At 36.8% G+C, this 51,613-nt stretch overlaps 5 protein-coding genes across 6 annotated transcripts in view; 3 read left to right on the forward strand and 2 right to left on the reverse strand.

The window, feature by feature from the left end:
- Positions 1–4,587, reverse strand: part of LOC109823981 (subtilisin-like protease SBT5.6) — a 20,713-nt gene extending 16,126 nt beyond the window's left edge. Inside the window, exons 1-4 of one of the 2 annotated variants that reach the window (XM_020390464.1) lie at positions 3,977–4,587; positions 3,765–3,859; positions 3,595–3,692; positions 3,335–3,505 (exon numbers count right to left, since the gene is read on the reverse strand). In XM_020390464.1, coding sequence (XP_020246053.1) covers positions 3,335–3,505; positions 3,595–3,692; positions 3,765–3,859; positions 3,977–4,036 — 424 coding nt within the window. In that variant the 5' untranslated portion in view covers positions 4,037–4,587. Of the gene's footprint in view, positions 1–3,334; positions 3,506–3,574; positions 3,693–3,764; positions 3,860–3,976 lie in introns of those variants that run through there. The other variant, XM_020390465.1, reaches the window with a different exon arrangement.
- LOC109823578 (DNA repair RAD52-like protein 2, chloroplastic) lies at positions 9,934–32,040 on the forward strand. Its single transcript, XM_020389857.1, has 5 exons — positions 9,934–9,991; positions 23,035–23,161; positions 29,268–29,305; positions 30,413–30,504; positions 31,552–32,040. The coding sequence occupies exons 1-5, from the start codon at positions 9,934–9,936 to the stop codon at positions 31,687–31,689; spliced, it is 453 nt and encodes a 150-aa protein (XP_020245446.1). The 3' UTR covers positions 31,690–32,040.
- LOC109823851 (protein RMD5 homolog A-like) lies at positions 33,227–38,276 on the forward strand. Its single transcript, XM_020390265.1, has 2 exons — positions 33,227–33,444; positions 36,849–38,276. The coding sequence occupies exon 2, from the start codon at positions 36,891–36,893 to the stop codon at positions 38,073–38,075; it is 1,185 nt and encodes a 394-aa protein (XP_020245854.1). The 5' UTR covers positions 33,227–33,444; positions 36,849–36,890; the 3' UTR covers positions 38,076–38,276.
- On the reverse strand, positions 42,507–46,303 carry LOC109824499 (40S ribosomal protein S5-like). The gene is made up of 4 exons (XM_020391108.1): positions 46,145–46,303; positions 45,154–45,425; positions 42,946–43,149; positions 42,507–42,788 (listed from the first exon to the last, which is right to left on the reverse strand). Exons 1-4 carry the CDS (start codon positions 46,214–46,216, stop codon positions 42,734–42,736), a joined length of 603 nt encoding a protein of 200 aa, XP_020246697.1. The 5' UTR covers positions 46,217–46,303; the 3' UTR covers positions 42,507–42,733.
- LOC109823579 lies at positions 48,655–49,755 on the forward strand. Its single transcript, XM_020389858.1, has one exon. The coding sequence runs from the start codon at positions 48,655–48,657 to the stop codon at positions 49,753–49,755; it is 1,101 nt and encodes a 366-aa protein (XP_020245447.1).

A 51,613-nucleotide genomic window follows, 5' to 3' on the forward strand; every position in this document is an offset into this window, starting at 1 on the left:
GTGTGTGTGATCTTAAGCTAATCATTTGACTTAACTGACTAGATCTTTATAGATCTGGAGCTAATCATTTAGCTTTATCTTAATGATTAGTTGTTAAAAATCTCTTTGAGATAAACGGTAAGTCGTTTTTTCTCGAAGAAACCGACTTTGCAAGATGGTGTGTGTGATCTTAAGCTAATCATTTGACTTAACTGACTAGATCTTTATAGATCTGGAGCTAATCATTTAGCTTTATCTTAATGATTAGTTGTTAAAAATCTCTTTGAGATAAACGGTAAGTCGTTTTTTCTCGAAGAAACCGACTTTGCAAGATGGTTGTACTTGGTGGACTGATTGCTTGTTGTGAGGGTGCTTACTTATTGATGATTTGATTATTAGAGATTGATTTATTGTTGGGTGAGGTTGATAGTTAGTTGCCGAAAGATTAATAGTTGAAGGATCTTATTTGCTATGTTGATGGCGTCTTTAGGTGATTCTGCTATTTCGGTGGACGAGAGAGTTGAGATGAAGACCTACATGGAAGTACTCTCTAACAAGACCACTGACCAAAAATTAAATGGGTCAAATTATCCACTTTTGGAGCAACTTGTTCAAGTTTATGTTTCACGTCAAGGAAAGGATTATCATCTTACAGATGACTCCCCTACCAGTTACTGCCTCTTAGAAACAAAATGACACTAGTATACTTCATCAAATTTGGAACAACATAGATTTATAGGTCCTTCAGCTAGAAATTCACTGTAATACAGGGAAACATGTATGAAATTTTTGGAGCAATTGCACTCAAGCCGTGGTCACGCCAGTCGATTGTATGATGTTATGTAGTAGTTATTTCAAAGCAAGATGGACAAGCAGAGACAGACTTTTGAGGAGCACTATGGCAACTTTAATCACCTTGCAGAGGAGCTAAGACAGATTTTCCTCGTAGTGGGATCAATTGATGATATTCACCTTTCTTGGTTCTCTTCTATAGTCTCATCATTGAGCATGACCATAGGTTATTGGAAGCTCTGTTATATGCTCATTAGAAGAGACATTACTTCTTGAGGTCAGTAGTGTAGTAGCACCAGTAAGTACTATAGCAGAGTTTGCCAACTAGTATGTCTCGCCACAAAGAGTAGATAGTCGACCAGTTGAGGAGTGGTCGTGGTTGAGGCCGCCTTAGTGGACGTGGAGGACGCTTTTGGGCACGTGGGGACGAGGTGATAGTTCACAAATTGTTAGGGAGGGTTCATCTAGTTCCTCTATCCATTGTCAATGAGCCGGATCATATGAAATTTGATTGTTCTCAAGTACAAAGAAAACAATCTCAGAGCGCACATGTGGTAGCATAGGAGAGTCTTATAGGTGATGACACCCGCCGCCAGCTTGAGCAATTTTAGCTCCAGTTATTTTAGCAATTTAAGAAGACACAATCCTCTCTTGCTACAGCTAAACTTGCTCAGTCAGGTAAAACCACTATTTGCTTTACAACATCATTGTCTTGAACTTTGGTTATACATTTAGAGACAACTAATCATATGACTGAGAACCGAGGTATATTATCCTCCTACACAATTACCACCTCTTTTTTTTAGTAGTATTGGCTGATGGATCCACTACACTTGTAAAAAGTGTTAGATCTACCAATATTAGTATTATTCCACTTTCCTTTGTGCTATATCTTCCTCGCTTTCTATTTAATCTCTTATATGTTAGTAGAATTACTAGAGCATTAAACCGCACGAAAATATTTTTTCCTACACACTATATTTTTAGGCACTTAGGATGAGTAAGACGATTGACACTGAACGTGAGCGGAACGACTTGTGTGAGCTGGATTTTTCTCAGCCCAGTAGCCTATATCAGCTCCACATCAGCTTTTGGTGCATATTTTCGGTTTCGTCATCCCCCTCTTTTGATTCTTAAAACTTTGATTTCAGATTTGAATCATGTCGAGTCCTTAGAGTGTGAGTCATGTTAATTCGGAGAACACTAATGGGTGTCTTACCACTAAGTTTTGTTAAAAGGACACTGACTCATTTATAGATAACAAGGTCAAACTGCTACTAGCTCAGGGCGAGTTAGGGGAGGATACTGAAGAATACATATGACTTGTAAGAAAACTAAACTACCTAACAATTACGAGACCAGACATTGTGTTTCTGTTAGTTTAGTTAGTCAGTTTCTCTCGGCACCTAGAAAATCTTACATGAAAGCTGTGAAGAGGATTCTTAGATATTTTAAGAAAACTTCAAGAAATAGAGTGCTCTATTCAGATAGCGGTCACATAAGAGTTGCAGGATTCTCAGATGAAGATTGGGCAGGATCCTCTGAGGATAGACGTCAGACGTCAGACGGTCAACTACTGGGTATTGTATTTCTTGGAGGAAATCTAATATCATGGAAGGGTAAGAAACAGTGTAATCTCTCGATCTACAGTTGAGTCTGAGTATCAAGTCATAGCGAATTTGACTTGCGAGCTGATCTGAGTTAGAGATATACTAACAGAGATTGATTATCCTCCGGAGTGTCTCATGAGCTTGTATGGAGATAACAAGTCCGCAATTCATATAGCTGAGAACCTGGTGTTTCATAAAGGGACAAAACACATAGAGATTGATTGCCACTTAATTTGTGAGAAGATGAAGAAGGGAATAATTAGAGCCAAGTACAAACCATCAGAGCATCAACTTGAAGACATTCTCACAAAACCTCTTGGGAGAACACAAGTGAATTTCATTTGTGACAAGCTGGGCATACACGATATGTATGCTCAGCTTGAGGGGTAGTGTTGAGAGAGTTGTTTATTCCTTGTTGTCTAGACCCGCATTGGTTAGGGACAAACATCGTTGTTTCCCTAAACACTATTAATAACATCCAAGAGAGAGCTAATAATCTCTCGAGGTTTTCACATTAACAGTTTCATACTCACGACTCTATAGCAAGGTTTTGGTTATCGGATATCAAGGAAAATAGTAGTAACTGAGTATGGAGACTACCAACACGTGCAGACATTAATTGTATCAAGTTTTGTATTGAAAGAGCTTGGTATTGACTACATGTTCTTCGTGACATACACACACACACATCAGGTGTAAGCTATCAGCCCACCAACAGCAAGTGGTTTAGAAGACAAACTAAGGGCGGCTTAGACATGATTATACCTAACAAATTGTAAAACTAAGATCAAACTAAATCTAGTAACAATTGAATAGCCTCACTTAGCTTCTATAGAGCCAGCACCAAATAATCACACCAATAACTGAACACCAATTTGCAGCAAATGGAGAAAAGCATCCGAGGCAATTAACCAAAAAAAAAAAAGCATATCCTGTACTCTAAAACATCTTACCAGAATCCAACACTCCAACTATCACATCTTCCCCATATTTTGCTTGAGACGGCATCCGATCCCTTTCCTGACCCACCAACCCCTCTTCAATCCCAATAAATTCCCAAGTCCTTGTTGTCTGCAAAGAATGCCTCCTTTGGCTTGGGAAAGCATAAAACATTCCTTCCATCCCTGCAAACAAGTGATCAAAACCCGCAACTTGAAGCAAAACAAAGAATCAGGAAAAACAACAGAGAGCACATGTTGGATTTCATCTCCACCCGATAACAGCGCAGCCTCGTCTTCCGACAGGATTGCGGCGAAACCATTAATGCTGTTCTTGTAGCTGTACAGCAGAGACTTTCTTGCCTCCTCCTCGCTGAACAATCGCAACGAATAAAAATTACTCCAACAATACACAAAATTAAACCCGGCTAGGATCGATTTTAACCTGCTCTTAACAGAGAGAAGATAGGAAAGGTGATGATCATGGATTTCTTGCTTTGTCTTTAACCCCCTGTGATCTCTCAAACACACTATATAAACCTGCGCACATCAAACAATCAAAAAAAAAATAAAAATCCCATGAAACCCACATGAGTATGTCTGCTAAAATTTAACGAGAGAGAGCCAGAGAGCGAGAGAGAGGAGGAGTAAACTGACCTGTGGTTGACCGAGACATGAAGCGATGAAGAGAAGGAAGAAGAGAGGTGCCTTCAACATCGTGCTCTGCTGCGTCTCGCTTTTTGGTCATCAGTTATGTTAATAAAATTGACTAATCTTGCTTTGTTTATGTACAAAGAGGCAGCCCATTTGTCGAAGGAAAGAATCTTTTGCGTATTTTATTCTCTGAGGGACATTTCGTCGAACACCTTGCCGTCATCGCTGAACCCCGATTATCAAAAGGTGAACTCAGGACAAAAAAGATTCGATCATTCGCTGCTAAACATCGAGGAGCTTGGGGGGGAGAACACGAGGAGACCAGCTCCCCGCTACCTTTTTTTGCGTATTTTTTTATATCTTTGGCTTTCAAATCTCTTGACCGTACACAACGAGCTAAGGTTGAGCTAAGGTTGGCCATGGGCGACCTCAGCCCGCGGGATGACTCCGCCCGGCATGTCATGGGCCACATCCTGGTCCGGGATGTAATTGGGACGTCGGCCGGGCTGGGTCTAGCCCCAGACTCGGGAGTAGAGAAACATGTCCAGCTCACCATTGACTTGGCTCGATGCAAAAAAAAGATCACAAAAACAGCAAACAAAGTCTTGCTTGAAGAATTTGTCGAATATAACTTAGCGGAGCTCCTTGAACATTAATGGTTAACATACTTTTTCTTTTTTGCTCTTGTATTTGTAATTCAAATTCAAACTAAAGAAAAGTTATTAATTTTTCATGGACGTAGATTTTTCTTCAAAGTCCAAACCACGTATATTTTTGTTTTTGTGATGTTTTTCTGTGTGATGTTTATCTTTGTGTGTGTATACATATCACTCGTGGGCCGTTGGTCGGGCACGACCCCGCCCGCCCTTAAACGGGTAGTGGGCTGGGTCGGGCCCAATTTTAAACATGGGATCGGAGAAGTAGGCCCGGTCCACTTTGACCCGGGCGGTCCCGAGTTAGACCCGGTTCGGCCTTAAACCCGACGGGTCAGGTCATGGGCCTAAACCTCTCTGGCCCATGCCTACCCCTACAACGAGCTCTCATTCACTTTCCTAATTCGATACACAACTACCTCCAAATTCACTTTTTTAACGCTTCAAATCTCTCGGAAGACATAATGGCAATACAAGTCCATCCGACAAAGTTGATTCTTATGAAAAGGCTCTCGATTGTTGATCATCCTCAGCATAACATCCCTCACACTGTCAAACACCTTGTGCGTAAGAAACTAATATATATTATTAAGACTAGTCTATGAAACCATATTTTCATTATACATTTAATTAAACACCATCTGCGCTAAAATAAAATCATGACCCCTCTCCAAATACTCTCCCGCACATGACCTATCTCTATACCTACGGACATTCCATTAGCATTGCTAGATGTTGACCCAAACACACAACAATTGTGGAAGGGGGTTTTGCAGAGCCCGGCTACGATCAACAAAATTAAGTGGCTTTGGTCATTATCGAGGAAATCATCAACAATTAATTATAAAGGAAGAAGAAGAGAGCATTTTGAGTATTTTAAACTGTTGACGTGTACATATGTTGTAGATAATTAGGTTCACAAATAATAGAATTTAGCGTTTTCAGTTGAAGAGGTTTACAAATAATAGAATTTAGTGTTTTCAGTTGAAGGGTGTTTCTGAAAGTTGGTGGACTTAAAAATAAGTTGGGGGTAAAACTTTAGGTTAATAGGGTTTAATTGGATTAAATAATTGTTCCAAGATTTTAAAGACTCATTTCAAAAAAGAAAAAAAAGGGAAAATGTGTCAAGACCCCAAAAAAAATAAAGTGGATGTGACAAGGTCCCCGTATTATTTTTTGTGTGTCAAAGCCTCCAATACATAAAATAGTTGTGTTTCAGCCCCTAATTACCTTTCCAAGACAGCACAGGGAGAAACTTTTTTGATAAAATCCTAAAATGCCCTTAACTGTTCCCCACAAAACTTGTTTGCCCCCCCTCTCTCTCTCTTCTCTCTTATCTTTTCTCTCTCTCTCTTCTCTCTCTCTCTCTCTCTCTCTCTCTCTCTCTCTCTCTCTTCTCTCTTCTCTCTTCTCATGCTGGAAACTCCTCAAATGTTCGTCATCTCGAGAACCCAATTTTGAAACCCTAGTTTACACTCAAGGGTCCAGTAAATCTATTAAAAATGACTAAAAATTTCAAGGAAAATGACCGAGTACCCTAATGTGGAGAAGGGTGAAGGAGACAACACCCAAATTGAAGGGGTTCATCACCAGTGCCGCTCGGCGCGACTGGTGAAGGAGGATCTGCCAAAAATATCCTCCTCCGCCTCTATTTCTGCCCACATATCTTCCGCCGACGGTTCTCCTCTGACATCCTCTGAGGATAAGGAGAGTAACGAGGCAACGGTGATCCTATTGAGCATGAAAAGGGGACCGCAAGTTCGAGACCGCAAGAGGAGATGCTCGCCGGAGGATGTGCCCATCTCTAAGAAGAAGTAAGTTCCTAATCAATTGAGTGTTTTTGAATTTAATTAATTTTCGTTATAAGTAATTTGTAAAATTATGGTGTTGGATGTTAGGTGAAAATATGAGCGGGAAAAAAGGGAAGAAAGTTAACAGTTTATTTTTTTGAAATGTGATTGAGGTTTATGGGTTCTAATTATGAAAAAATGGTAGTGAGAAACTGGTTATTGTAGTATAGAACTAGTTTCTTAATTTGGGAGTATGATATGAATAATATCGAGTATAATCGTTTTGAAGAAATGCATGTTAATAATTCTCATTTGTTGTTAGCTATTAGCAATGCATGTCAATAATTCTCATTTGTTGTTAACGTTTAGCCTTAAGTATCAATTACTAGCTATTCATGTTAATAAATCTTGACTTTTACTAAGTTAATGCATTTACTGTTAACTGTTACCTATTTTGAAATCATGTTAATAGTAATCATTTGTTGCTAGGCTAAGGTCATAACTATTGTCGTTTGATATTCAATCTATTGATATTAAAAGTGGATAAAATGGCGACCTTATTTGTAGAATTATTTTATTAATCTAAGTGAAACTATTATGTATGAAGTGTAGACCTATTGTATGACATATAAGCTCATTGTGTGGAATTTAGCTTATTGTGTTATATTATCATGTAATATATACTGAGAAGTATAATCATAGCATATGAATTATAATATACAATCACATCCATCAATTATGAAAAGTATGCAAATATTTACAATTGGATTTTGTCATATATTATATATTGAGAAGTATAGCTTGTACATCAATTTTAAAATTTAAAGTGATAGCATTACATGGAAAAAGTAAGTAACTGATGTTTACTGTTATACATACATATTTCATCATTAGATATTAAATTTCATAAACGAATGTTAACTTGTAGGAACAGATGTTAAGTGAAAGTTGAGTGTTGTTAATGTTCAACCGTAAGTATTAACTGTCATAAAAGGTTGATAAGTTTTAACCCTTAATGATAATGTTTGCCGCTGATGTTAATAAGTATAAAGGATAGTAAGAATTTGAACCATTTGTTAAGAGTAAATATTTGTTTATGTAGGAAAATTGATGTTGTAGGTGATATAAGGCCTACTACATGTTTTGGATCGTACTATACTTTCATGAAGAAACTTAAATCAAGAATAAAGAAGTGGCATTGGGATGCTTATAAGGGCAGTAACTTCGAGCACTACGTATTGTTCGGATCTCCAGCACGTGATTGATGAGCACTAGAGCATGTGCTATGTCATTATGTTCGCAAAAATGATGAATTCTCCTTTCCCGATTCCAAAAGCGGGTCGTTATTTTCAGTCAAATTTGATGAAGAGTGGGTGCAGACTCACACGGGCTTCCCTTGATGGGGAGTTGATCTATGAGAATAGAGACCCTCACAACCGGCTTTGGAGGGAGTACTTTGAAGAGAAGAAAGAAATGCAAAAGGCCAAGGCAAAGGAAAAGGCAAAGGTCAAAGATAAAGAAGAAGCTGGTAGCATGAGGAGATATGTTGAAGAGTTACTGGAGACACTAGTTGAGTTAACCTCAAAGAAGGATGTTGAGGATTTTGTTTTGATTCAGATTTTGTACCAGTGTGTAATGATTTGGTGCCTTAACAGCTCACAAGATATCCCAAGACAGTTGTTTCAATATGTGGATAGTATTAAGAGAGTGGAAGATATTGTGTGGGGTAAATTTATTTTTGATGAGACGAAGAGAGGCATTCAGATTGTCGTGGAAGGAATGAGGAAGCCAGGGGTTACATACGTACCTAGATGTTCGCCACTCATCCCTGTAAGTTGCATGTTCATATGGTTTGCTTTTTATTTTAGTTATTAGCAGATTAGGTAATATGCATCAGAAAACATGTACGATATTGAATCTTAACAAGATATGGTAAAAATTAACATGTTAACATGAAACTTAACATATGAAAATGAAAGGTAACATTAAGATTTGACAGTTAACATGTACCCATGAATGTTAACATGTAATAGTGAAAGTTAACCTTTAAGTGTGAAAGTTAGCTATTTAGACTGAAGTTGAACAAAGAGTTTTGAAAGTTAGAAAGAAAAATTATGACAAATATTTGTTGCTCCTCCTTCTTCTTTTTCATGTTATCCGTAGTTTTACTAGTTTATAAAAGCTTAAAATTTTATTCATTCTATTTTGATAGCTATGGTACTATGAGATTACCGACATTAAAAAACCAACCCTTAACTTGAGATGGAAGTCTCTGTTGACCAATTGGATAAGGGTTGGAGGGACAACTGAATCTTTGAGGAAAGAGACAATTGTTTTCAAGGCAAGTAAATCGAGCATTAAAATCTTAGAGAAGGTAGTTTCTCCCAGCAGCCCATTGGGTGAGAAATACCCTCAAAGGGAGCCCCGGTGGGAAGGAGAATGATATCTCTCGTCGTGGAAAGAAAAGAATCTCCCTGTCTCCGAGGAAGAAGGAGAAGAAAAGTAAATCTATGGAGCAATCACTGCAGAGGAAGAAGGAGAAGAGAAAAGGTTAAGGATGATGAGCCAGAGAAGATGAAGGATAGACCTAAGAGCTCATCCATAGGCTACGTAAGCACCAATTATTCTTTACATATTTTTGCACATTTATATTGAAAATCTTTGTAACTTTATCATTATTACATTTAATTTTGCATTGTTTCATATTAACTTTCTTTGGGCATGTTAGTGTACATTGTTTCATATTGAGTTAGTGTTAAATGTTAATGTTCAGCAGAACATGTGAATTCTTAGTGTAACATGATAACTTTTATCGTTAATTGTTATCTTTCATGCTTACATGTTATATGTTATTCTTACATGTTAACTTTAGTTATGTACATGTTAATTTTTAGATTGACATGTTAACTTTCATCCTTACATGTTAACATTTCAAAATTTATGGATTTTTATAACTATTATTCTTAATTTATTCATTGCTTATATAACTATAATGACTATATGGTTATTTTTTTAGATTTTCTCCCAACATATCAGTGATGCTCTTGAAAGAGAATATGAGATAGAGAAGTTATCAAGTGATGAGCAAATTCATTTTTGGAGGAATACAGTCAAACTAAATTAAAATTACTCCATGCTATCAAGCGTAGTAAGCACATTCAATGGGATGCTTGTTCCAAGGAGATACAACGGCTTAACAAGAAATTAGAGATCTATGAAGGATCCGCTGATTTGATTGATCCCGAAGACCTGAAAAAGAATGTGAAGGCTATTATGGCCCAGAATGATATGCATACAAAGGTTGCACATAAGAAGAGGAAAAATAGTTTGGATACTATTGATAGAGGTTGATGATATTGGTTGCTTCGATTATGACGATGTAACCAATATTGGAAAGGCAGCTACTCATAGTGTGGAGGAGGTTGTGCAAATGGAGAATGAAATAGATGACATAGAAGAGAAAAAACAAGAAGCTGCGCAAGAAGAAAAGGAGGCAGAGAAGGGAGACTGACAAGAAATGGAAGTTGAGAATGTGAAGAAAGTTGAAGAGAAGAAAGAAGGTGAAGAAGAGGATGGTGAGAATGTGGAAAAAAAGAAGAGAAGAGAGAGGAAGATAAAGAGGAGGAGAAAAAAGAAGAAGAGAAAGAGGAGAAGAAAAAAGAGGCAGAGAAAGCGGAAGAGAAGAAAGATGAAGGTAAATAGGTGGAGAAAAAGGAGAATGTTGAAGAGTCATCCTTTGAGAAACCCATTGCCGAACTGGAGGCACAAGTTTATCAGAAGAGATCGAAGGATGAAGAAATTAGCTTCAAAGAGGACAAGGGGACCAAGTACCAGGGTTCGGACGCGATCACAGCTAGTCCGAACGCCATTCATTGAAGAAAAGAAGAAGAAAATTCGTCCAGAAATAATTACAATATCACACCACAAGGATGATGAGAGGAAAAAAATTAGGTACTACTGTAAGCCTGATGAATGCAGCTGGGATTTTCCGAATAACAAGAAAATCAAGAAGAAGGAGGAGGCTCTTCTGAAGTTGCTAAATGAGGGTATTCATAATGTTGATGATTTTAGCATGCGCTTGGTTGATAGTGAAGGAACCTTCGTTCATAACTTTAGAATATCCTATCATGTAGCGGCAAAGCTCACACCAGATGAGAACATATGAGTCTCAAATTTTTACAATCAGAAATCCCATCAGTAAGTTTAGTAATTTTCATTAATATTTGACTGCATATTACCTGTGATCTTTTATACATTCATGTTAATGTTTGTGTATAACAGGTTAATATTCCCCGATATATGTTAACTTATGTCCATTTATGTTAACGTTTGCTCGAACATGTTAGCTTTCACTGTTACATGTGCACGTTTATCAGCAACTGTTAACATTTTACCTTACTGTTATATTTTAGGTTGTGTATTATTGTTAATACGCTAAACAATAGTATTGATTCTTTGGAGCTTCTTAATCTACTATGTGGAGGCCGTATCGATGACCATGCAAGTTTAATATGTTAAATATATACATTTCTAGATTTTTGTGTTGTGATGTTATGCAATTTAATTTTCATCTCTTGCATGGTAAATTTATAGGTCATGGAAGATTTGATAGATAGAATAAGCACATGGCTAGAAAGACTGAAAATTACCTCCCTGAACAAGAATTATGGGGTCATATCAACTTACTTTTGCGTAAGCACTAGTTTCAAACCCAAAACCATCTTTACATCTTGTTTATAATTGGCATAACATTATCTTCTTAGCAATACAACATAGTCTTTATGCAAAGACTCTTGATTTTCCGCATTTGGACACTTCATTTATACAAAACATGTTGCTGCAAGTAAGAGTATGCTCCTTATCCCCCTTGTGCGTCAGGACCACTAGCATGTTGCTGAAGTCAGGTTGGATGAGGACGTTGTTAAGCATTATAGCTCGGCTGGTCACAGTGCGTATAGTGAACCAGTGAATAAAGTAATTAGTTTTATGGATTATATGAAGTCTGGTTTTGATCCCCAGAATGTTTGGAGAAAGTTCAGATATGAAGCCGTCCCTTGCGAGCAACAGACTAGAATGTTAGTATTTCACAAATGTAATATTTTTCATTTTATCCAGCATCAGTTATCTAACTAGCTTTGGACTTTATGTCATGTATTTTTGATCGTGGGCTTTTCGTTCCCTTATATATGAATGTTATAATCCGTGGGGTTGATACAATTCAAGTAACTACTTCCGATGATGGGTATGACGTCATCTGTGCCCGGCTTGCAGCTAAACTTCTTCTAGAAGGATGAGAACAGAAGAATCAAGCAGAGAAATTAGATAAAGATGGGAGAAACTTATTCTAAAAATTGATTGATTGAACAAATAAGGATGAGAACAAAACTTGTGTGCATGTTTATATTATGTATATTAATTTAGTTGTATAAACAGTTGGTGTGGATGACAAACTATGTATCAAGCTTAAACTTTCCTTTTGTTATTGTATTTCTGGTATTTTTGCCACAATATATCTACGTTTTGTTTTGATACAACATATATTTAACAGGTTCAAATGAAAAAAAACTACATGTTCATCTGAATATCAACAGGAAAAGCCAATACTTAACATGTACGTCAGTCAAGTTAACATTTTCTGCTAAAGGTTAACATGTTATGAAGAACGATGACATGTACCTATGAAAGATAACATATTCCACTGAAAGTTAATCATTTTCAGTAAACGTTAGCGTAAAGAGCTAAAGCCTAACATGTTCAAGTGAACACTAACTTATTCAGGTGAAAGTTAACATGTTCATTTTCAATTAGAACATATATTGAGGAGAAAGTTAGAAGTATAATATAATATCAACTTTGTAGCAGCATATAATCATTTCGTTTTCAATAAGAACATATATTTCTTCAATTCATTTTTAATATACAAATCACAATGTTTAGTAAAATTAGAACCATACAAAAACAACATAGAAAGAATGAACAAAATTTCCATTTTACGACTTCATAGTTCGATTGCTTCAATGCTTTCCTTAGTTATTTTGTTTTGGCTGCTATCTCCTCTTCAACAGGCAATTCTTAGTAAACTAGAATGTTCTTCTTCATTGCATTAGCATCGTGAACCCACGCAAAAAACTTACATTGCTTATTTGGGAACTTTGCACATCCTCAGAAGTATCTACCTTTATTCCTCCTATTTTTGCACAGCTTGAGGGGTGTTGGAATTTTACAGAAACAACATACCTCTTCCAGTGCTTGAGACCCCTCCGATGTATTCATCTCACAATCTCAAAATGGGAATCAATGGATACTATAATTGCTGGTGAGGTTGTAGCATTACTTTATTCATACTATATATAACATTGGGAACAATCAGCTAGCCATTGGAATATGACTGTTGGAACAGTCAGTCAGCTAGCCGTTGGAATAGTCAGCTAGCTGTTAGAACAATCAAAATTTTAAAGTAAATATTTTTGGCTGAAAGTTAATCTTTTTAGCTGAAAGTTTTTTAGCTAAAAGTTATTATAGTACCAAGATAATTAACATGAAACCCAAACAGAATCCCTCAGCTAAACACGTACATTACACGAAACATCTTACATTCTTACAGTAGATATTACTTCAATAAATAATATGATTATTCTTATAACTTCACAGATTACAAAAGTCTTCCACAATATACTGCAAAATTCTGGACAACCTATATTTCTCTAACAAAAGTATTGTTGTAAGAAGCAGTCCACACTAATCACCGATTGACTCGTTATAAGTTGCTCGATTGTGACCATCAGCTTTGCATCGGGAATATTTCACTGGATGTTTGTAAATGGTTCGGTTGTTTATGCATCTGGTCCTTTTTTTCTTCCTCTTAGTGGTAATTGGTAGCAAAATCTGGGTTTCATCTCTTGCCACACTCCTCTTCTCATAATCTGGTATATGATAAATGATTTCTTCGTAGCTCTTCGTAAACGCTTCTATGGACATAAACCAATCACAATATTGATATGCATCTCTTTTCATATAAATAATGACTGCACAAGCATACACACAAGGAATACGTGTTACATCCCAAGCTCGGCAAGTGCATGTCCTCTTCTCTAAATCAACGTGAGTAGTTCTATGTGATTGTACTTCGAATATATCATCTCTAGATTGCTTAATCTCTAAAGTATATCCTTTTCCCATATTTTCTCTAATAATCTGCTCAGCTTTAGGACAAAGATAGCATGTCCACTTATCATCCATTATGCATATGTTGTTCATGCGAATCATAATTTATTTTCGGATATGCTCCACCATTTACAGTACTTGTAACAATCGAGCTTCACGTATCCATGTGTTAAAGGATTCTGCGACATTAGAGGTCACATGACCATATCTTCAAACATTAAAAAATAAAATAACAAGTATGATGCATCCAATATATAATAATATTAACACGTAACTACAAAACTTAATCATTAAGAGTTATAATTAACATAACAACACAAAACTTAACATACAATGGTGAAAGTTAGCATCTACCAACCATAGTTAACCTATAGAAAGGAAACTTAACATATATGCGAGAGAGTTAACATCAACTGCAAAACATCATAATGACTGAATGCAGTACCTAATGCCAGGGAATAATGCATTTGCCCAATGCTCTGACGAGTAATTAATTGCAATCTCATATGCAGCTGGAGACATCTCCTAAATTTCCTTTATGTAGTCATTCCATTCCGCTATAGTGTATTATAGAAAGCAGTTTGGAGCAAATTTCCCTTTAGCTTTGATCTAAAATTTTCAACCAGGTCCAGAATACATCTTGAGTGAGTTGCTTCAGAAAAATATTCTCTCACGACTTCTCGAATCCCCTTGTCGGCATCAGAAATAATTATCAATTGATGGGGAGGATTGTATGGGGTTGACCTTTCATACAATATGTACCACAAGTCTTGAAGGAATCATCTCAAATTATCTATATTTTCCTGATCGCATATGCAATACGCAAGTGAAAATATCTCTTTGTCTCCATCGTATGCTATGACGTTGAGGAGCATGCCTTTGTATCTGTCTTTCAAAAAGGTCCCATCTAAAAATAATAGGGGTCTACATCCATTTAAGAAACCAACGATGCAAGCAACATAACATATGAATAGTCTTCTAAACCTTTCTTCATTCTGGTCAATGCAAATATAGCTTCCTGGATTTGTTTGCTTCACCATTTGCTCATACATTTACATCAGTGTGACCATATTTTATGTAAATATAATACATTAGCGCAAATAAATATTAATTTTTTAAAGTTACCGTCTAACAGTGAAAGTTAACATCTAGCTGTTAAATGCATTATCTAACTAAGATAATATCTTAACATGAAAGCTAACAGTTATTCATGCAATATAACATCACATGGTGACAGCTAAAATATATCAATAAAACTTAACATGAAACGATTAAGGGTAATATATTACACGATAAATTAACAACTAACATTGTAATATAAGCGACTACTAATAAAATTTGTATATTTAATACAATAACTATAAAATTTACCATCTTAATTGATTATAAGACTCATAACTATCACTGTACATATCCTCTTGTGCTATTTCTTTGCCCCATTATATCTTACTATATTCAAGTCTCAATCCATATCGAGTAAGAAACTCCTTTTGTACATCAATTGGGCGGATTTCGGGCCGAACCTTTAATACAGGTCACAATTGGACTGTTATGAATTTGCGAGATGCATGTGATTGCCCTGACAAGTTAGTATGCTATCTGCAACTGTGTTCATTTACAAATCTTTTGATTTTATTTTTTTTTATTTTTAACAGGAGATGTAAACAACATCCAAGGGCATCTATATGTCTCCTTATATCAACAATAAACTCGGATACATTTGAGTTTATTCTTTACAAATTCATAGCCAAACTTTTTCGCTATAGAATAGTATTACAATGCTAGTCTTAATTCATTTACAATTTTAAATTGTTGCCCCTTTTTCAGTTAATGTTGTGTGCCACCATTGAAGAATGATAGAAGTGTTGTTGATAATATCATTAGCTCTTATTACATTCTCACCAGACGAGCAATCATTTTGAATTCTCTCTGAATTGAAAGTATTTCTTGGAGGAGGATGACTATATTCTGCATTCAAAGGGCCTCACTGCTGCACAAATTAATGAACCAGTGAGATATCATATTCAATTGTAGTATAATATTATCTTCTGATATTTTAAATTAATAGCTTCTTATGTAAACTAACAGGTAATTGTGAGCGTTAACTGACTAGGAGTATAATTAATATGTTTTAGTAAAACTTAACATAGAGCAGTGGAATTTAACAGACTATACGCATAGTTAACACGTTACGAAGAAAGTTAAAAACTTCATGAAAAAATTAACATGTTCATATGAAAGTTAACATGTTCATGTAAAAGTTAACATATATCGTTGAAACTTAACATTTTACAGGAATGATTAACATCTAACCATTAGAGATGACAACTATGTTTTTCGACTGTGCATTGAGACCTAAAATCACAATGTTTACATCACACAGAGCCTAGTTTTAAAAAGAGTTCATTGATTACTTACATTTTAGTAATAACTTTCTGATTTTTTAGAAGTAGAATACTCTATATTAACAACAGCTTGCATATGAATCTTCGTACAACCAGTATTTCGATTGTGCTCCAACAAGCACTTCAAATCATCTTCATTATCAACTAAAAAACTCAGGTTTGGGTGCCTCTTAGATTTATACATCAATGATAAAGCATCTTGAGATACTTTCAGTCTTTCAGACACATCAAATTTCAATTTAAAAAAGCTTGTTGCAGAACTTAGCATCAAGAATATAACATTCTCACCTAACGACACCATGCAAATCAAGTCTTTGGTGGCCATTGGGGTTTGTTGAAGGCTACGAGGACAATTATGAGGAGTAATTGAGGGAATTTTTAGCGCATAAGTGGTTCTTGAATGTTGAAGAATAAAAAAACTAAACATTTTATAGCAATGGTTAACATCTAACCATTAGAGATGACAACTATATTTTTCGACTGTGCATTGAGACCTGAAATCGCAACGTTTACATCACACAAAGCCTATTTTTAAAAAGAGTTCACTGATTACTTACATTTTAGTAATAACTTTCTGATTTTTTTAGAAGTAGAATACTCTATATTAACAACAGCTTGCATGTGAATCTCCGTACAACCAGTATTTCGATTGTGCTCCAACATGCACTTCAAATCATCTTCATTATCAACTGAAAAACTCAAGTTCGGGTGCCTCTCAGATTTGTACATCAATGATAAAACATCTTGATGTACTTTCAGTCTTTCAGACACATCAAATTTCAGTTCAAAAAAGCTTGTTGTAGAACTTAGCATCAAGAATATAGCATTCTCGCCTAACGACACCATGCAAATCAAGTCTTTGGTGGCCATTGGGGGTTGTTGAAAGTTATGAGGAGCAATTGAGAGGATTTTTAGCGCATAAGTGGTTGTTGAAAGTTATGAGAACAGTTATGAGGAGTAATTGAGGGGATTTTTAGCGCATAAGAGGTTGTTAAAAGTTGAAGAATAAAAACCCTAATTTCATAAATGAGAGATGAGAGATAAAACTGTACAATATATAACTTATGATGAAGCCAACCTGTAATGGAGGGAACCAGCGTTTTTCCCCCTGCTTTTCGCCGTCGATTCGCATTAACTGCGATGGGAGAGTCACCGGATTGAGGGGTCAACGAGACGGTTTTCTGGGTGAGAGAAGAATGTATTTTTGGTAGGGATGTGAAAATACACATAGTATATGTATAAAAGTGGGATTTTGGGACTGAGCCACACTTTTTACTCTCTTTTAGGGCTAAAGAGTAAGGGAAATAGTTGCTGGGGCTGGGCCACATCCACTTTATTTTTTTGGAGCCTTGACATATTTTTCCCAAAAAAAAAAAAATTTAAAGACTGCAATTTTGACTCTTTGCTGTTTGATAGGCGGGAAATTGTAGCCGTTGCTTTGTTAGGTCTTTTTCGTATCAGTCCCTTTGTGTTTGCTAACTTGAAATTATTCTCTCAATTCATCAAAGTTGTTGTTAGGTCCCTCAATTCTTTAAGTTATTATCAAATTATTCCCTCAAATCATTGAAATTTCAATCAGATACCTCAATTTCCAGTTATTTGAGACACAAACTTCAAACATGAAATAGTCAAGAGATTAGCATCGACAAAGAACCTTATAATTTATTGTATATTTGTATGCTTGTTACTTTAGAAATACTTCATTCGCCATGCAAATGCACACAATTAAGAGATACTTTGGTAATGATACTGATATTAGGATAATAGCATAAAATATGAATATTATTTTTAAAAGAATAAAGTCTAAACAACTCCCACACTTATTGCACCCCTGCAACTAGTGACGCATATTTTATTATTTACTTAACATGATGATAGCTACACTTGAAAGATAAATAGTTTGTAGTAAAAATAATTAAAAACCAAAATTGATTATAACTTATTACGTAAAAAAGTTTTACTTTTACTGCCATTTTTTATGGCACTTTTACTGCCATTTTCAGTGCATCCATAATCATATATTTTACATATTACTAATGCAAGTAACATAAGATAAGACTTTGAATTTTTGTCTTTTCCTTTTCAATACCAGTAGTATTGCAATTCACTAATTAAAAAGCCTATATTATGTTTTATTGATAATATGTTAAGATAGTATGTATGTGTAGAGGCCCACTATTGAACCGCACCTGCTTAAGCCTATGTATAGTCTATATGTTGTATTGTATTATAAGTTTATAACATCAATATATGAAACTTTTACTCTCCTAGTTAATTAATATGGTATAAGAGACATGTTCTCAAATCAATCCTAACCATCCTACTGATCTAGGGCTGTCCATTTTACCCGCTGGCCCGGGCCCGGCCCGGCCTCGGCCCGGAAAACCGGGCCAGACCGGGTTCCGGGCCCGGGTAGTTAATTAATATGGTATAAGAGACATGTTCTCAAATCAATCCTAACCATCCTACTGATCTAGGGCTGTCCATTTTACCCGCTGGCCCGGGCCCGGCCCGGCCTCGGCCCGGAAAACCGGGCCAGACCGGGTTCCGGGCCCGGGTCCGGGTGGCCTCAGCGGCGCCCGGCCCGGCCCGGTACAGTGCGCCGCCGGGTCAACGCCCGGGCCGGGCAGCCCGGGACCGGAGCCCGGCCCGGGTGGCAACGGTCACCAGTGGTGACCGTTGCCGGAATTAGGCCGGGCCGGCCGGCCGGGCCGGCCGGCGTGGCACAGCACATTGGGTGACCGTTGTGGTGAAAACGACCGGCCGGGCCGGGCTGCCGCGGCCCGGCCGGCCACAAGCGGTCACCACAAGGCTGACCGTTGTTGGCCAAAACGACCGGGCCGGCCCGGTAACAACGGTCAGATTGGCCCTTTGACCGTTTTGCCCTCAAAAACGGTCAAAAAACGGCTATTTTGTGAGGTTATTTTGGTCATTTACCTAGGGGGCTGGTTCTATAAATAGAGGGGGGTTTTCATTTGTTTTCTTCACACCAAAAACTCATCTCTTCTCTCTTATACTCTTATACTCTCTCTTATACTCTTATACTCTCTTATTTATACTTTCTAATCCAATCCCCAAATGGCTTCCGGATCTGATTATGAAGAGCAAAACATATCTCCCGATCCTGAATTGAGTCCTCCTACTATGAGTCCTCCTACTATCAGTCCTCCTACCGAAGTTAATCCCGAATCCGGTGGCGACGAATCTGCACCAAGAGCTCCTAAACGGCCAAGATCCGATGTGTGGAATTTTTACGAGAAGATCGACGTCACCAAGGATGAACACGGTAGGATCCTCACCCAGAAGGCTAAGTGTGCTTTGTGCGGCAAGATTTTTCAAGCTCATCATAAGAGCGGCACCAACCACCTCAAACGCCATTTAGATAAACACAACAAAGGCCAGCCTCCTCAAGGTGATATCCGACAATCCATGATTTCTCAATCCTCCTCTTCTGGTAGTCTCGGTAGTTGGAACTATGACGCTGCCAGAGCCAGGAAATGCGTAATCAGGTTTATCATTCTTAAAAACCTTCCTTTTAAATTAGTAGAAGATGATGAATTTGAAGATATGTTTAGAGATGGTTTTTATCCTGCATTTAAAAAATTTTCTCGTCAAACCTGTCAACGTGATATTTTAAAATATTATCAGCAAGAACAAGAAAAAATAATTTCTTATTTTAAAAATTTAAACTGTAAATTTTCTTTAACTTCTGATATTTGGACATCTAGAGCACAAACTGGATATTTATGTATCACAGCACACTGGATTGATGAAAATTGGCAAATGTTTAAAAGAGTTGTTTCTTTTATTGCAATAGAAGAGTCACATACTGGTGCTAATGTTGCAAATTTAATAATTGAAGAACTTATGAAATTAGAAATTTCACAAAGAATATTTTCTCTTTCACTAGATAATGCAAGTAATAACAATGTAGCTGTTGATTTTATCAGATCATCTTTATCATTGCCATGTCATGGTGATCTTTTTCATATTAGGTGCATCTGTCATATTTTAAATTTAATTGTTCAAAGTGCATTTACTGAAATTAAACCCATGATAGAAAAGGTTAGAACAGTTGCTTACATGCATAGTGCTTCTGAACAAAGACTTAAAAGATGGAAACAATTTTGTAAAAGAAAAAATGTAAAGCCTAGACTAATTCCAAAAGATGTTGACCATAGGTGGAATTCCACATATGCAATGTTAAGTGTAGCAATAGAATATAAAGACATTATAACTGATTTTATAAACTATTATGCTTCTAGTTCTAGTTCTGGTAGCACTTATGGAATAACTGAAGATGAATGGACAGTTATATGTAATTTAAATGAAATGTTACAAGTTTTTTATGATGCTACCATGTTATTATCTGGCTGTTATTATCCAACCATTACTTTAGCTGCTTTACAAATTTTAAATATTCAAAATTTTTTTGATAAATATCGTTTGGATGCTACTTTTGGACCTATGGTTTTTGAAATGGAGAGCAAATTTAATAAGTATTTTAGGCCTATTCCTCATATTTTTGGTTTGGGGGTTCTTATTGATCCATGCTTGAAGGATATTGGCCTTCGAAGTTTGTTACAGTCATTGTATGGTGGACAGGTTATAGACTTAGATGATGGAACCACCCTGAATGCTACTACTCATCATTTACTTATTAGAAATTATTTTCAAACTTTATATGATGAGTATGCAGCTAGACATGGTGTAGCTGCACAACAGTCTGCAGCTTCGGTTTCTTCGAGCTCATCCCGAGCCCGAGGTAAAAGTGTAAGTTTTGATAGGTATGCAATGGTAGCCGAGCTAACTGGTGGATCTGGACTTGGATCGTCATCATCGGAGGTTTCTGAAATAGATGAATATTTTTCTGCTTCTTTAGTTAGATGTCAAGGAAATGCTTTAGATATTTTGCAATGGTGGAAAGTATATGGATCAGTTTCATATCCTATACTTTCCACCATGGTTCGTGATTTACTAACAGTGCAGGTTTCGACGGTAGCTTCGGAATCCGCCTTCAGCACAGCAGGTCGTTTGATCGACGATCACAGGACATGCTTGGATCCATATACTGTACAAGCGGTGATGTGCCTACAAGATTGGTGGAGGTACGAGAAGCGAACGCAAGGCATCGATCGGATGGCTGGAATTGAAGATAAATTTGAAGAATTGGGACTAGCAGATAGATATAAAGAATAGATTGTAGTTTTTATATCTTAGCTTACAATTTGTAAAGAATTATTTTGGAAATAATTACAAATGATAGTGATATAGGTGAGTAGGTGCCAACCTAGTTGGGATTTACTTATCTATTGTGATGCGATTAATTCCAAAATAAATTTGTACTTGTAATTTGTAACTGATTTATCAATTATTAATAAAGAATATGTTTTTATCATTTCTTATTTGTAATTTATGTCATTTTAAGTAATTAATAAAATTATTGTTTTTGTTATTTTTCTTGTCTTTTTTTTATAATTTATAAGTTAAATAACATTAAAAAATTTTGGAAAAAAATAAAAAAAATAAAAAAAAAGGAAAATCACCCGGGCCAGCCCGGACCCGGCCCGGTCGGGCCCGGGCCCGGGTCCGGGTCCCGGTTTTGCCCGGCCCGGGCCCGGATTTCCGGGCCGGGCCGGGCCGGACCGGCCCGGATGGACAGGCCTATACTGATCAAATCAATCAAACCCTATTCTCAAAACCCTAATTTCAGCAGCCACCAAGTCCGGTCTGGTCGGAAAGCTGCTCGGTGTTCTCTCCGGGTCGTCATCATCGTCCTCATGACATCGGTATGGATCCAGTCCTATGACGATGATTGTGACGTTGGCGATCTTTGCAGCCTTAACAGCTTCAGGTATGTTATGCATCGATTTGCATGGGAAGTCATGATTGCATCCCAATCTTGTGATCGCAACGACATGTTTGGAGATTCGAGACGATGTGATTTGGTACGGAGGACCTACATAGGCATTAATATTAGAATTTCTCACCAACTTAGATTATTCTGGAACAACTTTCTAGAACTTCTTTCTAGTAACATTCTACAAAATATCTACCATGAAGTTTCTAGGAAGATACAAGTGTATGACTAGTATTTATTCTTCTAGAAACTTCTTAGTAATGTATGGCTAGGATTAACTATTCTACACACTTCCTAGCCCTCTTAAACAATTATAAGAGCATCTCCAACAGCTTCCCCATCTTCTTGGTATTCTAAAATTTGGAGAATTTTGAGCTTTTTTTGGTCCAACAGATTCCCCATCTCATTCCCCAAAATGGGGATAGGAGAGAAAAAATAGAGAGCCTTCCCCAAATCTGCAGCATTCTGCAAATATTTGGGGAAGCACTTTTTCACGTTCTTCTAGACTCAACCCACAAAAAACAACTCCATCTCCTCATTATAAAAATAAATAATTTGGTCAAAATGGGGATTCTTCAAAATAATAAATAATTTATTATTTATTAGTCAAAGATGTAGAATATTTTTATTATTGTAATAAATGCATGATTCTTCAAAATGGGGAAGCTGTTGGAGTTGGAGCAAAAATAAGTTGGAGAATATGACATTTGATTCCCCATTTTGAAGAAATTTTTGGGGAAGCTGTTGGAGATGCTCTAAATATGGGTCTTGTGCTCTCATTTGGGGAAGCAAGCAAGCAAGCAAGAAGTGAGCTTGGGAGCTTGAGTGTGTAGTGTAGCCTTGTGTGAGTGTCCACCAAAATAAAGGAGTTGTGTGAAAGTGAGGTGTTCTTGTAAGAAAGTATTATACTGTCTGGTGTTCTATCAATAAATAAAATAATCAGTAAATACCAGGACCGTTTCTCTCTCTCTCTCTCTACCCCAAACGACTTCCTAATTTATTTTCCCCCCCAAGCGCTGATGGCGATCGGGACCTCGGCCCTCGCGAACTCCGCCCTCTTGATCGCCACCGCGTCGTCGTCCCAGTCCCGCCGGAACCGGCGATCGTCGGCGTAGGCGGCGGCGGAGGATCGGGTCGCGTGGCGCCGCGTCGGCGACCGAGAAGAGCGGCGGCCAGCGCGGATCTTGAGCCACCACGAATTACGTGGTTGCCCCCTTCGACAAGGCGCCCACGCTGACTCGGCCTCTTGAGGAGATCTTGAGGGATCTTAACAAGAGAGTCCCCGACAGCCTCATCAAGAACAATTCCATCTCGTGGTATTTTGATCTCCCTCTCTCTTCCGTTGAGCGCGAGTTTTTTTTTTTGTGTGTGTGTGTGTGTATTGATTTGATTGCTTATGTGCGAAATTTATGCGTGCTTGGTAAACTGCTAGTGTGGCTATCTTGTAGAAGTCTGTTTTGGTTGTGTAGCGCTTGATTTTTTTTTGGGGAGGATTGGCTGCATATTTGTTGCATGCCAATTGTGCGTGCTTGGTGCTTGTGAAAATGCCCGGTCTTTTCTTTGTCCATCCAAAGGGGTATTGGGTGGAGGTGATCTCAGAGGTGAGGAGTTAATGGGAGCTTTTCGTTTGATTTTATTTTACGTCTTGCGAATTGCTTTCGCGGCTACTTGTAGCCTGCTCTTCACGTTCCTACTCTTGTGCGTGTGTACGTAAGAACTTATGTTTCCGTAGAACTCGGTGCTAATTCTTTGGCAATCAGTTCTGTTTAAATTATTTTTGAAACCTGGTGTTGTGTACATACATAATAAACTTGCGGTTCGCTTTAGAGTTTCAGAACAACTAGGAAGAGTGGATTTCACAAAGCCGGTTTTAGAGACGTGTTTTAAGATGTGCGAGTCCGAAACGGTTGAAACAGGAAACACCTACAAAAATTTGGAGTTTCGTTACTGTTTAGCCTACTTGAAAGTTTCTGAGAAACAAGGTAAGTTAAAACATTTGGAGTGTTGTATATAGCATCCACTGTATCCGGGATTGGAGAATGAGACTGTTTTGCCGAACTAAGCCTTAAAATGAATATTCATTAGTGAACCTTGGGTCTCGTGCACAGAGCACATGCTTGTCTTCTCCTCATAATATACACAGTGCATGCCCTTGGTAACAAAAGTTTGGATAAGTGACCATGTGTGATATTCCATACAGGGTTGTGAAAAGCTCACTGAAGTCATCTCGTGATCTTACCTTAGCACTCACTACTATTCTTAATAGGGTTAAGTAAACTTGAACAGGAAAGTTTCCTGTCTCTGGCATCACATTGCCATCTCAATGCAGAATTACATACTTCAGAATTGCAGATGCTACTTCCATAGTGTTCCTAGTGTTTTGATTGTAAAAAAGAAATTAATTTGTTTGTCTTTTAAAAAAAACTGTTAGCAGAGTCTGAATCGTGTTTATTTAAACTCTTCCTTTTGTCTAGATCTGAATTTTGGTGCCACCCAGAGTGGCGCCAAAAGGTCCTTTCCTTACTGTTACCACTTCTTTCACAGCTTGTGCATCTCTTGTCTCCTTAAATATGTGCTGATACTGTATAATGAGCATGTGTAGCACGTCACAATACTAGATCTAGTAAAATTAGAATTAACTGGTTGGGGTCAAGATGGAAGCCCTGATAACTATGGAACGATAAACGTGGTTCTGTAGCATTTTATATCTAGCTTTTTGAAGCTCTTCAGTAATAACTAGTTGGCTGAGAGGCATAAGGTAAATTGCATCTTAAACCTTCCTAAGTAGTATATCTGCTAGTAAAGAACTTAAAATCAGGAGCAAAAGAGACAAAACTTCCAGAGTATATTCCACGACACTGGGCCATTAGTTTTATTAACTTGTTGGGGATCAAGATGGATACTCTGAATTCTTTGGAAGGATGTAACCTAACACGTAACATCGGATATGTACCTTTTTGAAATTCTTCAGCATTAACTAGTTGGTTGAGGAATATTACCAACCCTTAAGTTATGAGCTCTAATAGCATCTGGTTCTAAACGAAAAGGAAGCCTCAGAGCTGGAGCAGAAGAGGCATGATCTACACTTGCATAGAGAACTATCACAGAAGCACGTGCATGCTTTTGCCTTAAACAGACCACAAGGTTGAGAGAAGGTCATTGATATTAAGAGTGTGTAATTTAATGCATGAACTGTGCATGAACAGAAACTTGGAAATGGTACAAGACTGAGCAAACTCTATATTTCATGACGAAGTGACTTTTAGTAAATTCACTTGATCATTACTGACGGAAGAGCATATAAAAGAGTTAAAAGTGCAGATTAGATTGGAATATGAATGGCATCAAGTGTTGCAGCTTAATATTTGAGTGACAAGTTGACAGCATCTTTTTTTTGTCCGCTTTGATAGTGGGACCCAAAAAATAACAATGTTCAACATGGTTTGTTTGCAGCAACAAAACACATTCTTTCTGATCATTGCGGGAAGTTAACACTCTTAACTGTTGCAGGAAGTTAATACTTTTAACTTTCAGGTTATCAGAAAGCATCTTTTATGCTGCTGAAAACTACGCTCAGCAGATGCACCTTTGGCAAGCTCCAGGATGTATTTCTTACAATAGAAGCAAACAATGCAATTAATGGCTGAGCATATAATCAATTATTAATAATGGCTTAGGTCTCATCAGGGGGTCAAATTAGTGTATGTTTATTAATCAGAGTTTTCTTATATTACCCTTAAATGGTTTGAGCAATCTGTGTTATATTGGTATAGTAACTGACATGTAACTATGCACTAGTATTCCTTGAAGTAAACAAGGCATTAAAGGCTGAGTATGTAATTGAGTATTAATAATGATTTAGGTCCTTACAGGGTTCAAATTACTCTATATTTATAATTCCAAGTTTTCGTAATACCCTTAAATGGTTTGAGCAATATACGTTATGTTCAGGATTTTAACAAACATGTGTTACTTATAACTCTGGTATTCCTTGAAAGTGTCATCCGAACATTAGTATTAACAGAGTAAGACAGAACTCTTTATTAGAGACCTTAAACGAAAAAATGTGTCTCTAGGGATAGGAGTTATTGAATTACCCATACTTTTATTCTTGGTACTCGTTACATTATGAATTAGATAACAAATTTATATGATCTTGCAATAAAATTTGCAAATACAAGGAAAAATTGATTTGATATTTAATAGAAAATAAGGATGTGCTAATGTTAGAATTAGGAAGGGTTTTATGCAAAATTTATTGACACGTGTCTAATGGGTAATAAATGCATGGAGGTGACAATATCAGTGAGAGCACGAATACTTGTCCGTTGATTAAAAGGAGGTGGAGGTGGCATCTTGGGAACATAAAGGATGATGTGAAGGTGGATGTGACATCATGGGAAATGATAAAATGGACATAATACATATGTCTAGGATAAAGAATGACGAAGAGGGATATTTAACCCCTCCTCCCTCATTCTCCCCTTAGTTAAGTAGCAAGAAAAAAAATGGAAGAGGAAAAAGCAACAAGAAAGGAACAGAGAAGCAACATCAAAATGGTAAAGAAGAAAAAGAAAAGGAGGCAAAGAAGTAAAGAGAAGGGACAAAATGAGGGGATTATTTAAGGTAAATCCTAAAACTACTTTTGGTTTTAGGAACAAATCATTGTAGAGTAAGTTTTTTAGTTTGTGCTTAAGTTTTTTAGTTTGTGCTTTGATTTTACACGTTCTTGAAGCTTTTACTCCATAGTATCTAGGAAGAAGGTTATATTACTAATTGTACAAGCTTACACATTGAATTGGAAGTTGATATTTGATGTGTTTGTAGTGGGATGTCTAATAGGAGTTAGAAGTAACTCATGAGGAGCCATATAACTACAAGGAACTTGGAATTGAGAAAAACATTAGTAAGTGTGGAATGTATGTTCTTTAATTTATGATTTGTTCAGTAACTTGAGAGGAAGGGGTTAGATACCCTTTCCACTCGTCTTTTATTTGATATGTGTCACTTGTCCATTTCTTCTCTTCCTAAGATGCCACCTCTACCTCCACTCATCCTTTATCTTCGCATGATGCTACCTCCACCTCATTTTAATCAAGGGACACCTGGTCATCCCCGCTCTCTCTCGCGTATAATGTCACATTCACCCATTTATTAGCCATTGGACACATGTTGGTAAATTTTGCACAAAACCCTTCTAGTTCTCACATTAACACATTCTTGAGTTTGCATTGCAATATCATATCTTTTTTTTGTATTTGTAAATATTTAATGCAAGATCAAATATATCCATCTTCTACATAATGGATTAATGAATACCGAGAATAAAAGTATGGCATTGCAACTATGATGATTTAAACTACACCTAGTGAATGATTATATATATTGGTTGGGAAAGAATGACTTTGATCAGATGTATTATCACAAATTTCTATTATGACCTGATTGCCCAAGACCGAGGGCTAAATACAAACATGTCTGTTGCTATCTTTGTTAGTTAGGAGACTACATGCCACCTGACATTATAAAGGAATCTTTGATGGTGTTTTCTTCTATTGAGTGAATCTCATAATTTATCTTATTTAGTTGGTGAATAATATTACTGGTCTTTTTAGTAGCAATGTATTAAATATCGGATATCGAGGAAATATCGGATGGCCAAAATGCATACCAGATTGCAGATATTGGGGACATATCAGGGATAAGTAGTAAATATCAGAATTCTATAACAAATATTTTTATATATAGCATAATGCACTAAAATGTAATCTCTACATACTTACAAAAATCTAAGCATACAAAATATAATTAATATATGTTTAGGATCGCTAATCGGTCTTTTAAAATATACAAAAGTACAAATCAATGTTGCAACATTTGGTTTGATTTTCTAGGCCAAAATGTCATTTGATATAATAGGAAAATTATGATATCTCGCCCAAAAGTTGCCAAATGCGGTATACTGCTTTGCGACAGTCCATATAAAAACATATATTGACCAACATATTGGCTGATATATTGGTCATATCGATATATTTCGCCTAAAATACCCAAAAAGCGGTAAAGGATATTTAGAGACCACATCGGTTGCGGCAATCACTGTAAAAGAATATATCGGGCCATGTCGGGGATATTTAAAACAATGGTTAGTAGTATGAGAATATTGATGTTAATTGGAAGGAGATTAAGTGGATAAAAGGGTCAAGTCCTCTCATGTTCTTGAAAATTACTCGCATAATTTGGAGGTTATACGGAAAGTCATTTATTAGCTATGTAGTTTGAGTTAGAGTGAAATTACAGTTTTAGTTAAGGTTTTGATCATGTTGACTTGGAGATATGTTTGTAGGATGAGATACTCTTATTTATAGGAGATATGTTGATAGGACGAGATACCCTTATTTATAGGAAAGAAATGGCACTTTTTTAGCACATTCGACTCCTTTAGTCTGTGCTATGAACAGTGTCCTAAGTTTCTATTGTTTCCCCAGTATGCAGAGGAAGCTATGAACTTTTCTTTTCTGCATGAACGTCACCTAAGGTTACTTGACATGAAGTGTATACTTAATTGGTGCAAGGTCTAGAGGGAAATAAAATAACACGTGCATTTGAGGTTTAAGATTGTCTTCTTCATGAGCTTTATCTAATATTATGTTCTCAATGAGACGATTGTGATTCCTTCTGCTAAACCGATGCTCTTTCTTGTCCTCCTCGTGGTGCAAGGAGGCTTGTTTGTTTCCCTTTGCTTTGCATTTTTTTATACACCTTTCAGGAATATAATGTTTTCTTTGACCATTTTGGAACTGAATGCAGCATAAGTTGAGGAAAATGAGGGAAGGTTAATTGACAAGTTTGACCAGTGCCCTTTACATAGGGTATAATTATAGATGTAGGTGCTTCTAGGATGATGGCTGGGTTATTAAGGTTTTGAAAGAGTATCGGAGCCTGATATTCCAAGAAGATGGCCTCTATAGACCTGAATTAAGGAAAAATTCATAGGGCTGAGCCTAAAGAATTGGAATGAAGCACTTTTTTATTTTCCATAACAAGTGGGAATATAAATTAGTCATGCTGGTTTTCTCCTAACTAAGTAGACTTTACTATAAGTTAGAGAGCAGGCACAGTTTTGTTTTTTACTTTCCTGCCAGGACGACTTTAAATTACTATTTTAAATTTGGTTAAAATAGCCTGTCAATTTTGCTTTTGCAATCCATTAGGATTCAGGCCAGTGTGCTTCTTTCATGGCAATATTTGCTGATTGCTTTCCTTTATGTCTTACTTTAGTCCATCTCAAACTAAAGATATTCCTTGTGGATGAGCATTTGTTTATTATATTTTGCAGTTAAAATAATTCTCATATGAGAGGCTGCACTTATACTGTACTTTAAATTTGCTCTCTTAATTGGTCTTCTATAATTTCCACAGGTACCACGCCAATAGAATGCTGAGCTTCTATGCCCCAGGTAGTTTCTCTTACTTTGTTTGAGTAAAACAGATTCAGCTACTCATATCAAGATTTCCTGTAGTCACAGTTATTTGATCTTCCTGGATATTTTCTTAGTCATGCTAAATAAAATCTTTAACCTTCCTTGAACTCTCGCCTGTTGAGATAACAGAAACTATTATATGAATGGTCTTTGACTTCCAATGATTCTTGCATCATCTCACATTATAGTCGCATGCATGCTAACTCCAATATTTCCTTGCTTTATCAAGTTGTTGTAGTTCTTGTATTTTCTGGAAAGTTGGCTAAATTCTGTGAAAGAATGTTCAAGAAAGACTTGCAAGCTAGTACTTCATGGTTAGATTATAAATAAGACAAATGGTAGTATGATTTGGAGGAAGTAAATGAAATCAAGATAAATAGACAAAAAAGGAAAAAGAAAAAAAAACATGGTAAAACAAGGTTTGAACTTCGAAATGTTAGTCGATACTTATAATTTGTCAATAATATCGTATTGGATTTAAGGTATATGCTTATCCAATTTAATTGAAACCGGCTGGTACAGGTGGTATTGGCTAATGCAGACTAATTATGAGCAGGTACAACATTTGACCAACAAAAGTTAATGTAATTGTTAGTTACAGGGAAATAATAATAATAATCTAACGAACAAGAAAAGTATTGTTTACTTGATTTATTTTGTGGTATCAATGATTCTGATCTGAAACTGTGCAACCCCTGAAACTCCTGATACTAATACCAAAATAAGCGAGTATCTCGCGATCAATACAAGTTATCAAACTTTGTTGCAAACTATACAAGTCGCTTCCCACATTTTTATCATGATGTTTAAAAGAAATGAAACTAAGATAAGTTACTTCTCACATTTTTATCACGAGTTTTAAAAGAAATGTGTATTGTACTTTTACATCTATGCAAAAAGGACATTTCTTGACTATTGATCTTTTTCTTTTTATTGTTTGATTTGGTTGCCTATAGCAAGTCTTCTCATCATTACTGTTAGATACTATTAAAAAAAGTCAATTTCTCTAGCAGCATAGGGAAGTATTTTTTGTAATGCAGTTAGACTATAGAAATATTATTGAAATTGGCTCTTTTTCACAAGGCTGGTGTGGAGAAATTCGTGATGTCATTTATTCGGATAATGGAAGTGTGACAGTGGTGTATCGTGTTACAGTAAGAGGAACAGATGGCGAGGTACCTTTCTTTGCATCAATTTATTTCTACTTCCCTGTTATCTCCTTTACTTTTGATTCCATCAATGCGACATATCCAGTCGTGAAATTGTTAACTTTTATTCGAGCTGTATAGCTGAATCATTTATTTAGTTTCTCGTAGAATCATGCTCATGCCATTTAAACCATACGCTTAAATAACCATGTATTTGGCTAGAGTAGTTTTCAACTCTCAAGGGATTTCTGAAGTACTGAAGTAGCAACCAATCATTGGCGCGTACACTCCCTCCTCCCAACCCACCCAAAGTCATACTCACCAGTGAAGAGAGTTGACTTCTAATTAGCACTTGTGCATGTTCAAGATTTTTTTTCTTATTGCATATCATAAGGTGTACATATATGTCAGATTCCATTATAATTAAGAAATAATGTTAGAGGCACACCACCCACCACAACCCCAACCACACTCCCCCCTCTCAATGCTACAGTAAACCGGGCCTCACATGAGATTTTAAATTTTTTAAAATCCCATGTGGAGCCCGGTTTACTGTAGCATTGAGAGGGGGGAGTGTGGTTGGGGTTGTGGTGGGTGGTGTGCCCCTAACACTACTCATAATTAAGACATTGTTGCAGATTTTCCTTGAGTACTTCATGCAAAGCCTGATCTATGTTACCAATAAAATGTTGTTAATCCACACACATAACTTTATATTGCCATATCCACGATGCATTAATATCCTATATTTAAAAAAAAATGGCTGCATTCATGTACTTGCGTTATTGTGTCCATATCCTGTACATGTATCAGTACAACCTAGCCTTTTACTGATTAAAGGCAAAACTCGCATTTGATAGCTTTTATACGGAATGGCTTTGATGTCTTGATGTCATATCTGCACAAAAGAAGTTCCCTTTATTTTCTAGTCCTACAGCGAGAATTGATCTGTAAGAAAACAGTTAAGATGTATGCTTGCTTTCCCAAATATTCAACCGGGCTATGTAAAATTATATTTCATGGAGCTACTTGTTTATCTGCTGTTGATGGTCTTCCATTGCTCTGCTGATCCAGGTCCACCGAGAATCTACAGGGACGGTGTTTTTGAACAACGGTAAATATCAGGACCCTGTTGCAGCAGCTGAAGAAGTAGCCTTCCGCAGAGCCTGTGCTCGGTTTGGTCTCGGCTTGCATCTGTATCACGAAGATTAACGAGTTCCTCTCTACTTATCTCACCAACAGGCACATGGAAACCCCTGAAGATGCTTCTCCTTTGAATCCAGTTCTCTCCATTGTTCAGCTTTGAATGAGACTTATGCAGATCATTAGATGTAAATATTTTATCGGAATACAAGCAAGGATGTGTATCTTCGCTCATATGTTGCTCTGCACTTGAGTGTGGTATACCTTTCATTTTCCTTTTAACAAATGATGATAAAGGTTGCTTGGTTTTTAGGTAACAAGTCTATTTATCCGTGGAAACTTGTTGAGAAAAACTTTTTTTTTTTTGGTTCCCTTGGAAATAAGAGAAACTTACTGAGAAAAACCTTTTTTTTTGGTTCCCTTGGAAATAAGAGAAACATGCGTTTCAAGTGAATGTATCACTAAACGCATGCGTTTGCGTGGCTTTTTCTACGTTGGCATTTTGTGCTTACTCAGGTCGGAGGAGCATAAAAACATCAGCTTTTTATACCCTTTTGAAGTCATTGTTTAGTGCATGAGAAGCGCCAAACTGTGCCCAATGAGAGGAAGTCTATCTGCAATTTATCCTTTTTTTTGTGGTGAGTTAAATGCAATAGAGTTATAACCAATTGTTATGGGAAATAAATCTATAGACATCTTTTTATATGATATCATATAAAAAAGGGGTAAATTATCATGTTGACATTTTTAAATAGAATCATATTTTCAATATGGTATTTTTTTTTCGCTTGCGATATTATGATTTTAATATCAACAATGTCAATTTGGTGTTATTTTATATAGGAAAAACGATCAAATTGATATATTTAGTATTGAAAAAATTACATGGATTGATATTAATTTTGATGTTAATATTATCATAATATCATAAGTGAAAGAAAAATACCATATTGAAAAATATTCCGCTAAAAATACCGATTTGGTAGTTTAGCCTATAGAAAAGAAGAAATGCTAGGGGCACACCCCAAACCACACCACCAACTACACTCTCCTCTCTCATTTGCTACAGTACACGGGGTCCCACATGGGATTTTAAAATTTTAAAATCCCATGTGGGACCCCGTGTACTGTAGCAAATGAGAGAGGAGAGTGTGGTTGGTGATGTGGTTTATGGTGTGCCCCTATCACCACTCATAGAAAAGCTACGGTCATACTGTCTCACAGTCATAAAGTACAAACAGGATATAAAAAATCATTGCAAACAACAAATGTCATTCCGAAATAATGAAAGTGCAAATTAATAAAAACGATGTATATGCAAATTAATAAAAACGATGTACTTTTTCTCATGCTACAGTAATCCCGAGTTTAACAACTACGGTGTTTTTTAAAATTTTGACTTGCTATAGTATCCCGCTTCCGCTGTAGTGTTCTCGTGTGCTACAGAAATATTTTTTCAAAAAATACAATGTCCAATACATGTTATTGTAACATTTACTATAATATGAATAGTGAATCATGAGTTCAGACATAAATTTTTCTTGACATGATATGTACCTTGTCGGGTCTACCCGGACCGCTAATCCGAGCGATCCGAGCCGCCTTACATTTTTCTCATTTCCATGGGAGCCCTCCGTACAAATTTTTTTCATTTCATTTCATTTCCCAAATTCTATAAATTTTACAGGTGATAGAGATCTCAGATCTACTCATTCCCAAAAGCGGTCCCAGAGGCTGGAAGCTCGCCCTTCGCCCCAAACTCCCAAGCCCTAATCTTCTTAGGGTTTCGGCGACGATCGCCATTGAAAATCGACGCCGAGCGAGGTGAGCTCCTCCCTTTTCCTCCCTTGATTGCTTGTGAAATTGCGATGGGATCATGAAGCTCTATCGATTTCGGTCTGGATTAGGTCCGCGCGATTCAAAAACCTAGTCAATTTCCATGTGATTACGCTCTTTGTTTCTTGAAAATACTGCCGTCGAAATCCCAAGAATCTTGTCTGGATTGTAGCGTATCAGAGGGCTTGGTTAAATTCGTTAGGGTCTGTTGATTAATCTTACGGTAGGGTTTTGGGGGGGTTGGATTTTGTTTACCATTGAAGAGTAGTTCAAGAAATCGGCTCTTGAGAACTTTTGATCGGCAGCGTGTCTGTAGTTTGAAGATCCGAGAAGGCAACATGAGCAGATACACGTGAGAGATGAAATGGTTCAAGGTAGATGCTAGTTTAGAATTCAAGATGAGAACCTAAAATCTAGATTCCGGTGTATCTAAAGTATGGCCGTATTTTATTAAATTAGCAAGCCTGTGGCTCGAATTTAATCTTTTTAAAGAGTAAATTAGCAAGATGTACATATTAATTCATATGGTAGATTTTCTTTTGTGTGATCATGCCTAATATGTCTATTATTATTTTAAAATGGGACAGCTTTATTAAGGAGTTTATGATATCTCTTCTAAAGAGAATCATGATGACCAATCAAGAAGGTTTTGATTTGCTTGAGAACCAAGTTTAAGGTGTCCTGGGTTTAAACCTTATTGTTTCCAAATTTAAAATCCGTTTATTTTACCTCCATTTGTTTTGTCTTCCAAGACAAGTTCAAAGCAGGAGGTCTTCACACATGGCCTGAGGGAAAATTTGGGGGGGAGTGCAAGGATTATCTTAGCTTGGTATAAATTGTTATCCTAAAACAGAGAGTTTATGTTTCTATACGAAATAGTATGAAATTCTTTGTACCAATCTAAGTGGCAAAAAAAAAAAAAATTTTGCTCAGATGTGCTACCACATTCACTATATTGAGTTATCAAATGTAACTTGTGAGATGAGACAAAGATTCACAAGAGATTGGCATGCCAATTCTATCATGTTTGCTATTTTGAGGCAAAGTTTTCTTATTGGTATATGCTAGCTAACTTTTGAGATGAAGGAGAATCGGTTATCAGTGTCTCTGATATTCTAATCAAGTGTCCAGATATTAGAACAGGTGCAACTGATGCTTCCCTTGTTAAAGACATAAAGAAACTTCAGCCTGTTTGTGATAAATCCTTTAGAGTGTGATGTTCTGTTGATATTACTTGGTTTGGCATGGGATCTCCTAGTTAAGAACTTGGAGCTCCGTTTGTTTTGAATTTCCTTAAAAAGAGTCTGTGAAGTTAATCATTTAATGTTTAAGAAACAAAGGACCTTTGTGGCGGATTACATTTGGTAATACATGTTGAGTTTTTGACTGGACATTTTTGCCCTAGATTGGATAACCTCAGGAAATTATTGTATTTGATGAATTGTGATATGGAAAATTTCTTATGCTTGGATTTAGTTATCTCCATTAGGACATCAAGTGTAAGTTGGCTGACGTTTTCAGAAGGTCTTTGGGATTTTGAGGCTAGGTTTATGCTTACCTCAGTAATGATAATGGAAGAAGGTAGAGATCTTCCAATACGGTCGTTTTTAAGTTTTCCTTTGGAATATTTGAGATCAATTGTATCCCACTTTCATTCAGATCATTTTTAAAGATTGAATTGGTTTTGGCTTCTATAAGGATCTGTAGGATTATTTTGGCTTTAAGCATGTGAAAATTTCCTACTTATTTGTGGTCTTTCTTTTACTTGTTGTATAGACTTTGAGGAATTGTTATCTGTTACCAAGTAGGCTCTTCCTAAAGCATCATATACTTTGTAGTGGCCCAAGCTTGTACCATTTTATAAGTTTCAGCTAGTAAAACCTAATAAACTTATTAGTATGATGTTAGTAGAGATGGTGGCATTGTTTTCTATGTTTGATATTGGCAGGCTGTCTGACAATTGTATTTTACTGCCAGCAGAGACGATTTCAAGTTTTATCGATTTTCGGTGCTTAAGATATTGCCTAGGATTATTTTGGATTTAAGTATGTGAAATCTTTAGTTATTTTGATCTTTCTTTACCTAACATGAAGCGCTACCTGGTATGCTATGAGTGAAGCCTTTCAAGAACTGACTGGTCTCAGCTTTTACCATGTTATGAGCTTGAGCTAGTAAGGTGTAATTTACAAGCATTGATGGTGTGGCCTAGAGTCACAAATATGCATTATTACTTTTTGGTTAACTAAATAAAGATTTTTGATACTTTTGTGAAGATGACTATGCATGTGAAAATGCTTCTGTGGTATGAAACAAAAAATGTAACTCTGAGGGTGTAGCTTTGTCCCTTATAAAGCTGACGGGATGTTGTGAAGCCTTGTCCCATATAAAGCTGACGAAAGTTTTGAAGCCTTTCTCCATCTTTTTTTCTTTCCTGACAAAATCTTAATGAAACCTTAGGCACTACTCTTCACAATTAACTCGTGATCTTACCTAATCAACAAATCACTATGATGTCAAAGAGACAGCCGATTGTGAAATTTTGTAATATCTTGCCTGTTTACTATACTGTTTTTTGGGGTTGCCCATATAACCTATTCCATATTTATTTGTAAGGCTTTATCCATTGATGCTGACAACTAAAATAGGTACTGCGAGATCTCAATGCCCTTTATATATGATTTTCCTTGTGAGGATTCCATGTTGATGGGACAGGCTTAGGCATCTAAAGAGAAAAAAAAATGCTTTGGTCTAGTTGTTATTTATATCGCATCCCCCGGGATCAGTTGTTATGCTGTATGCATTTTCTTGATTTTATTAGATTGTGCTGTCACATTTTCTGCTACATCCTCCTGTGATCACCTGTTTTTCTTATTTTATGTGTAAACTCCCTTATGTTTGATTCACAGTGGTCCTAGTTTCAGACATCTTTCTTAATCCATATAGTTTTTTTTAGAATTAATGTTTTGTCCTTTTTTCCGAATTGGTCTGCAATTATTATATAATGTACTTAGAACTGTAATAACCTTTTTTCATAGTTCCTTAGGAAAAGCAGAGTATTCAGTAAGTCTAGATTTAGGAGATTCTAGTCCTCGTATGCCCCAGTGACTTGTCTTCATTCAAACCTCCTAGCTCTGCGTTGTTTTTCTCAAGAGATATTATATCTTGAGAATTTTCCATAAGCAATTCCAAATTCAAACTGGGGACCTTTTTTGGGGTCACTAATTTTCCACGCTTCTGGCAATGATAGTTTTCTGAACCAATGAATTTGTAAATTTTCAGCAACTACAATTTAATTAAGGGGCATTCTTGAGGATCTCTGCTTTCCCTTGGTAGATTGTAACTAGTTGTACTTGAGTCATCATCTTGTAGTGATCCCTTGCCCACTTGTGCAGGTTGTTTTACACTTGGCTAAGTCTTATAAAAATTAGAAGGAAATGGATCTAAATACAATAAAAGATGCATTTGACAGAGTTGCCAAGAAGCAAAAGCTGTCATCTACTACGACCCAAGATGTTGTTGACAAGGTTATTCAAGAGATTGAATCTGTAGTGCGTAAAATGCAGTCAATTGATGATGATGCTGATTCCACCGATCAGAAAGTGCTGTTCAGTGAGCTGAGGAGTAAACTGAATGAGATTGCTCCCATGCAACAGCTTGAAGCATCTCAGAAGGAGCTCCACATTGGGCTTAGCAAGTACAGTAAATTGCTCGAAAAGTATTTCAATCCAGACATATCAAAGGCATATCGACATGTCGATTTTGACATTTCTACATTAAATCAGATCATAGCAACTCACTTTTACAGGCAAGGCCTTTTTGATCTTGGAGACTGCTTGGTAAATGATGCTGCAGATCCATCAGCCGCTGAAGCTGTCGCTGCCTTGAAGTCATCATTCCTTGATATGTACAGAATTCTTAACGCTATGAAAACTGGAAATCTTGAAGCTGCTCTGAGTTGGGCTGCTACGAATAGCGAGCGACTATTACAAAATGAATCAACCCTCGAACTAAAGCTTCACCAGCTGCAGTTTGTTGAGATACTAAGGAATGGAAGCAAGAACGAGGCTCTGACTTATGCGAGGAAATACTTAGCACCCTTTGCTTCTGTACACGAAGATGAGATCCAAAAGCTCATGGGTTGTCTATTATGGGCGGGTCGGCTCGACCAGTCACCTTATGCTAATGATGAATCCATATCACAGACATCAACTTACCGGAACAAGATAACTGAAGAACTTACCCAGCAATTCTGCAGTCTTTTAGGCCAGTCTAATGAGAGTCCTCTGACCGTGGCGATAACTGCTGGAGTTCAAGGATTGCCGACATTGCTGAAGCTTGCGACTGTGATGGCTGCTACTAAGAAGCAAGAGTGGCAGACCATGAAGCAACTTCCAGTGCCTGTAGATCTTGGGAGAGAGTTTCAGTTCCATTCAATCTTTGTGTGCCCGGTTTTAAGAGAGCAAGGGAGCGAGGAGAATCCACCGATGCTGATGCCCTGTGGGCATGTGATTTCGAAGCAGTCCATTGTGAAGTTGTCGAAGAGCAGCAGCCGGCCTTTTAAATGCCCGTACTGCCCTTTGGAAGCCAACGTTTCTCAATGCAGGCAGATTCACTTCTAATGAATGAATTTACTGTAGGGGATATTTCAGTGCCTTTGCTGAGATACACGTCAGTGCAAATATGTGAGCTCCTGATGTTGTAGGTTTGTAAAGGATTGTTTGTTTGTTGAACCCTCTTGAGACCAATCAAACCCGGAGGTGATACTCCTGATGGTTTGGGAAGTGTAAATGTTTGCTGCTTATGTTTAGTTCTCTGATCAAGTTGAAATCTGTTCTGCTTCGAAAAGGCCTCTATGTTGCAGGAGATGAACTGAACTCCATACACACTAATGAAACAGTTATATTGAAATCACAACCTATTCATACTTACACCTCACCAAAGTGAACCCTAAAATACGCCCTCACCAAAGAGATCAATTGGGATGGGGGAGGAAAAAAAAAAAACAGAGCTCATCATGTTCAGGTCCGAGTTCCCGGGGCCACAGCAAACCCCCACCTCGGAATCACATCGTCAAACCCCACGGCTAACGCTCGGCACCTCAGCCTGAAGGCTCACTTTGCCGACAGCGCCGCAGGCAGCTCCAGCGGAGGACGTCAAAGCAGCTAACGTGTGCGTTCGATAAGGGCCGAACACTTGGCCACATGTATCCGCTCCTCCCTCCAGGGCGGCACGCTCAAACCTTCCGGTCCTCAACGACGCTTCCGCTGCCTCAGCATCAGCACCTCACCATCTGCTTCATCTCCCCTTCTCCCGTCGCCGCCATCTACCCTCGGCAGCATCGCCACCAGTTTCCTCGTACCCGCCGTTGCGCTCGCACCACCTCAAACTGCGCGGGCGAAATCGCAAGTCCACAATGTAAGTCGGGTATCGCAGACGTTTCTTGTCCGCTGACGGCACAAACCAGTTCGACGGCTACTCGTAACGCTCGGCACCTCAGCCTGAAGGCTCACTTTGCCGACTAGCGCGCAGCAGCTCCAGCGGAAGGACGTCAAACAGTAACGGTGCGTCGATAGAGGGCCGAACTACTTGGCCAGCATGTATCCCTCCTCCCTCCGGGCGGCACGCTCAAGAACCTTCCGTCCTCAATCGACGACTTCCGCTGCCTCAGCATCACACCTCACCATCTGCCTTCATCTCCCCTTCTCGTCCGTGCCGCCATCACCCCTCGGCAGCACGCCACCATTCTCGTACCCGCCGTTGCGCCTCGCACACCTCAAACTGCGCGGCGAAATCCAATCCACAATGTAGACGGGTATCGCAACGTTTCTTGTCCGCTGACGCACAAACCGTTCGACGCTACTCGTATTGCCTGCGATCAGCCTGGCCGCCATGCTCCCCACTTGCTTTGCAGAGCCCGGACGTTGTACCACTCGTGCGCTCGTAAGCCTCGCATTAGCGCATCATCTCATCTGAACGTTTCCGCGGCCTCGAGGACCCTCGGACTGAAAATCAAGCCTTTTGATGAAGAACACAAGGCCTTGTAAGCTTGCCACTGCATTGCCAGAGATATCAGTATGCTGTCTTCGTCGTCGTCGTCGGATTCTGATGGCGCAGCAATGCAGCTGATGGCGGCTGGCCTGGAGGATGGACTAGGTTCTCGAGGTCGATGAAGGCCGTGGAAGGAGGCAGAGGCAGGAAGGGTCGGCATTGGGCGTCGTGCTCGCTGCCGTGCGTGTGCTGGAGGCTGTCGAGGAGCCGAGCCCTGACCCTGTGGTCGAGAGGGCCGGAGACCCTCTTGGCCTTTATGAAGACAGCCATTGCCATGAGCTTGAGCGGGGAGATTTAACTACAACATATAAAAGAGGAGGAGAGGAGGAAAAGGGATGGTGTCGACATCCGTTACATAAACATGTCGATACAAAGGATATGATGTTGATATGATGACGGTATAAAAAGAGAAGAATATTATAGTTAGTTGTTAACCTTAATGATTAGTCGTTAAGGTTTTGAGTTGCTTCTTACCATTATGAGTTGGTTGTTAACTTTATAAGTAAGTTGTTACCCAGTAGCGATTAGTTGTTATGGTTATGAACTGTTTGTTAATCTTATGAGTTGGTTGTTAATCTTACTAGTTAGTTGTTAGTGTTATTAGTTAATTGTTAAGTTTTTAAGTTGTTTGTCTACGATATTGATCTAATACTATCTTCTCACTTTTACAGGATAATTTCGACGATAAATTCCCAATGCACACCTGCTACACTTAACCAATCATGTAATAATGAGCGTATTCCTAATGATAGTTCTACTGGCAACACTATTATGATGATTGATGACATGATTAACAACCAAACCAATATCCCAGCTGGGTGGCACACAACCATACGTGAACAAGGATAGAAATTTGATAGTGCTGCTAAAGTTAGATTAGCACTTTAATACTATTCAATTGTAAAAAGGTTTGAGTATGATTTTTATCATAATGAACGAAAACATATAAGAGTGCATTGTCGATACAAGGACACACATAAATGACCTTGGATGTTGTTTGCTTTTCCAGTTCGAAATTGCTTGATTATTTCTATAGAGAAATTCCACGCTACTCACAGTAGCGGTCAACATGGAGCTAATACAGATAAATCAAGGGCATCCTGCAAATTCATTGCAACTCAAATACAAGCTATTCTGAAGGTTATGCCAGACCTTCAGCCAATTAATATCAAGAACAACTTACTCTCTTAGTTTGACACTAAGATTAATTATAGCAAAGTGTGGATCGTAATAGGAGATGTTCACTAACGATGATGAGGCTTACTATTCACTAAGATGATAAAACTTATCTTCTTAAATACTTATATCTTAGCTGTTAAGTTTATATTACTTGTTACGTTTACTCTTTATTTGTTAAGTATGCAGCTTAGTTGTTAAGGTTACGTTATAATTGTTAATGTTGCATCTTAGTTATTAAGTGTACAAGTTAGTTGTTAATGTTACAAATTTAATTGTCAAGTTTTCTCATTAGTTGTTAAGTATACAGTTTAGTTGTTGAGGATAAAGTTTAGTTATTAAATTTATTAATTATTTGTTAAGTTTATTATTTAGTTGTTAAGTTTATAGGTTAGTTGTCAAGTATACAAGTTAGTTTATTATTCATTCGCCTCATTGGACATCCCTACTATGTGCTATTGTCATGATGTTGAAGATCTTCATCCACGTAGTCAATCGAGCGTAGGGATGGGGGATGATTAACTGTGATATCCTTGAGAACCTTTTCTATTAAGTTTATAGGTTAGTTGTCAAATATACTCTATGAAGTTTTTTGGGGGTTGAAAAAAAAATCTTTTTTTTTAAATTTTCTATTTTGTTATTTTGTTAATTTTGTTTGGGAATTTAGGCTTGGTTTGGTACGATAGAAGGTGAGAGGATGGGAGTGATAAAAATTAGATTTCCTTTTGGTAGGATGTTTTAGAGAGGAAGTTAAGAGTGATGGAAAAAGAGGGGAGAAAAAAAAAAACACCACAAAATAAACTAAAAAGTTAAAAGAGAGAGAAAAATCCCTCCAACTTGGAAAGGATTAAAAAAAAGAGAAAATGAACTAAAAAAACATTTTGTATTGTTGTTGTTATCTCCCTTTCTCGACTGTTACCGGTGAAAATAGAAACTGCAAACGGGGGGGATCATGGCATCTGCCGTTTGTTCGTTTCTCATGAAGTCAGTCAAGCACGTGTTGTCACATGTCGGCCACGTGCGTTAGCATCTATCACACACGATGACGACAGCTCCGCACGAGCGAAAACGAGCGTGCGCTTGGTTCGTGCGGCGGGGCTCCGCGCGACTACCGAGAGTGATTAGAGACGAACTTCGTGCAACTTTGGAAGAGAGGAAGATTTGGACGGTGACGTGTCAATCTCCAGACTGCATATGCGGATAGAATGTTCTGATAGTTCACATTTGGATGTTCTCGTACAAAAGATATTGAAACAAACAAAAAATGTATATGCGTGACTAGAAATGTCTTTTACTTGGTCAAACCCAACTTATTTAGATAAGTTTATAAGTTGTTTTTAAGAAGTTTGAAATACCTCGACTTTCTTAAATGTAGCTTAAAAGCTAGCTTGCTTGAGATGAATAGGCTAGCTTAAAAGTTAGTTTGACAATATAAAAAAAAAAAAAAAAACCCTTCCCAAACAACCTCGTGGACTTTAACCTTGATCATCTTTGCGGACTGCCAATGCACAGAAGTCCGGTTTCTCACGTCATCGTCCTTCAGACAATAATAACAACAATAAAACTTTATTACAAATTTTTATTTTCAGGGTTAATTTAATCTTATTGTAGCATATGAAATATTGGCATATTGCTATGGTCGTCAGTGGAAATGGTCAATAGCATAAGCAAAACATTAACAACATCCAGCAGGAACAGCTTCAGTTAAGCAGTGCAAGCAATCAACAAAATCAACCAAAATAACTGCAAGATTGCATTTAACCGGTGCAGCAATGCTACTGCTTAACCCCGCAAAATATTACAGGCAAAAGGCTGCCTACCGAAGATAAGAGCAAATATGGAAATGATCAATTAAGGACGAGATACAATTAAGCACTTAATTACTGCTTAAATAACTGAAAATAGGATAACGGCAAAGACCAATGTCATATGAATCTCAACAAAACTGGCCTAAAAAAAACAGTATCTAAATGAGTCACATTTCAAGACCAGGCAAAAATTGTGAGACATTTAACGCACGTAGAAGGTATGAAGTGAAAGTCTCCATCCTTGCTCAACGGTTAGCCTTGGCGACTCGCTCAATCTCATCCTTCTTCTTGATAGCATAGCTGCCAAGAAAATAAGATGCAAATAAGATCGTTCTCAACTCGACAGACAACTCTTAATAAAGATGGAACTTATCAACTTCTACATCCAAAAATTACATAGACCAACGATTGTGTCTCTATAAGTGACCAGAGACGATGAAGGATGAGAAGACATTACCTGTTAGATGAACCCTTGGCAGCATTGATGAGCTCATCAGCAAGGCATTCAGCAATCGTCTTGATGTTTCTGAAAGCGCTTTCCCGTGCACCAGTTGTAAGAAGGTAAATTGCCTGGTTCACTCTCCTCAATGGAGAGATATCGACAGCTTGACGGCGCACAACACCAGCTGACCCAATTCTTGTAGCATCTTCTCTTGGTCCACTAAAGGGGGAAAAAAATCAACCAATTTAACTATACCCTTGTTAATTTGAGAGAAAAAAAATCAACCAATTTAACTTTATGCTGATAAGTACTGCCTTTTGACAACACTGAGATAGTGAGATCAAATGAATTAAAGAAAACATAAAAAATGATGAAGAACAAGGCTTATAAATAGGTTTCTCCATTAGTACTTCTAACTCTAAATATTTAAAAATAAACACAACCAACTCGTAATTAAAGTTCTAATCAGAAAGAAACCATCAGCAACAGCAATGAATTAGATAGTTTTCATTCCTCTAGTGTAATCGACTGAATGAGAAATGGAGCACTGACACAATAAAATAAAACTTACAAAAGAAGAATGCAAAGAAAACCTTTAATAACATTTATAACAGGCTAGAATCCTACAAAATTAGTATTACAGGATTCTCATTCATGTGCATTTCAGCAATTCACATACTTTTAAAGTAAAGAAATAAAAGCGCAAGTCATTATTAACAGAAATAACCTTTTAATAGAACTAAATGGAGTAAGAATAAGATTGTGTAATCAACCGCAAAAAATTAACCGTTGAAATAGTTGTTTGATTGAAAAATAGCAGAGCATTTACAAATAGCATTAAGGTTCAAAATATATAAGTAAACAGAAGCCAGGAAAATATCACGAATTTAAGAATTACGATTAATAATGGAAAAGCAATCAACTAAGCAAAAAGGTGCTTTTCGGACTAAACTACATCTCCGCGTTTGGTAGGCAGGAACAGATGGGAATGGAATGTCAACTCCCACTTCTCATTCCTCGTACCAAACTCAACTTGTGTTTGGAAGGTAGAAACCTCTCATTACCATTTCTCATCAGTTCCCACTTTACATGGGAATGACCATTCCAATGAGATGTTACACCTCCGCATGTACACGGAAATGAATGAGTAGAGAATGACAATTCTTATGTTTTTAGAAGGTAGAGTTCTAATTCACACTTCATCGATTCCCACTACATCGATTCGAGCTTATGTGGGAATTTAAAAAAATACATAACCCTCCAAATGCGCTCTTTCTCATTTCATTCTCTAAAATTGTACCTAGACATAAGAAACATAAGAATGGAAATGAGCATTCCACTCCCAAATTAATTCCATTTCATTCCTTATTTCATCCTATTCTCACTTCAATTGATCCCCGCATACAAAACAATGTGCTAGGGAATGTGCATTCCCACTTAAGAATGTGCATCCCACTTAAAAAAATACATAACCCTCCAAATGCGCTCTTTCTCATTTCATTCTCTAAAATTGTACCTAGACATAAGAAACATAAGAATGGAAATGAGCATTCCACTCCCAAATTAATTCCATTCCTTATTTCATCCTATTCTCGCTTCAATTGATCCCCGCATACAAAACAATGTGCTAGGGAATGTGCATTCCCACTTAATCGGAAAACTGGGAATCCAAAAATACATAAGTTTCGAATATGCTCATTCCCACTTTATTCTCTAAAATTGCACCAAAACATGAGAATGGAAATGAGCATTCCAATCCCATATTAGTTCCATTCTATTCTCTGTTACATTAATTCCATCCATTCTCACTTCATCCGGTTCTTACGTACCAAATGAGGCGTAGTGTTCTCTTCTGTCATGCTCAAATATTTTTCTACCTCAAGACTGAATGCACTTCATTAAAGTCTTCATAAAACAATGGAACAACACCCTAATGTAAGTAGAAACACTATAAACAATCCTCCTTATTCTTTCACATAGTGCAAAGACAATCATTTGAACCTATAATTAAAGCTATCATATACGCTAATAAATTAGATATTATCAAAACAGAAAGAAATAAGGAAAAATCATGAATTGATGGCCTTTTCACACCATGACCACATTGCAATGTACATCTAGTTCATAATTCAGCAAATCTCTGAGTGAAATCAGTTGTTTTTTATTTAGATAAACTGCAAAACAAAGTCTACATAGCTTAAAACTGGCAGAGTCGTTCCTCACCTGTTAATAACAGCATCCACAATGACTTGGATAGGGTTCAGGTCGGTAAGGAGATGAATGAGCTCCATTGCATGCTTGACAATGCGAATTGCCTTCAGCTTCTTACCATTGTTGCGACCGTGCATCATCAAGGAGTTTGTCAACCTCTCAACAATAGGACACTGGGCCTTACGAAACCTTTTCACCGAGTATCGTCCGGCAGTATGCGGAAGGTATGTCGCGTGCTTCTCAACTCTTACACCAACGTAATCGGATAGAGAAATGTCACCCACCTACATATAATCGCAAAGTAAAATTCATTAGAAATTCAAACAAATACTCAACAAGATGCAAATATAGGTAACCAACTAGCCTGAAGGACTGAGCAAAGTCCAAGACAGACCACCACTCTACATAAAACTGACAAAAACGATTAAAAAGTAAAGAATCACATTTATCCACAAGTAGATTGTAATCACATATGAGCACGTCTGTGACATTCTCCAACAGTAAAAGCATTCTCCTACAGTAAAAGACTGCCAAATTTCATAAATTAAATGAAGGCAAGTAAATTATAAATATTATAGCATAGTGTAATCTTCTCATGTGATGTTCAAATCTTAATTATTTTTCCGCAACAAATGCTCCAATCACCAGTACTGGTTACCCTTGAAAACTTAACCAAATTTGTTTAATATAACACTTTTCCCCAATCAGAGCTCAGCTATAATTTTGATCAACCACATTATGAAATCATTTGATAAATAAAAAACAGCTAATCACAGGTTAAATAAGAAAAATCATTTGCTAAAATCTAACTTTTTGTATATAATAACTAGAATAAACAGTCTCAATGTGATAATTACAATAACAAACAACTGTTAAGGAAAAAAAGAGTGTTATTTCTTTAAAAGAAAAGAAATCAAAGGGCATCCCATCTACCTAAAAGTACGGAAATCATAAATCGAGGAAAATAAATAAAATTAAGACACGAGGGTTTTGGGCGACGGACATTGACATCGTCGAAGGCCCACCGACTGAAGAGCTTCACGTCAAGCGCCGCCGCTGGCTCAGCTTCCGCCATTGCGAGATCGGGGATCCGAGGAGGGGAGGGAAAGCGGAGGAGCTAGGGTTTCGAGGGTGCGGCAGCGAAAACTTTAATGTAGGAAGGAATGAGGTTATGCGATAATGGGCCGGGTGGTTTCGATTGCGATCCGGACCCGAAGTTCACTTGTTTGGCTTTTTGGATGGGACTGGTCCGGGCTATTGGGTTTCTTATTAATGCTTGCTGACAAACTAGTAGCCCACGTCTTCTACTGACCTTCAAAAATAAAAAAATAAAAAATAAAAAACCGCTTCACATCCATATTTGGTATGACCCCTCGGCCTTTTACAAAGAAATGTTGGTATATGAATTTTTTTTACAAAGAAATGTTGGTATATGAATTTTTTTTATTATTATATTAGCCCCTAAACTCTATCCATATTTGAGTCCCCCCAAATCTTTAATATTTGAAATTAGTCCCTTCAAGCTTCACATCTTGTAATTAGTTCCCCAAATATTTAAAAGTGTTTGGAATTGCCCTTTATTACATTTACCATCTAGTTTCATAAATTTAGTTTTACATTAATACACTGCTATGTGAAATGATTTGCTATATTCATGTAGTTCTACAATTATCTTATAGATGTGCTAGTAAAAATTATTTTATTTCTTTTTATTATTGTTTAAAATAAATTTAATAGTATAATTTATAATGTATTGTCAATTCGTCAAGTCATTGGTTATGTAAAAAACAACTATAATTGATATATTTTTATAAATTGTCTTTAGAAGATAGAAGTATGTTGATTCAATGACGAGTAAGCGCATATGTTGTTGAGATGGTTTAAGTATTCACGAAAATATATTTTAAAAAACTTTTACTTTACAATCTTCTTTCACCTACTTCCATATGTGACAGTTAATTATGCATTATAATGTTTGATTTTTTTAATCAATTTATAGTATAATGGTTGCATCTTGGCCCTTTTGAAAAAAAAAAAATCCTAGATCCACCACCGTGAGAAAACTAAACAATATCGAAAAATATATTTCATAAGACACGAGAGTTCATTAATATGTTCCTTATATTCAAAAGCTAAGAGTGGATCTTTTGATCATTCAAGTTTGTATCAAATCGATTAACCTAAAGATAAACCAATTGCAATTGTATGATCAACATATATTCTAATATTTTTAATACGAATCCGTATAATTTACTACATAACCATGTAATTATATCCTATTGCTTACATATTTTTAGTAATGGTATATGTATCCTAATGTGTATACATACAGATCTATCGGCGGATATAGATATTTTTGCGCACTGATACTTGTGGGTCGATTTGAACCACAAAGGGAGACGGGAAATATAAGAACTATCCCCGTTAGACACTCTGTTTTATTTTAAAATGCTTCAGACCATCTGAACCAAAAAGGAGTCTTTATTGAGATTCACTATATCTTTTTTTATATACTAGGTTTTATGCACGTGATTAAATATTATGATTAAGTATTTTTAATTTATTTTCTTACTAAAAGTTGTTTCTCAGTTACACTTTGATTATTTTTGCCCACTTATGTCTTCAAACTTAAGTATTGTGATTATTTCTTTTCTTTAATGATTGTTTGAATGTGCTACATCAAATTTAAAATTTTCACGTTAATAACTGAATTGACAAGAAATAAATATAATCTAAAGCTAACTTGAATTTGCACGTTATTTAGATCGACATGAAACCAAGTTTGACTTGAGAATGTATGATGTTGTAAAAGTGAAAAACACTTGAAGAAATAGCGCCTGAAAAGAAAGATGAATAATTAAAGCCAATAAGGTAAGATGAAACAAGCAGTCTTTACAATGCCAAATGACAAAGCCCCAGGTCCGGATGGCTACAGTTCTTCATTCTTCAAATCTGCATGGAGTGTTATAAAAGAAGATTTGTTTATGGCTGTCGAGGAGTTTTTCACCTCAGGTAAGCTGCTGGGTGCCTTGAACTCTACCTCTATAACTTTGATACCAAAAATCCTCAATCCAACCACAGCTTCAGACTACAGACCCATTTCCTGTTGTAATGTAATATACAAGATCATTACTAAGGTCATTGCAAACAGAATCCAGAATGTCATGGGTTTCTTGATAAATAATGCCCAAAGTGCTTTTGTCAAAGGGAGGCTTATCTCAAGCAATTTTCTCCTAGCCCATGAACTAATCAAGCACTATGGAAGAAAGCACAATTCACCTAGAGCTATTATAAGTGTGGATCTTAGAAAGGCTTTTGATACTGTAAACTGGGATTTCATCAAATCTATGCTAGTTGGTTTGGGATTCCCTGCAAACATGATCGGCTGGATTTGGGAATGCATCACCACTCCGAAATATTCTGTCTTTAAACGGAGGATTACATGGCTACTTTCATGGAGCTAGAGGGCTAAGGCAGGGGGATCCACTATCCCCTTATCTCTTTGTGTTGGGAATGGAATATTTGTCAAGAAGGTTATCTCTTCTTAAAGATGACAGTATGTTCAAGTTCCATCCAAATTGCTCTAGATTGAAGATAACACATCTAATTTTCGCTGATGACCTATTATTGTTTGGAAAGGCTGATTTTAGCGTTATTTTTGGGATTCAATCTTTTTGGGTTAGCAATTATATATTGCCGATAAAAGTTCTTGAAAGAATTGATAAACTTTGCTCCTCTTTCCTTTGGGGTCAAAAAATCCATCTGATCTCCTGGAACACAGTTTGTTTAGGAAGGATGCAAGGTGGCTTAGGCCTTTTTTCGGCAAAGGAGTGGAATAATGCAGCAGCTATTAAACTTCTTTGGTTGATACATCAGAAAAAAGACCTGTTATGGGTCAAATGGGTGCACGGTCATTATTTACAACACTCAAATATTTGGCAAGTTCAACATAGGAGCAATGATTCTTGGATGTGGAAGCAACTTCTCAAAGTTAGAAACATGTTGTTAGCTAAGTTTGGCAATACTGAAGTATTGATGAGCTCAATGGATTCTTGTTGTGTCAATGGAAAAATCAGTATGTCAGCAATCTACAATGCCCTGTACCAATCTAATACCTCAGCAGTATGGGCAGAAACTACATGGGGGAGACTGAATTACCCTAAACATTCCTTCATCCTCTGGTTAGTTAACCACTCAAGGCTCCTTACCCAGGAGAGATTGTGTAGGCTGAGATTATTAGATGCAAATCTATGTGTTCTGTGTTCCAGTCAGCCTGAAAATTGTAAGCATCTCTTCTTCGAATGCCACTACTCAGCTGCTGTCTGGAACATGTTGATGGACTGGTTGAGATTCACTTGGAGAACTTGTAACTGGTGCTTGCTCATCCACTGGTACTCTCACAACTTGAGAGGTAAGAACTTTAAGAAGAATATGAAAAGAATGGCTCTTGCTGCTGCTGTCTATTCTATTTGGCAAGAGAGGAATTATAGAATTTTTCAAGCAAAAGCGAGGGGGCCTGCTGATCTCTTTCGAGCAATTAAGTATTCCATATATTCCAAATTACTAAATGAGGATATACCTGTACATATGAAGGATGAACTTGTGAAGTTGTAGTGGTTTTTTCTCTGGTTACCAGGTCGAGTCTCTGGCTGCCTGGTTTTTGATGTACAAACATTTCTATATTTGACTGATGAATAAAGCTTTATTTCATTGATCAAAAAAAAAAAAAAGGTAAGATGATAATTATAAGTGGGCTAGAATGAAACTAAAAAGAATATAAAATTTTGTTGCTAATCATTGATAGACTTCAGAAAAAATCATAAAATAAAGATTAATACTAACTCTAGTATACTTTTATATGATAAAAGAATCCACATAACCATATAAAAATATTAAAAGAGTTCATAAAAATCCCTTCTAAAGATTCCTGATTTTCCTTTAAAAATTAAGCTATTCTATAAAATATTCAATAGTTGAAATTTGTGTTGTATTTATAATGAGCCTTGTTAGAGATGCTTTAGTTTTAGCAGCTTTTTGCTAATGAACCCTGCATATTAGCTTTAAAGTGTAATATATTTTCTTTATCGTGTTATATGGATGTTTGCTTGGTTTACTTATCATTCTCTTATTTCTTCAATAAGTTGTATCTTTAGATTGATATATATTATTAACACAATTTATGATGAGATACATATCTTTTCTATAAATTTGAGATATAAGGTAAATTTTATGTTTCGTGGCCTTTAATAAGAATTTTAGTTGTAAACTATGTTACATTCATATTTAAAGATCTTGAAATCTGACAGTACTATTACATGCTTATCTTTGATCGTGTCCCTAAAAATTGATCATTCGTTTGTAGTCATATCCCGAAATAAGGTTACTTACAGAGTCATGCCACTATATAGAAAAGAGAAAAATATCAATTTTAACTTTTTTACTTACGCTATGGTAATTAAGTATCATGTGCATATGTTTTGTCAATTATAGGGATTTCCTCATCTTATCTAGCTTATTATATATCACAATATAGTTGATCAATGGTTTCACTTTAGTTTCTATTGTAAGATTATTTATATGTAGTTTTATATTAAGTTTATGATTCCTTTAGTATTTCAAGAATAAAGTATGAAAATTTGTAAATACTTACTAATTTTTCTTGTATGTTTCATGAAGAATGTTTTTTTAATTAGGACCAAATTGTTCAATATGTTCTTCAATGGGAACTCGGTCAGTGCTTCTTTGTCAAATTTGCCTTTTATCAATGTCAATTCAGGTGATTCATAAATGTTTCCGAATTTTGAGTTTATTTCATTCACTTCTCCATTTGAAATAAAAACAATTTAGTTCTTTTAAATGATATCTTCAAACTTTCTAATAGTTTCTCCATACATAACTCCTTATATTTTTTACCCTATAAATATTATCAATGAATATTATTATTAAAATTATATGCAGTTGATTGAAGAATTTATACAGCAATATTAATTTGAATTTATACAACAATGTTAATTTAATCTATCATGTATTTTTAAATTCTTATTCCTTAACGGAATAGTTTTAATCTACGATAATTGTTATCTTTTATCGTTATCTTTTACCGGCATCAACTAAGACTATTTCTATTTCAACATTTGCTTGATCCTTGAGCAATGAGGAAGGTCATCTTCTTTTACCAATCTCTTTCACTAAAACCAGATTCAAAACAAGACATAACGATTCATTTCCACAATTTCACTTACGCTAGCAAACAATCCCTAAAGCTCATCATTCACTTGATAATTTCAAAACCAAGCAAACTAAGCAACTATATGCACGGCTGAAAAAAAAAAATTACTACGCAAAACATAGCGAAGATGCCACTAAGCTATCTCGTCCCTCTCACCGGCGGGACGACTCGCTGCGTCAGAGACTCAAAGCCGACTGCCCGGCACTGAACGTCCCCTCTGGCAGGAACTGAAACAGCGGCGGC

This window comes from Asparagus officinalis, chromosome 9, assembly GCF_001876935.1.
Source record: "Asparagus officinalis chromosome 9, Aspof.V1, whole genome shotgun sequence".
Classification (NCBI taxonomy): domain Eukaryota; kingdom Viridiplantae; phylum Streptophyta; class Magnoliopsida; order Asparagales; family Asparagaceae; genus Asparagus; species Asparagus officinalis.

Coding starts and splice junctions, on each gene's coding strand:
- LOC109823579 (XM_020389858.1), top strand. CDS start 48,655: ATGGAATATTTGTCAAGAAGGTTATCTCTTCTTAAAGATGACAGTATG.
- LOC109823851 (XM_020390265.1), top strand. CDS start 36,891: ATGGATCTAAATACAATAAAAGATGCATTTGACAGAGTTGCCAAGAAG.
- LOC109823578 (XM_020389857.1), top strand. CDS start 9,934: ATGGAAGTTGAGAATGTGAAGAAAGTTGAAGAGAAGAAAGAAGGTGAA. Junction 23,162..29,267: donor AAGAACAATTCCATCTCGTG/GTATTTTGATCT, acceptor TAATTTCCACAG/GTACCACGCCAATAGAATGC. Junction 29,306..30,412: donor GCTGAGCTTCTATGCCCCAG/GTAGTTTCTCTT, acceptor CTTTTTCACAAG/GCTGGTGTGGAGAAATTCGT.
- LOC109824499 (XM_020391108.1), bottom strand. CDS start 46,216: ATGGCGGAAGCTGAGCCAGCGGCGGCGCTTGACGTGAAGCTCTTCAGT. Junction 43,150..45,153: donor GTGGATGCTGTTATTAACAG/GTGAGGAACGAC, acceptor TTCCCCCTTTAG/TGGACCAAGAGAAGATGCTA. Junction 42,789..42,945: donor GCCAAGGGTTCATCTAACAG/GTAATGTCTTCT, acceptor TTTTCTTGGCAG/CTATGCTATCAAGAAGAAGG.